Source organism: Mytilus edulis, chromosome 4, assembly GCF_963676685.1.
Source record: "Mytilus edulis chromosome 4, xbMytEdul2.2, whole genome shotgun sequence".
Lineage (NCBI taxonomy): Eukaryota > Metazoa > Mollusca > Bivalvia > Mytilida > Mytilidae > Mytilus > Mytilus edulis.
This window is the reverse complement of record NC_092347.1, coordinates 56,715,822-56,771,027: the sequence shown is the minus strand read 5'-3', so window position 1 is coordinate 56,771,027 and position 55,206 is coordinate 56,715,822. Positions and strand designations below refer to the sequence as shown.

The 55,206-nt window shown below is 33.6% G+C and overlaps 2 protein-coding genes across 2 annotated transcripts; both read right to left on the bottom strand.

Moving 5' to 3' along the window:
* Positions 1-2,595: 2,595 nt before the first annotated feature.
* On the bottom strand, positions 2,596-26,786 carry LOC139521449 (uncharacterized). Its single transcript, XM_071314923.1, has 2 exons — positions 26,508-26,786; positions 2,596-5,060 (listed from the first exon to the last, which is right to left on the bottom strand). Exons 1-2 carry the CDS (start codon positions 26,784-26,786, stop codon positions 4,971-4,973), a joined length of 369 nt encoding a protein of 122 aa, XP_071171024.1. The 3' UTR covers positions 2,596-4,970.
* LOC139520014 (uncharacterized) lies at positions 8,271-13,541 on the bottom strand. Its single transcript, XM_071312382.1, has 6 exons — positions 13,497-13,541; positions 12,964-13,055; positions 11,595-11,640; positions 10,575-10,666; positions 10,211-10,253; positions 8,271-9,705 (listed from the first exon to the last, which is right to left on the bottom strand). The coding sequence occupies exons 1-6, from the start codon at positions 13,516-13,518 to the stop codon at positions 9,389-9,391; spliced, it is 612 nt and encodes a 203-aa protein (XP_071168483.1). The 5' UTR covers positions 13,519-13,541; the 3' UTR covers positions 8,271-9,388.
* Positions 26,787-55,206: the final 28,420 nt, after the last annotated feature.

Here is a 55,206-nt window from a genome sequence, read left to right as displayed (position 1 = left end):
AACTTAAAACTATTGTCTGATCGGTTGTCAGGTAGAATTTTTGAAAATGCATAAACATTTAAAAAAATTGTAATTAAATATTTCGTGGAAGGGCAGACTAGATTTTTTTAGTGTATGAAGACTATAAAGCCTAGTAATCGCACACAAAAAATTAGAATTTTTCGAAGATATGCATTTTCATCATCCAACTTGAAAGACTGTCGTCAAGTACTTTCAGTAAAAAAATAGCTATTCGAACACACCTTCTCTGTTTTTGTGACTCATTAGATAGGTATTTCACATGACCCATATATTTCATCTTTTAGTACTGTGATTTTTTGTGTTATAAAGTCAACCTGTAGCTTTAATATATAAAAATGATAGAATCTGAAGCGAGACGATGTATGAAATATTCTTACTTTGTACGATATCAAGACAAAATACTCAACTCAAACACGCCCTAACATAAAAAGATGCACTCGATTTTCTCTTTTCGATACAATTGTTACCCATTTGTTGGAATTTTTTCTTCAGTCACATAATGGAAGGGCAGACACGAAAATTACTGAACTAATAGATTGATATGTTTTCCGTCCGTGGTAATTTTTTCATAAAAATCGGAGGTTATGCATTTTCTTCATCCAACTTGAAAGATACCCATGTCGTCGACTTGATATCTAATTGTTCTGCTTAACTATGTTCTAGATAAATTGAAAACTTATGCAAATGGTGTTTTTAAAATAAAACACCTCGTAATTGAGAAGAAAATTGCAATTTTGTTTGTTTCTATCAACTTTTAAAATTTTTGTCACTATAGTAAACAATACAGTAAACATTTATCGCCTTCTCTAACAAAGAGCTTCGATTCTTTTGTTCTATTTCAACCTGGTTTCCGACTGTATAGTCATAGTTAAATAGACATATAATCATTGGTCATCATTTAACTTAAGTCTGTAAGTGAAAAGATGACTCAACTCTCCCTGTTATAATTTTTCCACAATTTTTGATAACCCCATAATATAAAGGGTATTTGCTTTCCTTGAACACAACGCCACCCCCTCTCCACCCCTTTTCCCTCCAATTTTGCTCAAAACTCATACTCATAGTCCAAAGGCTGTTTTGTGATTTTGGTATTTTGACATTATTTTCATATTAAACACATTCAACCATTCTGATTCAGCTTTCATATATTTGCATCTTAAATAAATGAGGTGTTATATTATGTTTTCCTTTGCACCATATTGATATTTGTCTGCCATAATTACTGCAATACTGGACATCACACAGGTTCCCATAATATTTTGACAAAACAATACAAATTATCTGATGCCATAGTTTTGTTTTGGATTCAGTGTCGAGTTAATCTATATCACTTAGAGTGGTCTGAAAAAGGAACAAATTCAAAACCAATCTTAATATAGTTAACATTAATAATTTATTTAACTGTTTAAATTCACAACATCAACCTAAAATTCTATTTGGTCTATCCTGTTTAACGCATGACATTTCCGCAGGAACTTAACTCTTCCATTGACATCACAAAAACCAATAAGGAAATGTGGGTTATTGTAGAAATTGATAATGTTGAAAGGTCACGCTGATCGATCCAAGAGTGACGCCCTGTACAGAAATTGCTAACAAAAGCACATAAGTTTCACATGTGAAGCACATGAGATGCAAGTAAGAATTATATGCAAATCAGGTTGCTCGTATGTGCAGTTTGGTAGTTCATATGTGCCCACAAAAATCTAACATAATGCTCACGTGTGCAATTCAAACCTCAGGTGAGCTTTTATCATCCATGTTAGTTTTATGTTAGTTTTGTACCTTAAAAAGTTTTTCCATTCTTCTAACCATTTAAAACTAACCTACATCATTGCTCATATGAGCTTTTTCAAAATGACAAGCCCAGTCATGTACTTCCTGTAAATTCAAATTCATGAAAAGCATGCAATAATTGGAGGGAGATGGATATGAAAAATATTAAGTCCTACATTGTGCTATTTGAAGAAAATAACATTGTTGAAATCTGATAAAACCAGTGTGGCTGTGGTTAATTATTTGTAAGTTATATCATTTCTATTTCATTATGTTCATTTTTGTGTCAGATTTTGAAATATATTACAATTTTAAGTCCTTTATGGGAATATTATATATGCAGGTTGCTTCAAAATTAGTACTACATGTATGAAGACCAAATGATATGAAAATCATAATTAACTGACAATAATTAAATAATAACTCTTTTAACATGATGTATCAGTTATTTTATTTTCAACTGAATTATATATTTAAGATTTTCATTTAAATTTGAAAACTATTCCTATTTTGAAGCAGCCATTTTGTTTTGGTCAACTATAATATTCATGTGTGCAACTGCTCATATGAGCAATCTAATAAAATGCGCATGTGAAACAAAAGCTCATATGAGCAGTTGCACGTAAGGTTTTTAACATGCAAATTAGGTTAGTTTCATATGTGCAATTTTTTTGCTCACAAAATGCTCACCTAATTTGCATGTTAAAAAACTTGTGTGCAATCATGTTAGTTTCTAACGTGAGCATCATATGTGCAACTTATGTGCAACATGTTAGCACTTTTTGGTAAGGGGCATACTTGACGTGCAATGCAATTTGTGTGAGACTTTACATTTGGACGTCAAATATTTCGAAATTTATCTGATTCAAATTAGTTATTGTGAATCAAATTCAAATTACAGCATTATATTGATTGCAGACCCCAAAAAGATATGCAATGTTAATAATGCTGCTAACTTAAACAACCTACTGCAACTGATTTATCATAAAACTGTTGAGCAGAAATATATATATATATATTTGATCTTATTTCAGTCCTTATACAGTTGTAACACTATCATGACTATCAATCTTATAAAAATAATCACCATCTCTTTTTTTTAAATAGATCTTTTCAATATAAGTTGTATCGCATTATGAACAGGTTACATAAATGTACATATAAAAAAGGAGATGTGGTATGATTGCCAACGAGACAACTCTCTACAAGAGACCAAATGACAGAGAGACTAACAACTAAAGGTCACTGTACAGCCTTCAACTATGAGTAAAGCCAATATCTTACACATAGTCAGCTATAAATGTTCGTTTACAGTGGATTATGCAGTATGCCGCTATGGGCGTTTTCTCATTGTAAGAGGCTGTATGGTGGTCTATAATTGCTTACATCCAATTTATTTGAACTTTGGCCAATAGCTGTTACTCACATTCCACGTTGTCAGATATTACATGTACAGCAATCAGTCCAACACAAAACTGAATGTACAACCAAAGGTCACTGTACAGCCTTCAACTATGAGCAAAGCCACATTGTCAGATATTACATGAACAGCAATCAGTCCAATGCAAAACTTAATGTAATTGAAAGACATCTGGAGGTCAGTATACAGTCTCAAATAATAGTCAAAATAGACTCAGAGTAAATGATTAAAAAGAATTATTAGTAAAGACTGGATGTTGAATGTCAATGTGAGTCTTATAGATATGTATATATATTATTGATTCTGTTTACTTTCTAGCTCATCTACATCCAAGCATCATGCAAGGAATTGTCATTACTTAAAACCATTAAATATTTTATAATTTGAGAAACAATTTTGACATTTAAATGAAACATTTTACTAATGGTACTGGGAATTCGAAGATCAACCACAAAGATACATAAGTAATCCATGCATGCATGTTCTCAGATACCATCTTCCATACAAAAAATCACATCAAAATGCGGAATGAAACATATTGGATTCCTCTCCTCGCTACAAATGTATCCAAAATCAAAGATGTGGAACTAATTTTATCATAATATTATTAAAATCAATACAATTAGGTTCTCCTCAATGACAGTCTTGAACATTAAAACTGAATATTAAATTAAATAACACATGTTTAGTGTTTGGCTCAGGATATCTGTCATTGTGCAACACATTTAATGAAGAAACCTGTGGAAAAAAACTCTCTTTGTCAGAAAAAACTGTCAAACATTCAGTCATACTATCCACACTGATCTGTGTCCACACTTGTTTCATATGAAATAAAATAAAAAAGATAAAATCCTCCCACCTGCCCCATTTTTTTAAAAAATCTGGATGAAAATCTACTAATTAATTTTAGTTGGCCTTATCAGTGAAGATGGTGCTAAGCTTCTTATGAGGTTTGGGACTTAACAATCTCTCCTAGAGAAAGTTTCATGGTCTTTGTACCATAAGGCAAATCCTTTATAATATTAGATGACAGTATGTAATCAATAAAATGTTCCAGTTTTTCATTATCTACCCTGTTCCTAGTTTTTTCTCCTGTACAACTGCCTTACTACATCCGACACTAGATATCAACATCTGTCTAATTTAAATTCTAAATTTTCAAATTTTCAAGATTATCTGATGAAATGAAATTTATTTGGATTCTTTCATCTGAAGATTTGTTTCAAACTTATCTAATTTTTTGCATTCCCTTTTTGAAGAACAAAAGAAAATCATAGAAAATATCATTGTTGTTTGAAAAAAAATAAAAGAAGAAAAAGATATATAGATATATAGGTAATAAAATCGTCCAGGAGTTGTCTCCCATAGACTTAGAACTATCAAGATTATGTAATTTCTCCAGGTCACAGTGGCACCCATAATAACTATGTTTTGTCAATAACTTGGTTTATATCAGGTTAATTAGTGTGAATGTGTATTCATGTTTTTTTATAGTCTAAATGTACTTCAATCATTCTAATCATTTTCTGTGCTTTATTTTGTAATTCATTTGATTGTATTAAGCTCAAATTTTGGGCACCATGATTTGTTAATAAAATTATCTTATCTTATCTTATCCAACATCATTTGTATGGTGCTTGGCCTTATTGAACTTCCAGGCTGACACCACATCCAACATCATTTGTATGGAGCTTGGCCTTATTGAACTTCCAGGCTGACACCACATCCAACATCATTTGTATGGAGCTTGGCTTTATTGAACTTCCAGGCTGACACCACATCCAACATCATTTGTATGGAGCTTGGCTTTATTAAACTTCCAGGCTGACACATTAGGTAATAACTGAAAAAAGTGAAAAAGTAAAATATTTTTATTATTTTGCCAGGAAATTTATGTATTAATATAACTGTAAGTCTTGAAAGTAAATTATTTCCTGTCAATAATATAACATCTGAATAATAAGATCTGATAACTACATTTTTTTATTGGCTAAAATCCCAAAAAACTCAAAAACAAGAATGTGTCCGTAGTACACGGATGCCCCACTCGCACTATCATTTTCTATGTTCAGTGGACCGTGAAATTGGGGTCAAAATTATAATTTGGAATTATAATTAGAAAGATCATATCATAGGGATCATGTGTACTAAGTTTCAAGTTGATGTAACTTTAACTTCATCAAAAACTACGTTGACCAAAAACTTTAACCTGAACTTCGCACTATCATTTTCTATGTTCAGTGGACCATGAAATTGGGGTCAAAACTATAATTTGGCATTAAAATTAGAAAGATCATATCATGGGGAACATGTGTACTAAGTTTCAAGTTGATTGGACTTCAACTTCTTCAAAAACTCCTTGACCGAAAACTTTAACCTGAAGCGAACAGACGGACGCACAGACGGACAAACGAACAGACGGACAAACGGAGGCACAGACCAGAAAACATAATGCCCCTCTACTATTGTAGGTGGGGCATAAAAATAAACGAAAAACAATTATGTAACACATAAACCAACGACAACCACTGAATTACAGGCTCCTGACTTGGGACAGGCACATATATAAATAATGTGGCGGGGTTAAACATGTTAGCGGGATCCCAACCCTCCCCCTAACCTGGGACAGTGGTATAACAGTACAACATAAGAACGAACTATAAAAATCAGTTGAAAAAGGCTTAACTCATCAGATGAACAAAAATACAAGTGGACCTGGCCCGGTACTTATACATCCCGACACAAAAAGACACAATGAACAGATCTGAAAGTACTCGCAGTTTTCTGACAGCTAGTTCAAAGCCACTAACAACTAATAAAAAAATCATGCATCTAAGACTAAACTATCAATCCGTACACATCCAACATCCAATGGATTTAGTGTAAAGACGTCATAAACAGCAGAGAAAAACATGACCTTGTGCAATGCCAATTTACAGGTATCGACAGATTGTAGATCCATGAATATGTATATGCATATAACATACTAGTAATATTTAGTTAGCTTTTAATTTACTGATAACAAAATCAATATTTATACCAATAAAAACAATATTCATGATCTTATTAGTGTTGAATAGGTAACCCTTTAGAATAAGTTTATTTAAAGGAGCGACAAGTTTACATGGATCATTTCTAAATTTCCTGGGAAGGATAACAACATTTCCGTAAAAATGAGGATGTGCTATATATCCTGTTTGAAATAAGTTTTCTACATGTACAACCAAACTTCAAAACCAAATCTTTATATCTATGGAAAAATTTAGTAAAGGTTTTTAGTAATTTATGGTAACGATATCCCTAGTTTAATAATTTACCGGTAATACATAGGTTGCGTTCGTTAAAATAAAAAACGTCACAACAGACACGGGCATAGCGAACAAGTTGTGAAATATAAACACCGTAAGATGGTGCCAAAGGAACATCACCATCTAAAAATGGAAAATTAACAATAGGGAACGAAAAATCGTCTCTTTTGTCGTAAATTGATAATTCGTAAACCAAAATATCTAAATCCAGGAAAGGGCAGTCATTAGGCCACACCAATTTAATTTCTTGTTCTACGGATTTTTGGACTCCAAAATTTGGGGCGAGCGAGCGATTTGAAAATTTTAATAAAAAAATATGTAATTTGCAAATTTTTGAATTTTTTTTTTTGTAAACATAAAATAGTAGGTTTTGACAATATTAAAACTTGATTTATCACTTGTACTTTTGACATTTCTCTAATTTCTGAAGTATTTTTTCCCTGTTCACCAAGAAATAATTAAATCTGGTCTATATATGTGTGACTGACAATGAGACAATTCTCCATCCAAGTCATAATCAGTTTGGGGGCAACCCCTTAATGTTATAAATATCCCTCTTACACGTTTTATGAGGGATCAATATAAGTTATAATATATTTGTTTGTACAAAAGGGCTCATATTTTCTCAAAGAACTATATATCTATCTGGTATTAAATGGTCAAAACAATGTTACATGTCCAATAATTTTGTAATATTCCTGGACTTTAACCATGTTAAATTAACACATTTACATTAACAGTTTAATATTATTCAAAATAAGTGGACCCCTCCTTTAGAAAAAGTTGTTTAAAATATGATGTAACTCTCCTCTTTTTGAGTACAAAATTTTAAGTTTTCAAAGGATTTATAGAAGAACTATACAAATTCTTGGCATTTCTATTCTCTTTTCTACATCAGTAAAATGACCCCTTGTCTGACATACTATTGTCTGATGGAGGGTTGTTCTCAACCTGATTATAACAATAACAAACACAGGTCAAAGTACGGCCTTTTACACAGGGCTTTGATACAGACCAAACAACAAGCTATAAAGGATCCCAAAATTATTAGCGTACACAATTCGAACAGGAAAACCAACGATCTAATTTATATATCCAAACGGGAAAATACCAATGAACAACATCAACAAACGATAACTGCTGAACGACATGCTCCTGAATCAATCAGGACAGGTGCATAAACATGCAGCGGCTATGGATAGTTTTGTTTCGCCAGCATACAATATAATTGCAGTTGAAGGCAAATCCTTCAGAAGTTCTTTGTACTTTATTCTAACAACGAACATGTTTTGATAGGGAATATAAGTAAGGGGGAAAGAAACCAATTTTTTGTTCTTCACGGAAATACCCGCTGTTATAACTTTTTATCGGAGCACTCCAGGTTTCATGCTGAAACAAATATTCTCACAGATATTTACACAGTGTGGTGGGGTGCTTTTATGTTTAAAATCGTTATATACAGGTTAGACTGTGATTTAACAAATGTTGATATCTTTTTCAGTCCAGGCAATTACTGAAAACTGTAATATTACATTAAAATGTAATATTACACAAATCTGTAATATTACACAAATCTGTAATATAACATTTATTTTAAGGAAGTAGGGGTTATCTCCCATTAGTTGGTACAAATTAATTTTTCATTACAGAAAAACAAATTTGTTTCTAGGTTTGTTTGTTTTTGTTTCTCCATATAGTGTAGTATATATATATTTTAACAGTAAAACAGCAACAACAAATATATCAAAATTATCAAATTGAATTTATTATGTTCATTTTTACTCAACATTGAAAGCTAACAAATGATAGATATGGTTTAATCTTCACCTTGTGTAGGAATTAAAAGTTAAAACAATTATTCTACTTGCATATCTCCTAATGTACATTTTAAATTTATATAATAGTTGTCTATTGAAAATATGAACTGGAATCTCATTACGGTAGTGCTGTTAGTTTGATCTAAAGGACCAATACTGTAATAGATTAAAGCTATTACTAAGATAATAAAAATGTTGCTTATTGTAAAATTCCATTTTCATTCCAATACAAGTTTTAAGGTTGGTCATTTATTTGTTCAATGTACAAGTGTTGTATACAAAATTAAACCCTATCATGCCTATGACTCTTGAACCCTCAGAGAATAAGAATAAGAATTTTTATAAGTTTTAAAATCCAAACAATATAGGATTGTTTCTAAATAAAAAAAAACAAAAACAAAACATATAAATAACAAAATGATAGATGGAAAACAATACAATAATGTAGCACTGAAAATAATAGAGATTTTACAACATACCTCCTCTATAAAATTATCATTTTAAATATCTTGAAATATTACATTATAATGTTAGTCACCAATCGCACACAGTTTACAATTATTACATTATACATTTCACTTATGCTGTTAACGATATATTTAATTAATAAATATATTACATTCTTCACAAGAAGACTAGGTCTAATAAGTTCTGTACATGTTATGAAAAAATGAAATTCATCTTCCACCTCTTTATGGCATTATACATCCTATTTTATAAGGCTGTTATGTTGTTGACTATGGCAAATATTGGCAAAATTGATAATTTATACAAAGGAAAATATGGAAAAGATTACATGTGTTTTTATTTTTGATTTAATTTGATATAATGAATAGCAAAAAGCTTTGATTGAATTTTAGGTGTTTTAGGTGAGGAAGTTAGCCAAATATTTTGTCTCCTTGGATAATTCTTTGAATCTAGCAAAAACACCCTGTTTAAATACTTTAACAAATATTTTTTATTCTCTTTGATATATAAAGGACAATTCACTTTGAAATGATCTTTAAATTGAATTTGATGCATGTTATAAACAGTAACAACATAGTCTATTGATAATCAATTTCAACAATTTGTAGTTCTGATTGACTTTTGTATAAATTATCAATTTTGCCAACATTGGACACTGTCCATAAACGACCATTTGCCAAGATATTAACATTGACTCTGCAGAGCATTGCATTTATATGTGCTAATGCAGAGTCTTCTTTGCCGGGCCATTTAAAATTTTCACCACTAGGGTGCATATATTTGATGGATGCCCAGTCCTTGTTGTCTCCTTGGATGGCAGTCACCACTCCAGGATACCATCGATCCTCAAATGCAACTGCATAATATGAGTTTATCTCCCATGTTTTTTCTGTATCTGAAAGAATAAATTTATAACAAGTTCATATATATTTCATCCTTATTCATTTTCAATTTAATTTCTTTTAGTTTATATAATGATTGAGCATTTATATCAATATAAGCATTAATCAATCATAAGCATCTTAAAGCAGATAAAATATAATAAGGAAGTGGGTTTTAGTGGGTTTTAAAAACCACATTTATAAATGTATCATCAATCTTATTATCTTTTTATTTTAGCAAGTGGTGTTCACCAGCTGTTGATGCTAATTAACACATTATATTGACATATGCATCTAACAAAACAAAATTGTAAACAGGAAATAAGGTTAGGAATTTCCAAAATGTCAGCATTTTTTTTAGGGAATGGCAATTTATCTTTTACCAGTTTAATAAAAAAAAAAATGAATTTATTATTTAAAGAAAAAAATTTTAAGAAATTAGATTTAACTGTTTAGTCTTAATGGTCAATCAAATGACATATTTTGATAGTTATTCATTAAATACACATGTGTGCTTACCTTTTTCTGCAGTTACATCGTGATCTGATTGGGAATTTGAATCCTACAAAGAATAAATAAATTAAATTATTTGATTTTGATCAGAAGGAGAAATAACATATAAATGCTAGAACACTTATGATATGCAAACTATTTTATTTTGATATATACAAAATATAAGAATAGGGAATAGGTATTTTATAAACAAAATTAAGGTCCCGGGATGGCATATGGACATACAAACATTATGACTTCATTTATATAAACTGGTTAACAATAATGTAAACACACTTTACATGTAGAGTTTACCTTATGAAAAGTCTACATTTGGAAATATGTAAGCTACTGTTCTCTGTTAATGATTAAGTTCATATAAAATACTTACATTTTGGAAGTCTTGTGATGCATCCTGGTCTATATGGTCATGGGAAAGAGTTCTTTGATCTTTTTTTTTAGTATTTCTTCGTTTCTTTTTTGCTATTAAAAATGAAGTAAAGTACATTTTTAATTTCTAAAGACGTTACATTTTGCAGCTAAATTGCTTCAGTATCTGTTGATTTCATACAGGTCCAGTGATATTGTTGGCTTTTTTCAAAACTACCTCTACCCTTTTTTATTGGGAAAATATGCGTCATTTTCATCAAATTGGGAAAATTAAAATCAACCATGAACTTGACTGAAACTTCAATTTACAGAGCCATTGTCAAGAGTCAAACCCTGCTTTAAAATAAGACTTCATTTTGTCAGTGATGATACATAAATAGACCCTAAAATCTGAAAATATAGTCATTTTAGCCATGAAAAATGTTCAAATGAGTGTTTTTCAGTTTGTATTCATGCACAATTTCTACTGAGACAGTACTGTTTGGGAAAAAAATTGTCTTTTTGGGAATAATTTTAAGCCATTTTTTTTTCAAATTGTGATTCTTCTCCAGAGGAAAAAGCCTTTATTCTCCACTAATTTAAGGCAAACAATATCACTGAGGTCTATCAAATATAACTCAATATTTTTTTATATTTTTTCTTGTAATTTGGCATGTTTCAGTGCACAACAGTATTTTCACTGAACTATTCACTATTGGTTGATGCTATTAATCTCATTATTTTGACATTTCAACTTATTAAAACGCCAGAAAATGTAAGCCAGAAATAAGATTACAATTCTGGGAAGGAATTTTTAATGTGTCAGCAACTTTTGAGAGAGAATAATCATCTGTAACATTATCAGTTTTATCTGAAGTGTCATACGATTGATTGGGTATATATAAAGTACATACAAGCCCAATGGTCTTTATCATTTGTTGACTGAAGACTATATTATTTGGAGGGTAAAAAATATAAAACTGATTGAATTATTAATTCTAAATCATCAGCTGATTGACATACTGGTTATTTATTTGCTTACCTTCCTCTGCAGTCACATCTTCATTTATTTGGTTTCTTGTGTTATCCTACAAAGAATTAGTAAATTGAACCAAAATATTTAGCTATTAAATTAATTACCTTATATATATTTATATTCTATCACTGCATTGATTGCGATAGGATATTTATCCACTCTCCACAGTGATATTTATTTATACAATTGGTGCGGAAAGGGATAAATTACTAAGAACTAGAGAAACTTTTTTTTTCGCCGGAATGTATTCAAATTATAAAAAGATAAAAAGAATTTTATTAATCAAATCAGTTTGCTGGTGACAATTGACTGCCACATTCTACTTTATTTAAGCCTTATATTTATTTTGATAAGTTGGTCACTGATGAGTCATGTACAGACAAAAGCGCATTTGGCTAGAAAAAAATTTTATAAGCCTAAGTTTTTACCTGAAGGGTATACTTTTACATTTCACTCTAAGACATAAGCCAGATTTACTAATATATTTCTACAAATTTATCTCAACATGTTATCAGTAATCTGTTATAGATAAATTATGTGGTCACACTTTCTTTACAGTTCCATTATTATAACCAGATGTTGACTTAATAAACCACTAAATTTTCAGTTGTTTTTATCATAAAACTTTTTGTAATTCAATTTGTACAAACACAGAGAAAGTATGTCATTTTATAAGTACAGTAAGATGGTGCAGCTTTTGGTGTCATTTCAAGATCCCTTGTCAAAATGAATTGTATCAAAAGATCAATTTGATTACCAAACATATTTTTTTTAATTACACCTCCAAATGACAATCCCTCTTTTTTTCTCTGAAACATTACAATGTGTCAATCGTTAATCTGTGTCCTTTTCTTTTCACCCTGTGCAATATTACTTGACAATATCATAATTATGTCATTCTCTTTTGAAAAGTGTGTAATATTTGCTACTGTGCAAAAAAAATCATTTAATAAAAACTTAATTCCTTTGCAGTATTGACATTAACAAAAAATTTAATATAATTATTAATAGATTGTTTTTTTTCATATTAACTTCTGATATCCAACTTTCACATTAAATTAAAAGTTCTTTTCCTATATCAATATTTGCTAGAAATCATTTGTATATATTAATAACTGTATTATAAAATAAAGGCTGAAAATAATATTAATAAGTAAAATGATATGCATGTGACTAGATGTTCAGAAATTAAGATAAACAAACCCAGCAGGATACATGGTCTGGGGTAATTGGCATTGACATGATGTCTAATAAGACCACAGGTACAAAGTAGCTGTACATTTGGGCTTATGTCTTAAAGTGATATGGAAATAGACAATAAAATGCACACTACTGTTAGAACTTTGATGATCATTAAGTTCATATAAATACTTACACTATTGATGTCTTCTGTTGCAATATGGTCAATTGGGACAATTGAAGGAGCTTCTTGGTCTTTATTTTTAGAATTTCTTCGCTTCTTTTTTTCTATTAAAGATAATAGCAAAGCATATTTGTAATTTCTAAAGAAGATACATTTTCAGCCATATTGCTTTTATTTCTGTTTTTTTTTAATATATACTGCTTAGCCGAGCCCAGCTGAATACAAATGCAAAGGTTTAACTCTGAACAGGAATAGCAAAAATGGACACATTATATTCAAGCTTTATACAGGTCTGAATTTGACTAGTAAATAAACGTTTGACACATCATAGTTTTTTGATACAGAATTTTTGTCAAGAAATATTTATAAAAGTAAACCATTATAGGTCTATGTACGGCCTTCAACAGGGAACCTTGGCTCACATCGAACAACAAGCTGTAAAATGCTTATTTTACCCAAATGGGGCATACATAATTCAACATAATAATTTTACAATACATTATAAAAAAAAGAACAAAAAGAACAAAAGTATTCCAGTATAGTACCTGGGGCCTTAATGATAGGCATTCCTTGATCTTCTCTTTCTGTATCACCTATGAAGAGAAACTATAAATTAATCGGGCTATTTAATTGTCATTAAATTTCTTGTTTTAACAGAAGATAGAAAAAGGGGAATGTATCTTTCTTTAAATATATATAGGTCTATGTTTTGTTTTCTCTTATTTTCAGCAAATAATCCATCTTTCAAAACATACATTTCCTGGGGGGTCCACTTACTACATATGTATTGAGAGGTAGGGATGAGACACCCATTTTATATGAAAGAAGCGGGAAATAAGTATTATAGATATATCAAAAGGTCAGGGTTTTCAGTTTCATGATTATATTAAATGCAAGTGAAAACCTAACCTTATCATGAGTGTCTAAAATAAGATAGATGCCAGGATGTAGTTAAAACCACAGTTATAAAAATTTCCAGTTATATAAAAAAGAAGATGTGGTATGATTGCCAATGAGACAACTATCCACAAAAGACCAAAATGACACAAACATTAACAATTATAGGTCACCGTACGGCCTTCAACAATGAGCAAAGCCCATACCGCATATAGTCAACTATAAAATGCCCCGATAAGACAATGTAAAACAATTCAAGCGAGAAAACTAACGGCCTCATTGATGTAAAAAAAGGAACGAAAAACAAATATGTAACACATAAACAAACGACAATCACTGAATTACAGGCTCCTGACTAGGGACAGGCACATACATAAATAATGTGGCTGTGTTAAACATGTTAGCGGGATCCCAACCCTCCCCTAACCTGGGACAGTGGTATAACAGTACAACATAAGAACGAACTATAAAAATCAGTTGAAAAAGGCTTAACTCATCAGATAGACAAAAAATAATAGTGGACATCTCTTTCTTAGAGATAATGAAATTTGCCAGGTCATCAGATACATATTTTTAAACTCAATACCCCAAAGATGACTTAATTAGGACTAGTAATTTCAGAGGAGATTTTGGTATAAGATTACAAAAATTTACAATGAATTTAAAAATTGACTTTAAAGGGCAGTAACTCCTTATGGGGTCATGCTCACTTATTTGTAGATCTTACTTGGCTGAAAATTTTTGCTGTTTACAGTTTCTCTCTATATATTATAATATTCAAGATAATGACCAAAAACTGCAAAAAGTCCTTGAAATTATCAATTCAGAGTAACAAACCTAATAATGAGTTGTATTATGCGTCTGGAAATTTCATGCAGGCAAATATAGTTTCAAAGATATAAGCCAAAAAACTGCATTTTACCCCCATGTTCTGATTGAAGCTATGGTGGCCATCTTGGTTGAAGGGAGGGGTCATAGAATACACGTTTTAAACAAGATACCCTAAAGATAAATCAGGACAAGTTTGGTTTAACTTGACCCAGTAGTTTTAGAGGAGAGAATTTTTTGTTAATGGATCAGGACAAAGGACACCAAATTATGAGACAAACTCACTTGACCCTGTGGGACAGGTGAGGAAAAAATGTAGGTTGCCTTATAAGATATTACTTGTCATTAAGTCATTTAGCACTAATGCCTAATTTCTTGTCCAGGACTGCAAGTTCAAAAATATGGAGTCTTATTTCTTACAGCAGGAATTTTAACATGTTTTTACGACGTAGTCGGTACAGTTTCGGTTTGTGCCCTTTGAACTTAAGGACTCTTAACTATGGCAACAGAATACGCATGCTCGAAAATCCTTTCTGTGATTGGACAAAATGCTGTCATGGTGGGTGATTTGGTTGTGTTTGAAAAAACGTCTCGTTAATTATATCGTGATGGAAAGCAAGTGAAAAACTATAAATATTTGAACTAGATCTTACAAAGATTTATATTTTTATTAAAATAATTGTTTCTCCAATAGCTCTTTTGCATCCATGACAATTATATAATTTTTAATGTAAACTTTGTTGTACGAACGTACATGACTTTTAGAATGCACCTACGCATGTGAAATTTCCGAAGGGTTTTGGTGAATGTGAATAGAAAGATACGAGGACCTTAAGTCATTGTGCTTCTGAAGGTTATCGAAATGATAGTTTTAAACAGATACTCAAATTGAAATACGTCGGATATCTTTTTTAAAGAAAGTTCTTGTTATTAATAAGTCATATGTGTATAGTTAATTATTTTTATTTTGATTGATAAAATAAATCAAAAGTTTCAATGTTTTTTTGTTTCAATAAGTAAACTGAAACATTATGAAGCTGGAAGAACAGAAAAATAGTTTTTATGTGTAAAAATTTTCTGATTAAGTCTATTCTAGTTAAAGTCAACATGTGGTTATAATATCAATTGAGAAAGTGTGACCACAAATTTATATCTAACAAATTACTGATGATAACATGAGATGAGATTGTGGAAATATATTTGTGAAGCTGGTATGGTATTTAAAGTGTTTTTGAGTGATAAGTGGTTTAAGAAATTTCTCTATCATCTGGCTTAGTTTGTACCACCTACCACATTCCCATTACTTTTAAAAATGCTAGCTGCATTTACAGACTGTTTCACAAACTTTCTGTGATAATTTGAGATTTAAATATAAAAAAATAGTTTAAATTATGCAATAGAAATTCAATATCTTGACGGCAAAATCTCAGTAGTCTTTACTTCATAATTCATTTACATGTATTGTAAATTTATTTAATTTCAACAGTAATGATTATCTTTTAGTTTATGAGATACATGTATCAGTACTTCCTCCCAGCTGCATGTATTACTGATTCAAATTGGTCACATTTTTTGTTTTTAATTAATATGCCAAATAGACATTATGCTACAATTGTCAATGTGGCAGTTCTCATTCTGGTGATCATATATATTCATTCTTCTGTTAAATTTATTGCTCCTTTAATTGTATTTAATCTTATAAGCTTACATCTCTTTACAGTTAAAATTTCTAAAGACTCTTTTTATAATTTCCTTTCTGATATTTTTTTATGTAGTAAACTATCCCAGGCTACTGACAATGTAAATGCAAAATTAACAGTGGCGGATCCAGGAATTTTCATAAGTGGGAACCCACTGACTGACCTAAGAGGGGGCCCGCTCCAGTCACACTTCAGTGATTCCCTATATAAGCAATCACATTTTTTCAAAAAAAGGGGTGCCCAGGCCCCCTGGGCCCCCCTTAATCCGTCTCTGATTAATATATTGGAACATTCATTATCTATCACACAGTTTCCTTGTGTAAACATATTAAGTAGTATAGTGGACGTTAAGCAAGCATCAATCAATAAATAAAGTAGTATGAATAAAAAATACAAAAAGGGAATTGTAGCAAGTCTATCCCTCCTTTGTCCGAGTTAACATAAAAAAATCAGATTAAATCAAATCTGTATTGCAAAATTACACTCATACCGGTCAAGCAATATGAACAAACAACCGAAGGTGTTTAAATACTAACACAGGTTGCTGAATGAATGGCTCTTAGATATCCAAAAGCAAGTTAAATGCATATTCAGGATTACAACATTTTAATGTTTAACAAAATTCATGTTCTGAACTCAAAATTAGATTGGCTGGAAGTAAATATCTAGCTCATAAGTAAAAGTAGACAGGTCACTCAACATCAGCACATTTCTGCCTTTACTTTAACTATTTTAAAAAATTGAAGTATTATCTTTTAAACTCAGGTGACCAGATGAGAATTTGATCATGTGTAAACACCTATGTTTTCCAATAACTTATTGATTTTTTTTAATAATTATTTTTCTATGATTTTTTTACAAATATTTTTTATTCAGATTTTTTTTGTATGGTTTAAAATAGTGCAAAATACAATGTGAGGAAATGCTGAATACATATTTGACATCACATTTCAGAATACAAGTAACCCTACCATTTACAATTTTTGCAATAATAAATAAATGAAAAACAGTTCAAAAACATTTCTGAATTAAAACTAAAAAGTGAAATAAAATCTTCAACAGAAAATATATAATAGTCTAAAAATAGAATTGAATCAATCTAGGCACCCTGAAAAAATTTAAGCTCCAAAACCAGCTATCCCTGCATTCATCATTGTATACTATTAAGACATTAAAAAAATTGTTTTGACTGGCAATAAGAAAACTTTTGGAACACTTATATAACACAATAAACCATGAAATGTTACTCAGTATAGCATGTATTGATTATATACTTAGCTATAAAGTACATACTATAGCAATGTATTTACAAATTCAAATATAAATCATATTTTTTGTTTGTCATAATTTACACATTTTCATAATTTACACATTTTAAGTTTTTCTAATATACATACATACTATCAATTAAAACATTCAAATGAAACAAAGAAATATATTGTATAACTTATACTTAATATTTAATAAACTTATAATAATACTGCTCTCAATTCAAATAATTAACCATAACATCAATAATTCTCCTCAATATATTGAAGAAGTATTTCTACCTGTTCTAATTATTATTATAATGTAAATTTCTCATTTTTCACAAAAATTCTAGTATAACCACAGTTATCTCCCATTATTTTCACTTGTTAATTTGTAGGGTGCATCACTTGAACAGCGTTTCACTCTTTTAATAGACATTTCACCAGAATAAAAATCATTAGAATGAAGAGTTTACATATTATTTAATTTGAAAAAATTACTGAGATACTTTGAAAAATTTTCTAAATTGGAGAAAAGAAAAGAAAACTTTTTACTTAACCTTCACTTTCACAGATTTCCACATCATTTTCTATCCTCTCTGGTACCTCCATTGTCTCAAATGTAAATGATGAACTGAATCCTGCAGCACTATTTATAGGCTATGTAATTTGATACTCAAATGCTCTCAGGAAGTTATATTTCATGAGATAAAGGGGAATTAGTACTATATTACATTTTTTGATAAGATAGCAAGTTTCAGTAATATTACAGTTTTTAGTAATATTGTCGTTATATTACAGTTTTCAGTAATACTATTATATTACAACTTTCAGTAATATAAACCCTATATTACAGTTTTTTGTAACATTACAGATTTGTGTAATATTACATTTTAATGTAATATTACAGTTTTCAGTAATTGCCTGGACTGTTTTTATAATATTTACACAAAAAAAAAAACGGTGCGGGAAATGGACATGATTACAATTCCGGATGCGGGAATATGAAAAAAATAAAAAATTCTGTTTTGAAAAAAACAGGTGCGGGCGGGTCCGTCGAACAAGGGATCAAATTGGTGTGGCCTTACCGAATAAATTTGATTTATTTAAAGTAAGTTCCTAGGGGTAAATTTCAGCAGTATATTGAGAAAATTCTTGATTATATAACGAAAAAATATCATCAAGATAACGGTAAGTGTTGTTGAATTTATCAATTAAATGCAATTTCGACGGGTCTTTACTGAGTTTAGCTTGAACTGTGATTCACAACAGTACAAAAACAAGTCTGCTATGAAAGGGGCACAATCAGTGCCCATGGGGATACATACAACCTGTCGATAAACTATGTATATTTTTTGTTGTGAGTCTGCAGCGGTACAAGTTTGCAATGATTGCAGTTGTTCTTCTTGGTTGTTAACGTTGGTTTTAGTTGACTGTTAGTAGTACAAGTTGACTAAGCACAAACATGTTATAGTATGACTGGACTGGTTTCCCTGGAAAGAAAACTGACTTTGTGTTCTATAGTACAAAAGTTATGAGACACAAATCAGACAAATGTTCACTACTACAGGGATCAACAGGGAGGTCTGACTGACCTGCCCATAGTAAATGTAAATAATTCGTTATATTGTCCAATACATGAATATATATGGTTTAGGGGTGGGGATCTCGACGTTTTTCAAGTTCTCAAACAGGAAGGGGAAGGGTGATCCCAAGGACTTCCCCTATTTATATGGAACCTTGTGGTACAATGTTAGAGAGATCAATACAGTTAAAGGCATAGATACAGTTACAGGGGAGGTAATGAAGTTGCTAACGTAAATTGTTATTTTCGCGATGTCAAACTATCGGGAAAAGATGCAGTTTTCGACTGATTTTTATCATTCAAACTTATTTAACTTGAAAACGAGTTCATGGACCCCTCTTTTTAAAAATGTCATTTGGTTTGATTAAGCGAGAAGATTATATGTGCCAATTTTCATGAAAATGTAAATAGTGCAATTTTTTTTAATTTGATAAATATACAGCAAAAAATGATGGTTTTTTTTCTACATTCATGAACATTTGATAAATATGAGTTATTTCTGAACAAAAAATGTATAAAATTTTAGGATACTTATAAAATACAGAAATAACATATTATTTCACAAAAATCAATTTGAGTTTATCTTTTAAAACAAAAAAGTTATGTCTTTCTTTCGAAAAGGAAAATACAATCAAAAATCCAAATTTTGAGCAAATATACAAAATTTCAACCTCATTTTACTCAAAAAGTAGCACATGGAGGCATATTTTTGATAACATATATATTTAATCAGATAAAAAATAGTCTATATGGAAAATTTCATCAATATGTAAATACAGGATCAAAACTGTATCATATGCCCTTAAACATAAGTTATTGTCCCAAAAACTTTAAAAATGCTTGTTTTTGGCTTTTTGGCCCTTAATTCCTAGACTGTTTGCCCCATAACCCTTAAAATAAATCACAATCTTCTACTTAATGGTATGAACATTGTGTTATAATTTCAGAGTAATTCTAATGCTGTACACAACTTTAGTTGTCCTGAAACTAGAAAAATGTATGTTTTGGGCCCCTTTGGGCCCCCAATTCCAAAACCGATGGGACCACAACCCCAAAAATTAAACCCATTGTTACCTTCCTTATGTGGTTATAAACATTTTATTGATTTCTATTTACTTATACTAAAGTTAAATTTATTATCCAGAAACCATCTGTCTTTGGACAACGCTGATGCACGCGCGTGATACCAATATACGAATGCAAAAATGTTTGCGGTCGTTTAAAAATAACCCATTATAGGTCAAAGTAAGGCCTTCAACACAGAGCCTTGGCTCACAATGTTCTAATCATTTGCAGATCTTTTAGATACAAGATCAGGTTACCTCTTTGATAGCTATATATGATCCCTAAACAGATTCTGGCAATTTTTAGGTTATTCTTGTTTTTGTTTTTAGATTTATCATAGTTTGTGTTAGTTTGTGAGTTTTAAAATCAAATTTGCTCGCTAAACAACTTAAAACTGCTTTGATAGTTCAGTTAATTGACACTCAGTGACACAGTTTCATATGTGTTTTTAAAAAAGATCTATTCGCATAGCAAATGTACAGTACATGTTTTATAATGTTTAATTACGTGTCACACAAATGAAACATTTCCAAAAATATCAACTAGATATTTTCAAATATGTTAATATATTTAGCAAGGGTACATTACATATATGTTTGTGTTTTATTTTTTAAACTGATATTATTGAATTGCATAATATTAAAATTGAGAAAGGAAATGGTGAATATGTCAAAGCGACAACCACCCGACCATAGAGCAAACAACAGCCGAAGGCAACCAATGGGTCTTCAATGTAGCGAGAATTCCCGCACCCGTAGGTGTCCTTCAGCTGGCCCCTAAAATATGCATAATAGTACAGTGATAATGGACGTCATACTAAACTCCGAATTATACACAAGAAACTAAAATTTAAAATCATACAAGACTAACAAAGGCCAGAGGCTCCTGACTTGGGACAGGCGCAAAATTGCGGCGGGGTTAAACATGTTTATGAGATCTCAACCCTCCCCCTATACCTCTAGCCAATGTAGAAAAGTAAAACAATAACAATACGCACATTAAAATTCAGTTCAAGAGAAGTCCGAGTCTGATGTCAAAAGATGTAACAAAAGAAAATAAATAAAATGACAATAATACATAAATAACAACAGACTACTAGCAGTTAACTGACATGCCAGCTCCAGACCTCAATTAAACTGATTGAAAGATTATGTCTTCATCATATGAATATCAGGTACAATCCCTCCCGTTAGGGGTTTAGTATCATACTATCATAAAATATATGAGAAGAACATAACCCGTGTCATGCCAACAACTGTTTTTTTAGAAATAAATGTGTTTAGTTCCGATGCAAAGACCCTATCAGTGAATCAATGTTAAAGCCAAAATATGCAATCTTTAATGACCTGACAACAGTATCGTAACTATATCCCCTTTTAATAAGTCTATTTAAAGGTTTTGTTAGTTTCTGAGGAGAATACTGACATTTTTGTGCTTTATAAAGAATATTTCCATAAAATTTTGGATGTGAAATACCTGAACGTATAAGATGTCTGCATGTTGAGTTATATTTACGAATTATTTCCTTATACCGGTGATAAAATTTAGTAAATGTTTTGACCAGTTTGTGATATCGAAAACCCTGGTGTAATAATTTTTCAGTAATACATAAATTTCTCTCGCTAAAATCTAATACATTGTTACATACACGAGCGAATCGTACAAGTTGAGATATATAAACACCATAAGATGGTGACAAGGGAACGTCACCATCTAAAAATGGATAATTAACAATAGGAAATGAAAAATCATCTCTTTTATCATAAATTTTTGTATTAAGCTTCCCGTTTATGATATAGATATCAAGATCGAGGAAAGGGCAGTGGTCATTGTTATCATTAGCTTTATTTAAAGTAAGTTCTACAGGATAAATTTCTTTAGTATACATACTGAAGTCGTCATTATTTAGAGCCAATATATCATCCAAATATCTAAAAGTATTGTTAAATTTTTGTATCAAATGTTGTTTTGATGGGTCTTTGCTAATTTTAGTCATAAATTGTAACTCATAACAATACAAAAACAGGTCCGCAATAAGTGGTGCACAGTTAGTCCCCATTGGAATTCCAATAACTTGACGATATACGGAATCTCCAAAGCGAACAAAAATGTTATCAAGTAAAAATTCAAGTGCATAAATAGTATCAAAGCATGTCCAATTGACATAGTTCTTTTGTTTATTGCTACTAAAAAATGATCTAAAAGAGTTTGAACATATGTACTCGCATTCCGACTTTTTAAATGCCCAGTTAATTAGGGATGTGAATTTTTTCTTAATAAGAATATGAGGCAAAGTGGTATATAGGGTAGAAAAATCAAAACTTTGAACAGATTCAAAATCACCAATATATGCATGCAATTTATCAAGTACTTCCAACGAGTTTTTGACACTCCAAAAGTAATTAATTCCACTATTTTCAAAGGCCTTATTTGAACAATTTATTATCAGGTTTTTTATTGTACCAAGTGTACTAGTAAGTAAAACAGACAATTTAGTAGTTGAACAATGGCTGGAAGATGAAATAAATCTATATTTGTAAGGTTTTTTGTGCAGCTTCGGAAGCCAGTACATAGTTGGGACTTTCATTGTGTTTGGTTCTGCTTGTAAAGAAGTATAAGAAGTATAAGAAGTATTGTGTAGATGAGCATTATTTGCTTAAAGTATTACAAGAATGGAAGAAAACATTTTGTTTTCACCAGTTATAGCAGAGACATATAATACAATATATTATTGTATAGCAATATAATATTTCCCACAGAAAGTAACCAAAAGTTACTAGCGTGCAAAAAATTCCAATATTGCACTAGTACAATAAATCTTTAAAAATTCATGATGTCATCAACATCAAAATCTAGTTTAAACCAATTTTTACTTTTAAATATTATATTGCTATACAATAAAAGGGTTATTGCATGAATATTGGGGAATATTGTCCCAGACTCGTAGAACATACATGTATATATTGCACCCGCAAGCTCATGCAATATAAGATTCTACTCTGAACAATATTCCCCAATATTCATGCAATAACGTTAACCCTATATTATACAAAGATAGCCTTTGTATGAGGTCGATACAAGGATACCTGAAAGAAGTATATTGACTGAGGACGAAGTCCGAGGTCAATATACTTCTTTGAGTGGATATATCCTGTATTGACCTCATACAAAGGCTATATTTGTTATATTATTAATTTCCGACCATATTTGTATCAAATCGTCATTTAGGTTTGTTGGAATTTTATAGATATTACATTGTCTCCTTGACAACAACAACATATTAGTTGTTATTTCATTTACTTTTTTTTTTACATCTTATGTATTTGAAGATATTTTTCTTCAAATAATCGATCACAGATATCATTTGTTTCAAAACGTTTAACAATATCCTGAAATTCATTACATGACGTCACAAAGTATATCGGTTTTTAGATATTCTAAAAATAACCGTGCAATATGCTTTTTGTTGGTCAATATGCATTTTGCTATCCGCCGTTTTCACTCTACCTTCGAAAATATAGTTTAACATGTGACTATCCCTAAACGAATCAAATTTGTTAAAATATACGAATTAATAATATTATTATATATAATATAATGTATTATATGTCTCTGGTTATAGTAAATAGCTGTAAAAATTCATTTTAAAATTAGTAATAACTGGTAATAACTGGGTAGTTTCAGGAATTACATGTACATTGTATTTACTAAGCGCATCAGGAATTACATGTAATCCCTAAATTTTAGTGATTACATGTAATTCATAATTTCACCTATTTACTGTAACATGTGGGCGTTTTTCAATAAAAACGTATTTTCTTGTCCTATCCACTTTAAAAAAAATGTGTTTGGTCTTTGCAAGTAATTTTTTGTGCAGTCAGTACATTAAATTAGATTTAACATTTTTAAGCAAAGAAAGTTCCAACAGTTAATTTTTTAAAGGGATTGCTAATTTATTGATTCCTGAATGGTCCAAAACAACCAAAATGGCATGTCCCTAGACCGCCTGTTTAACATTCATACTCTAAAATATCGTAAAAAAATGTAGAAATAAATGTTATTTTTACTTAATATAAGTTCTTTAATAATTCAAAAGTATGTTTAGAGCCAACATCTATATATATTATAATAAACAGCTTTTAACATAGGATTTTTAATTTCAGAAGGTGTGTCCCTACAAAACGGTCACCTACGAAACAAGTATGGGAGAAAAACGTTTCGTAGGGGACACTACCACTACCATGCAGTCTTTTTTTACTCTTTTTTCAATTATATTCGTGCAAAGCAAATACCAAGGGTTAGTTTCATGTAATTTTTATTATGTTTTTATTAACATTGAATAGGGTTGATGTCAACTACGAAACTTTTTGTCCACTACCAAAAAGGATTTGTCACCTACGAAATGCATCAAAATGTCCACTACGTAACACGAGTTGTACCTTCATATGTGAAGTACTGTCTAATCTTTATCGATAAAAAATGGTTCTCCAATTCAGAAAAAAAATAGATTTTCCTAGTATATAAAGTAAACAAACTTGAATGTCTATAGGAAACATTTAAAATTGCAAACATATGTGTGTTTAGAAGCAGATTCGTAGGGGACAAAAGTCCCCTACGAAACAGTACTCAAATTATGAAAAAAATATCATTTTAAGGAGTATTTAAAATTGCACTTTTTGTTTACAAACAGGTCTATAATAGACAGGGGCGTAGCTGCCGTTAGGCACTTTAGGCACGTGCCTACACATAATTTTTTCACAAATATTTTATTTCATTAAAAAAAATAATAAACAACGTTATATGTAGATGAACTCCAGTGAAGTTGTCACAACTCGAATGTCATGTGTACACTAGTCTCTCGTCCTTAGTGAATGGAATATTGGATAGAATTCATGAATGTTTTTATGTGTGTACCTTATATAGAAACTATAAACTAGAACTTTGGTTCAGATCATTTCAATTCTATCAACAAAAACTTGAATGAACCTCAACTTAGACACATGCATTTTTAATTAGTTGTTGTTAGTTTTCAACTAGCTTTTCACTTTGTCTTCACCCGACTTGCCAATGTTGGTCGTCCGTTTGGCTGTGCAGGATGCATAAAGACATAGTCACGTCTGGTCAGAATGGGGATATTCAATCTTATGCCTATATGTAGAGAGAATGCCACTCTTTGAGGAGTCCGTAGTTGGTCTACTGAAAGGCAAAGTTTCTGCTCCTATCCAATAATCCTTCATTTTCCAATGCATGGAATTTTCAAAACACCAATTACAGGACTAAGTTAAATGTTGTAATTATTGTAAATAATCAATTTTTTTGTTGTTTTTTTTTTGTTCTAAACTTGCATAAATATTTTACACTGGATGTTTAGAAATAAATCTATCAACTAGCTTCCAGGAGGTTTGGGTACTCGCAGATCTACGAGTAATGACCACAATTATTCAAATTCCTAAGCAGGTAGGGATTTTACAGTAGAGCGGTATATAAAGAAATACGAATTTCTTGAATTTTGTTACGTTAGTATGAACAGAACAGAACTTTTGCACTAGGCATCGACTATGTGTGTATGTGTTTGTGTGGCTAGGGTGAAGGTTAAAGAATCAAAATATTGATGGTTGATGTCTTCTTTCTAGCCAAAAGGATAGTGTTATTATATAGTATAATATCAGTGTTTACGTGCACGTGCGTAATTTTTTTTAATGAAGGATCGTTAATATGTACTATCCATTAAGTTAAACGTATATATCTATCAAAACGGAATAGATTTGAAAATACCAAACAGGGTGTACTGCTTAATAAAAGGGATGCGCGGATCTATGATTGGCAGTACATATTGTAAATATTTTTTTTAATATTTGATTTTCCAATTGTACTGCGTTATTTAATTCACCATTCAGATGTTATGATAAATCATTCATAATTTTTTGAACTTTTATTATGTATATTATAATTATCATGATTAAATGACCAGAAAATTTAATATTTTTGTGCATAAAATTTTGCAGCCAAAACGCTGAAATCCGTTTTCCGTCAGGGGGCTTCGCCCCCCTGAATCCCCTACCAGGGCCTGCCCTGGACCTGGACCAGACCCCGGCCGATTTGTGCCTACAGTTGAATGAATGCCTAGCTACGCCCCTGATAGAGGTATTCAAAATAACTCTTGAAATTAAATTTTAGACAAGTTGATTTTCCATTTTTTTAAGGTTTGAAAAACGCCCATGTATACATTACCTTGACTTTAGGACCAGGGGACTGATTCTGTGAGTGTGACTGTTTGGGTTGTTGGAACTGAAGTCTCATTCTGATGCCTAAATATGAGTTGATCCTCTGGGTGGGCTGAATTTCTTTCCAGTCTAAGAAGGAATTAAACAGTCCCTGTTTCGCTTTACAGTTTACACTATTGTTGCCACGGGCATATTCTAACTTGATGGTGAGATTCTTAAAGTTATTAGAAACTTTTTCTTTGAGAGTGTCAGTTAACTGTTTGCATATTGTTTTAAAAACATGCATCACATACATATATATTTAAGTGTCTTCATTTTCTTCAACATACTTTCTCAACAAATTTTCATCCAACTGGTAACAATTAGATCAACATCACTATGTTTCACAAGTTTACGCCTTCCTCCGTTTTTAAACTGTTCACATCAAAATAATGTTGACACAAACACGTGTCGTCAAATTCCATTGTTATTAAGGTGTTTACTTTTAATCATGTTCCGCCTTCTTTTCTAGTTATTTGCGAACAGGTAAATAATATAACCTAAGGAGGTTACTAATCGTATCATCTTTTTATGCTCCGCCTTTTTCTCTCCCGCCAAATATGTTATTGTAAACGACAAATCGCCCCAAACCTAATCGCCCCACTTTTTCACAAACTCGCCCCACTTTTTAAAATCGCCCACTTTCTTAAAAACCACCCCACTTATAAAAAAGGGTAAAATTCCGCTGAAATAAGGTCTGCCAACTCGCCCCACTTTCAAAATAGTTTGGATAACATGCCCCCATTTATGAGGGGAGTCGGAGGGTCCTGATGCCGAAATTCCTTAATCCCGGCGAGGTCCCAAATTTAAAAAAATTAAATCCCGACAACCCGAAAATTCGTAAAAAGAAATTCCGGATCCCGAAAGGGACAAATAGATAAAACCACGTCCGTCCAATACTAGGTTTAGTCTGTTTGTTAACCGTGTAGCCTAAATTACAATGAAGTTGTGTTCATGTCAAATTGAAACTATATATATGTTCTTTTGGAAACGTATTCCAATTGGAAATGTATTCCAAATTAGGAATTTGAGCCATACTTTGCGATTCAATGAACATGAACATTTCATATTTTAAGCGAGTCATACTGTCCTATGGATACTTAACACATGACATGGGTAAAATCTCTTTGTTCTTACTGTGCTATAATTTGGATAATGCACAGCAAAGGTGTGCATTAATTATCTCAGATATACTGCACAGTTCAAACGTACTCTTTATGGGCGGACCCTCGATTTTGAAAGGAGTGTAATTCAATATAAAATTTAAAATATATCACCGAGTGTAGCGAACATAAAAAAGATGTGATATAATTGCCAATGAGGCAACTCTCCACAAGAAAAGCCTCGGTCACACCTTACCAAGTGGCGGATCCAGAACTTTTCATAAGGAGGGGCCCACTCCAGTCATGCTTCAGTGTTTCCCTATATAAGCAACCAAATTTTTCCAACGAAAGGAGAGGGGCCGGGCCCCCAGGCTCCCCACCCCCTGAATCCACCTATGTTACCGGATAGCCCGAACGGACGCCTAACGGATAATTTTTTTTTCAATCCGTTCATGTCCGTTTGACGTCCGTTGTTATCCGTTAGACATCCGTCCATATCCGTTGCATGTCCGTTAAGCGTACGTTTTATCCGTCGACGCCCGGTGGAAAATTTTGAGCATGTTCAAAAACTTTGAACGGACATCCAACGGGTAAAATTTCCGTTGAACGTCCGTTAGGCGTCCGTTTTGTACGGTACTCGTCCGTTTCGTTTCCGTTTTGTATCCGTTACGTGCATGTCCGTTATACATCCGTTGGAGGTCTGGAAGATAAATTCACCAACGGACTTCTACCGGACGTTTAACGGATAAAACGGATGTTGAACGAATGAGAAACGGACTTCTACCGGACGTATAACGGATAAAACGGATGATGAACGGATCTGAAACGGATAAATGCCAATTGAAAATTTCGCGTCAGAAATGTCAATTATTGGTATGCCAGAATTGTTAAGGTTCATGAATTCTTATTATTCATAATCGACCTTAGAGTAAGGGCGATTCTTCACAATCAAGCAGCTCTTATTCAGTTCAGGCACTGACCTTTTACGGTATTTTGAAGAATAAACCAAAACCAGTTACACCTAAACATTTTGAATATTTGATGTACATGTATTATTATTGTCACCTTTAATTTTTCCGTATATATATTGTTCTTCCGTTTTATCCGGTACGCTTCCGTCAGGTGTCCGTTTTATGCGGTACTCGTCCGTTGGGTGTACGTTCGACATCCTTTCTGTCCGATACGTTTCCGTTTCTCGTACGTTGCATATCCGGTGTGTGTCTGTTAGGCATTCGTTACACGTCGTTTTTATTATAGAAATCTAAATGCAAGTTTAACAGATTTAGCCAAAAAAGCTAGGAAACTCAAAGCTCTGTTTTCATTAAAAACACAGGCAGCCTTTTTGGGAAATTTTCCTGTTAATGTATCCTGTAATCTTTTTGATTCTCTTATAAAACCAATTTTAACATATAATACTGAAATATCATACATGGATACATATCAATCTTATTATAGAGCAAAAGGTAGATTAAAATCCCAAAACAAAGATATAGATAATTTCCAATATTTGGACAAGACTCCCTTCGAAAAGGTTCATGTTAATTTCTGTAAATATATTTTAGGTACTAAAAAAACATCTGCTAATTTAGGTGTTAAAGCTGAATTTGGTAGACAACCAATAGAAAAATATATAAAAACACAAGTAATTCTTTATTGGGCTAGATTAAATACTGAAAACATAAACCCATTGCTAAAAGAAAGTTATACATTAAGTAAACACCTTGATTCACAAGGAGTTTATACTTGGTCCACTTTTATAAAAGATTCAACACAAGAAATGAATATTGATATACAAAAAGTAATGTCCTGTCAAAATATGGAACAAGTTAACAAACTAAAGACTTGGATTAAGAATATTACAAGTAAATTTTATTCAGAACTACTGGAAAATAAAATTAATAGTTTGAACGAAAATAACAAACTTTTTCTTTACAAAAATATTAAAGTCAAACAAGACCAAGAATTTTATCTAAAATATCACAATTTTGAAACTAGACGTTTATTTACAAAAATTAGAATTAGTGACCATAATTTGCTCATTGAGAAGGGCAGATATCTAAAAATACCTCGAGACAATAGAACATGTCCAACTTGTAAAACCTTAGAAGATGAAAATCACTTTCTCCTCCACTGTCAAATTAATAATGTTTTACGTATAAAACTTTTTAATGACATGGCAATATATAATCCTATGTTTCCAAATCTATCTGATACTGAAAAACTAGTAGTACTACTAAATCCTTCTAATATAAACCAAGTGAAAAAAACAGGTTCCTTTATAAAACAGTCGTTAGAGCTGAGGACAGGGGACTCTTAGTTAGTTTTACTTGTATATATATAGATATGTGTGTGTTCAACTCAGTTATTTTATTGTTGTTGTTACTTTTGTTTATGTCACAAGTATAATGTTACTTATATGACAAATAAAGATTATTATTTATTCGGTCAGTACATCAACGGACTCCCAACGGATAACAATTTTGTCAACGGACAACTTTTATTTTCATCCGTTAGGCGTCCGTTCGTGCTATCCGGTAAGGTGTGACCGAGGCTTAACCAAATGACATAGTCATGAACAACTATAGGTTACCGTATGGCCTTCAACAATAAGCAAAGCCCATACCGCATAGTCAGCTATAAAAGGCCCCGAAATGACAAATGTAAAACAATTCAAACGAGAAACCTAACGGCCTAATTTACATACAAAAAAAGAACGAAAAACAAATATGTAACACTTCAACAATTGACAACCACTGAATTACATGCTCCTGACTTGGGACAGGCACATTCATGCAGAATGTAGCGGTGTTAAACATGTCTAACAAAAACACAGAGTAGACGGGGCCGGGTACTTTATATCCCAACAACAAAAAGACACTAATTACTGATCTGAGAATACTCGAAGTTAATGACAGCTAGATCAAAACCACTAACAACTAATAAAAAAATCATCATGCATCTAGAAGACTAAATTATCAATCAGTACACATCCAGCATTTCAATGAATTTAGTGTTAACACGTCGTAAACAGTCAGAGGAAAAACACGACCTTGTGCAAAGTAGTATGTAATAATTATGTAATAATGAAATTCTCGTCATTTTACATACACAGAATTTTGAAATCAGGGTTTTTGCAATCGATTCATGAATTTATTTGAAAGAAGTAAAACCATAAAAAAAAATAGTTCGACATTTAGGTTGATATGGAACTTTAATCTTTCTTCTTTCTTTTGGTACCCTTTAAAATTTAAAGCTGGATGAAAGATATTAATATGATCAGTTTAAAGTTGTCTGATTTGGGGTAAAATAAATTGTATTATATCGAAAAATATGACATTACAAATGAACAATACGTTTTATATAAATATAATTACACAAATCTGGTAATTTTATTAGTATGATGTAACGTAAAAGAGGCATATATTTTTGTAATTGTCAAAGAATTCGTGATCGATATTCAAAGTTTGTATTTGTCAGCATTTTCGAAGGATTTATGGTGACCAGATTCACCTGTAAAGAATAAACATTATCTTCCGATGTTCAGACAGTTTTAAATCGATCATGACAATTCGTAAACTAATTTTCAACATTCCTCAGTTCTCTCTTGGCTGTTGGAAAGGAGGAAAGAAATGTGAAATAGAACAACAAGATGGTAGCACAGTGGTAACATCGATTCATCAAACTGGATGTAGCTGTATATTGTCACTGCCACTGTAAAAAAAAAAATGTTATGCCATAGTAAGACATGCTTACGATGACCTATAGTTGTTAATTTTTGTGTCATTTTTTGGTCTCTTTTGGAGAGTTGTCTCACTGGCAATCATAATAGTTTATAATTATAATCTGAAATTGATTATCAACAGAAAATGTATACATGTATCAGGGCCAAGTAGGCAGAAAAGATGCAGATTATCGACATCGGACTACTCTATTAAATGATTGTATGTTCCAACTTTTCCGTTTGTCTATTATAAAAGTGAGAAAGGACATTGGGAATGTGTCAAAGCGACAACAACCCGACCATAGAGCAGACAACAGCCGAAGTCCACCAATGGGTCTTCAATGTAGCGAGAAACTCCCACACCCGTAGGCGTCTTCAGCTGGTACCTTAAAAAATATGTATACTAGTTTAGTGATAATGGACGTCATACTAAACTCCGAATTATACACAAGAAACTAAAATTAAAAATCATACAAGACTAACAAAGGCCAGAGGCTCCTGACTTTTATACCTATTTTCCCTTTATTTTCGTCTCATGACCCTGTAACTAAGGCAACTGGTAATCTTAAGAAGTGGTATGCGTGCCAATGAGATAACTCTCTATTCAAGTCACAATTTGTAAATTTAAACCATTATAGGTCAAAGTACGGCCTTCAACAAGCAGCCTTGGCTCACACCAAACCGGCAGCAAGCTATAACAGGGTCCCAATAATGACTAGCGTAATCTCATTCAAACAGCTAGGAAAACCAACGGTCTAATCTATATAAAAAAGACCGCGATGAAGTACGTCCATTATTCATAGAACCACATAGAAACACTTATGAACCTCATCAACAAGCGACAACCACTGAACATTAGGTTCCTGCATGACTGTGCCATTATTTTTGGTGTAATTCAAACAAAATGGTTGGTTACAATATTGACATCTTAAAAAATCTTTGAATAAAAATTCAGACAATGTAAGAAAGTTGTAAGTTGTACGCATTTTGAAACTTATGGCGATTATGACCATTTTCAATCATGATGAAATTGTGTACACTATTCTCAACGATATGCCAAAACACTTAGAAGCAACTCTTTCTTCTCATGCAAAAAGGAACCAACATTTTGAAAATATATACAAATATATATAGAAACACTTGGCCAGATTTATTGTGAAAGTTCAACTTTAAAATGAATATACGAAATCTTGAAAGAATAACTGATAATCTTGCTTAGGTGACCCAAATGAAGTACCACCGGACCTTAGTCATGAAGAAAACTGCAACATTTAAAAAAAATGTCTATAATTATATTTATCAAAGGGTCTAAGATACTTTATTGAACATTACTATTCTATGCTGTATACATTAAAATATCATACTCCGTGACAGTATCCATATACTTCACTCACGTTTTTTCGTCTATTTTTGTAGCTGTTTCTCCTGTGTGCTTCTTTTTCTTGTTTTGCTTTAAATCTATCTCCTTGAAATTATCTTTTGTACAACATTAGTGCATATATATTTTACTTGTAAACTAAATTGTAGTATATTCAAGGAGGAGACTTCCTAAGTTCGAAAACGTGCTTCGATAACCGTTTTGACTCTTTGAGCATATAAAATAATTATAAACTATAAATTCCAACAAAATTGTACTAGGAAAATACTTGATTTCTTATTGACAGCATATTATTGATTTTGGGGCCTGTGTTTGAACAAAGTTAACATTGGTACAATTTGTACACCGCCTTTCAGTGGATTTGTTCTTGTATTCGTATGAAGCACACTTCAGCCAAGCCCGGTTATTCCAATAGTGAAATAATTCGGTGACTATTACAGAAAATGATAAGAAATATAGTTTCAGCTTTCATTACAGAAATTGTATTGTTACATGTGAACTTTTAACATACCAAATATGTCAATTTACAAAAAACTATACTGACATTTTTACAAATATAACACAGAGCCCTATTTTGACACTTCCTGTGCTTGCATCATCAACCGGGGAACACACATCACCGTTTTTTCCACATATAAAGTTTGAAGTTCATGCATTTTAATTTGATTCTGTCTGTCCTTTTATATCGTCCAATCGCTATACTGACGTCATCAATTTTGTCAACTATGAGGTTTCAAATCTGAATGTCTCGTAACTGAAGGAATTTTAGAACTTTTTTTTTTAAATACATAAAGACCATTTTCCCTGGTATTCACAATATAAATCAATTTTAAATGTCGGTTGAAAACAAAACTTTACGACAAAAGAGATGATTTCAGCTTTCCAATTGTGAACTTTCCATTTCTAAGTAGCAACATTCCAGCAGCACCTGCATACGGGGTATATATCTCCCAATTGATACGATATTCCCGTGCTTGCATTTCCTATCATGATTTTCTTGATAGAGGTTTGCTGCTCACAAGGAAGCTATTAAACCAAGAGTTCCAAATGGTGAAGTTGAAATCATCCTTTCGTAAATTTTACGAACGCCATCACGAGTTGGTTGACCGTTATGGAATAACCGTTTCACAAATGATATCGGATATGTTCCTTACGTCGTAACTACAATCCCCTTCCCTTTCATGAATATGACCTACCGAATTAGACTATTTACCGGATTTGTAATCACATAAGCAACACGACGGGTGCCACATGTGGAGCAGGATCTGCTTACCCTTCCGGAGCACCTGAGATCACCCCTAGTTTTTGGTGGGGTTCGTGTTGTTTATTCTTTAGTTTTCTATGTTGTGTCGTGTGTACTTCTGTTTTTCTGTTTGTCTTTTTCATTTTTAGCCATGGCGTTGTCAGTTTGTTTTAGATTTATGAGTTTGAAAATAACCTATCATAATAGCAATTATTGTTTGTTTACGTCGTGTTCATGAACCCAGAGACATATATGATAAAATTATATGAATGAACAAAATTCCAATAAAATTAAAAATATATATATGTATAGAAAGTCTAACAAAAAAACCTACGTTTGTATTATCTATTCCTAAGTAGTTGGTACTTTTTTATATTACGACTTGTCCAACAGTATTGGACTTCAAATTATTTGTGCTTTTTCGTGTCACTTAGTCTTACTTTTTTCTGTGTTTTTTTTGCCTCGAATTTTTTGCACTGACGTTTGTTTTAATTTCCGGCTTTTTTTTTATCCATGACATTGTCAGTTTATTTTCGACTTTTGGGTTTGAAAGTTGATTTCGCCTATCTTTAGTTAAGTTTCAAACACAGAGTAGTTAAGGGACAACATCAAAAGTTCAATGAAGGATAAAAAAAATTAATTCACATAGTTTTTTCACTGACCCCCACACCCCCCCCCTCTTAACTTAATTTGGGAAAAATTGATTGACCAATAGGGATATATGTAAAACCGATTTTAGATTAACAAAACTTGCAGCAATGTTGACCCCCCTCCACCCCCAAACTATTTGATTTATGTTTTTTTATCCTACATCGATCTTTTGATGTCGTCCCTAAATTATACATCTCATACCAATCACGTTTATATAGAAGTCTTGATTAACGAACAAAGGTAAGTTTTACACTCGTGATGAGTTAATTATTAATCCATGAAAGTGTTGATCCGTGTATAACCACCGTTCAAATGTCTCTAATCGGTCAACAGTTTGAGACGAAAGACTGTTTGACTGTCTATTTTTTGTTTCAAGTAGTGCACATGAAAACATTCCCTCGGAAGAAAAGGACGTTGATGGTACTACTATAACAAATAGTAAGTTAACCTAAGGAAAACATATTTATGCTGTTAAGGATGTTCTTAGGTGAGGATTTGGAATAAGTGTCAAATGTTCGGACTCCTCGGTGTTTTTTATACGATACAATGTAAAAATATTTTGCCCCATAACACCTATTTATCTTTTAACATAAGACTTTATAATTCATAAAAGGTCATTTTACAAAATTTAAGCAGATTCTTATTTTCTTTCTTTTGATTTGAGACCCAAATAATACCAATGCAAAATTAAGGTAAAAGTCCGAGTCAGCCTTTTCCCGCCATATTTTATAAATCAAATATCTCGAAAAGGAGCTCCATGACCTATCAATATTTTTTTAGCTTAGTTTGATCCTTTTCCAATACTCTTCCAGCTTAAAGTATCAATTTTGATTTCTTGATTTATTTAATTTTACCTTAGATCACCTAAGTTCATCCTTAATTGTTTTAGTATAACGAAGGGGATATTTCATTGGAACTAAAGTGAGTGGAAATGTGAAGAGAAATATCTCAAGATGTATAACAGCAAACGAGTATCCGAGTACTCGGCCTTTCGAGTACTCGTTGCCATCCCTAGGCTACTAGTTATACTAGCCTGTTGTCAGAATAAAAAAGTAAAATTACAACCTGAATTGTTTTGGCGATACATATTAAAATTTTCCTTGGCTTATAAAGAACCCCTATGAAAACTGTTTGAATGAATACTTTATTGCAAAAAACATATGACGCCCGACAAGCAAAAACGACCCTTATGGCAAAAATTATAAATTATCAGAATTTTTATTAATTAAACAGAAAGTACTAATGCCAACTCAATGTAAAAAATTTGAAAACAATCGGTGAAAAACTAGTTGAGAACTTAAATTTTTGGGTTACACATGAAAATGTGTTCTAACAACGTAACGTTGGAATCATTACACTTAAACGTCGATTTAAGTTTGCTGCAATTTACTAGTTTACTCTTCTCCTGGTGCTTTACAAAATGAAACCTGATATTCCTTCCTAGCATATGGACGAATTTTTAAATATAAATGTTCGTACCTAACACGTGCAATTCCAGCTCCAGAAATAACTACAGGACGAGCCAACATATCGAATTATTATAAAGTACGATGCAGAGTGTATTTCTGTTTTAACTTGTGCATTTGTTTTTTGCAAAATTAATTCCTGATTTATCATGAGGGTCGATGAAATAATGGTACTTTCTGATACCATAGAATATGTTTAAACAAAACAGATAACATTGGTTTCTAGTCTCTCCATTGCTAAGTAGTTTCATCGTTCTCTGGCGTACACTGTTAAACGATTTTATTGATGGTGATTTTCGGAAGAATTCTGCTACATGAGATACAGTATCACAGTTTGATCGTCAGTATTTGTTTTAGCTTGACAAAATCTACCAAACGTTTAGTATGATCAAAGATTTGGGTTTATTTTTCTAATATCGTACAGTTAGCACAGTCAAAGCAAGATAGTCAGTCATATATATACCGATGTTTTTTCTCTTACAATAACAGAACACTTTCATTTGTTGGATTTCAAATATAAAAGAATTCTTTTTATTTTGGTAGCGATTTCATTTATTTTTCGGTGTTATCTTAAATGTAATTAAAAAAAAAGCACTGAAGTGTGAACTCCTGATTCTTCCAGGGCACTATCTGTTTTTCTTGGGGTTCGTGTTGCTCAATTTTCAAATTTCTGTGTTATTTTTTGTTTCACTCGTTTGTTTTTAAGACATGGTCATCTGAGTTTTCTGTTTATGATTTATAATTTCACGCGTGGTGTTTGTTTGTATTTATTTGATATTAAGAATCAACTTGACTAATTTTTACTCTTATTCGATCTTTCTCAGGTTCATATTGAATCAATTCATATTGCCAGTTAAAACAGTTGGGCCATTCAAAATCAAATTGACAATAAAATTTGAAATGAAATATAGACTAAAGGAGCTCATTGTGGGAATTTGTTGTGGAAGGTCAGTGTTTTGAACATTTAATCTAAAGGAGTGGAATATATTTTGTCAGTAGGGCGTTTTTTTACAGCCTATTTTTTTTAGTGTGAAGGCAAAGGTAATATCTTTAGTTAGCTTGCTTGCTAGCTTAGTCCGAGATTACTCTGACGTCCAACGGCTGTTTTGCCAGACAAGTCCCACGGCCCCAGCTTGTCTGGCAAAACAGCCGTTGGACGTCAGAGTAATCTCGGACTATTGCAATCTAATTAAAAACCGATCTCTCATCGCTCTTGTTTCTGATATGTCGCGTGGGAGATCTAACGAAACCGGCTTTGAGGTCACATGTGAGTGAACTAAAAGTCATGAATTTATAAAGATATGCAAATGAGTTGACGACCTATTAATAAGCCAATGAAAAAAGTTTATGAATTATTATGACTGACGACTTCGTCGTAAATAAAATGAGTTACATCCCTTTGCCTTACGTTAAACTTCCAAGATCGTGGAAGACTCAATTTCATTGGTCGAAAAAGACACACCTACGAGGTCACTCACATGTGACCTCAAAGCGGGTTTCGTTAGATCTCCCATGCGACATATCAGAAACAGGAGCGATGAGAGATCGGTTTTTAATTAGATTGGGACTATTGCTAGCTGAACCGTGAAGTCATTATTAAGGTCATGTAAACTACCCTCCTTAAAAAGTAGACTCATCAGACAGATAATCAATCTATCTGTCTGTAAGACTAGGCTACATCGAAAGGATGGTATTCTACCTTAGCTAACCAAAGATATTACCTTTGCCTACACACTCAATGGAATCGGATGTAATAAACTTAATTGTTTCATATTTTTCATATCGGGTCTTTTATAGCCGACGATACGGTATGTTTTGTCTCATTGTTGAAGGCCTATAACTACGACCTGGGACTATACTAATCTAAGAGTCCCAGCTACGACACACATCAGCATACATAGATGCAAATATTATGTGCGGACAACAAGGCGACCAGACATTTGTCCATTATGTTAAGTGGACAGATCTAGTTTATAAAGGCTCCGTGTTGAAGACCGTACTTTGACCTATGAGGGTTTACTTTTCTAATTTATGACTTGGATGGAGAGTTTTTGCATTGTCACTCATAACACATCTTTTTATGTCTACATCCAGTTCCATTTGTCTGGAATGCTGATACATATGTGTCAAAACCTGACTGTTTTGATTCACAAGAAGATAACACAATCTGAGGTTCAGATTCATGTCTATTAGGAGGTACTGTTTGTGGTAAACCATGCATACTAGCATATTTTTTTCAAATATTGTACCATATTTGAAATTCCTTCAAATGAAAATGTATTTTTCGGACGTCTATTTAAATTTTGATATTTTCTTGGTATTTTTATTACTGTTGATGTGTTTAATCAAAGAATTTAAACGAGACTCTAGAATAATATAGGTAAAAGAAATACACCTCGACAAACTTATCTGTCGTCAAAAGTATATGTAAAATTTGTTCGCTTTCGCTTGCTGTATCTAGAACGGGATTTATCTACGCCTTCTTATATTTATTTACCCACTAAATACATATTTTGCCTTCTTTGGATAGTTCACACTTAGAGAGTATGTGCCTTATTATTTCATTCTGTTCAAATTGGTTGATACATAAAACAAGACAAAACCCCAAGGGTGACTGGGGTATAGAAATATGGTCACTTGGTCTTCTCCCGACCGGCAGTAAAACGCTTGCTGAAGTAGGGCGTCCGTTTGGCTGTGCGGGATGTATCAAGTTCGCAGTCACGTCCGAACGTTATTCAAAATCCAATTCGTATAGAGAAACCTACTAAAATAATACTAATATGGAATAATCTTATATATCTTATTCTTTTTACGGATGAAATACGAATTGGATTTTGAATAAAAAAGCATATTCACCTGGGAAAGTGTTATTCACCGCGCTAAACGTCACGCGCTTTTTCATGCAACGTTATGGTAAAATGTTTCATGTCAAATTTGTTTTGGTATATGTTTGTGATTAAATACATTTTCTTCTCTGAATATGGAATAAAACAATTACTGTCTTTTGATTCGATAAATATGGGGTTTAATTGACTTTTGAAAAACTGATATTCACTTCGGCCGTCGGCCTCAGTGAATATCTCATCAAAAGACAGTAATTGTATAATATTATTCACATTAACGGTATCATCCCGCATATCAATATGAATGTCCTCAATCAAGTCAATGACGAAGAATAAAAATAAAAGAGGCGACAAGGGTTACCCTTGTTTGGGAGAAATCCGTTTGCGCCAAAAATGCGTCCTTTTGCGCCACAACTTTTTTCTTCCAATGCTACGTTTGCGCCACCTGCTTTAAAATTACATGGTATCATTTGCGCCAAAAATAAAACATACGATTGCGCCAATTAGAAGAAAAATGACTTCCCACCACCTTTATTCTGACTTAAAACCGGTAGTTTACACGGCAAATGTTTCCTTTTCTGAAACATATATTCTTTTTACTGTTGCTGCTTGGGTATACTTCCCAAATTATTGTATGTAGTTAGTAGCTTGTAACTTCACTTTATTGTCCAAAAAAAAATAAAAAAAATAGAAGGATGAAATGCATAAAACAGTTCAATGTAATTCTTGTGGAATGCTTCTGCTCCATTACTGATACGTTTTGCGGTAGATACATGTAGTTTCAGCCCATACGCATGGTGTCATCAACATATGTGACTAAAACATAATCAGCAAATGCTTCTATGTTCGTCTCTTTTGGCATATCTTGTATTTAATATTCAGCAAAGCAATAAGTTTTCTTCTCCCTCTGTATATGGACTGTCTAATGCATTTTAAGTCATTTCTCTCCAGATGCTCATGAATCTACATGGTGAAATATCTCCGAACATATGATACTTTTTAAGCCAAAAATAAGAATAAATATATATTTATGATAGATATGTGCATGATGTGTACAGGTAAATTGGTGCAAATGAACTCCGAATATTGGCGCAATTGATACATTTGGAAAACAAAATTTGGCGCAAATGATACCATTGAAAAACAGTTATTGGCGCAAAGGGACTGCTGCCATAACTGCCCCTTTCTTTACCCCCATTAAATTTTCGAACGATTTGGATAAAATACCACCTGATCTAACACACATTTTAACAAAAGAATAGACAGATTTCACAATAGTAACAAATTTGGAGCTAATTCCACTTTTAAGGAGTTTATACATAAGTATTCTTCGGTCCAGCTTGTCAAACGCTTTACGGAAATCTACGAATGAACAGTACATATTTTGCTTTTGTTGAAGAGTATTAGTAATAATTCAATGTAATACAAATATTGCATCTATAGTAGATCGTCCGGGTCTGAAGCCAAATTGATTGTTGATGAGTTTTTCTTCTTCCTCTGACCACGACAATAAACGATTGGTTAAAATAGAAGTGTATCGTTTGGATAAAACACTAACTAAAACTATTGGTCTATATATAATGAAGAAGATGTGGTATGATTGCCAATGAGACAACTATCCACAAAAGACCAAAATGACACAGACATTAACAACTATAGGTCACCGTACGGCCTTCAACAATGAGCAAAGCCCATACTGCATAGTCAGCTGTAATAGGCCCCGATAAGACAATGTAAAACAATTCAAACGAGAAAACTAACGGCCTTATTTATGTAAAAAAATGAACGAAAAACAAATATGTAACACATAAACAAACGACAACCACTGAATAACAGGCTCCTGACTTGGGACAGGCACATACATAAATAATGTGGCGGGGTTAAACATGTTAGCGGGATCCCAACCCTCCCCCTAACCTGGGACAGTGTTATAACAGTACAACATATGAACGAACTATAAAAAAAAAAAACAGTTGAAAAAGGCTTTAACTCATCAGATGGACAAAAATACAAGTAGACGTGGCCGGGTACTTATACATCCCGACACAAAAAGACGCAATGAACAGATCTGAGAGTACTCGCAGTTGTCTGACAGCTAGTTCAAAGCCACTAACAACTAATAAAAAAATCACATGCATCTAAGACTAAACTATCAATCCGTACACATCCAACATCCAATGGATTTAGTGTAAAGACGTCACAAACAGCCAAAGAAAACATGACCTTGTGCAATGCCAAGTTACAGATATCGACAGATTGTAGATCCATAAATATGTATATGTATATAACATACTAGTAATATTTAGTTAGCTTTTAATTTACTGATAACAAAATCAATATTTATACCAATAAAAACAATATTCAATGATCTTATTACAGTGTTAAATAGGTAACCTTTTAGAATAAGTTTATTTAAAGGAGCGACAAGTTTACATGGATCATTTCTAAATTTCCTGGGAAGGTTAACAACATTTCCGTAAAAATGAGGATGTGATATACCGTTTGAAATAAGTTTTTTACAGGTACAACCAAACTTCAAAACCAAATCTTTATATCTATGGAAAAATTTAGTAAAGGTTTTAAGTAATTTATGGTAACGATATCCCTGGTTTAATAATTTACCAGTAATACATACTAGTAGGTTGCGTTCGTTAAAATCAAAAACGTCACAACAGACACGGGCATAGCGAACAAGTTGTGAAATATAAACACCGTAAGATGGTGCCAAAGGAACATCACCATCTAAAAATGGAAAATTAACAATAGGGAACGAAAAATCGTCTCTTTTGTCGTAAATTTTAGTGTGGAGTTTCCCATTCAAAACCGAAATATTTAAATCCAGGAAAGGACAGTCATTACCGAATAAATTTGATTTATTTAATGTAAGTTCCTTGGGGTAAATTTCAGCGGAATATTGAGAAAATTCTTGATTATTTAACGAAAAAATATCATCAAGATAACGGTAAGTGTTGTTGAATTGATCAATTAAATGCAATTTCGACCGGTCTTTACTGAGTTTAGTCATACACTGTGATCGTAACAGTACAAAAACAAGTCTGCTATTAAAGGGGCACAATTAGTTCCCTATAGTTGTTCGGATCTGATAAATCACCAGTTTTAGGAACCGCTATGACTAAACATTCTGTCCGGTGATCAGGATATATTCGAGATGAAAAAATAAAGTTAATCAAAATTTTCAGAATTGGTGCAAATAAGATCGGACAACAAGATAACATTTCGCTAATTATGCCATCATTTCCCGCACTTTTTCTTGACTTCATTTTATGTATTGCAGCTTTAATTTCAACCTCAGATATTTCAATGTCTAGGTCATTTATATTCAAATTAAAAAAAAAAAAGAATTGTTCATAAGGTTTAAAACTTCGTCACATAAATCTGGTGGGTTATCTTCAAGGATAGATTCAAAGTGTTTTAACATTAATGCATTGTCTATTTTGCAACCAGTGTTTTTTTAATATTTACGAACCTCGGTCCAGAATTTCCTAGGGTCTGTTTTCGCCACGTTACTCAAATTTCGCCTTTTCGCCGCTTGCAATTGAACTTTGCCGTTCGTTTCACCTTATTATAATTATTCCTTTCAGTTCCATACAATTGTCTATTAGTCTCTATGGGGTGTCTAAAGAAGAAGTTGCGAGCACGATGGAACTGATCACGGGCATATGCACACTTTACATCAAACCATTCATTATCCGGTCTATCTGTATTTTACATCAAACCATTCATTATCCGGTCCATCTGTATTTTACATCAAACCATTCATTATCCGGTCTATCTGTATTTTACATCAAACCATTCATTATACGGTCTATCTGTATTTGTTTTATCTCGTATAAGAATCGAACGACCAAAAACTTTTAAAGCATTGTTATAGAAAATGTTTGAAACATCACTAACTGCAATATTCATATCATCGTTCGAAATATTACTCACTAATGATGTTAAACTTTCTGTTTGTTGTTGTATCCTTTCAACAAAATCGTTTGTTTTACTATAGTCCCATATTAAAATATTTTGAGTCTTACGGTATACGTTTTTGGGCATGCATCTGCTAAAACGAGTTCAAAAAACAACGGTGCACGGTCGGAATGTTCTATGAGTTCTAAAACATTAAAATCCGACAATAGTTTGTAATCGTCTGGTGATACAACGATGAAAAACCTGTGCAGAGACAGAAAACCAACGTAATTAGAAATTGGGATATTGTTTTTTGTTTGCATTTATATAAAGTTAGGTAGCAATTAACAGTTAGGAAAACATACTAAAATTTGCCCTTATGAATTTTACCAAGCTTTTTTGCAATATCAAGCTTACTGTTTGTCATATATGGGCATATGTTTGTATCAGAATCTCCCATAGATTTTATATCCAGTATATAAAATGGTAAAATATAATTTCTTTTTGGCGTATCCATGGCAACAATCTGCATTTATTTGTTATAAAATATTGCAAAAAAGGGGGGGGGGGGGGGAGATGTCACATATTTCCCCAAAATTTGGCTAAAAGTAGAATTTCAATCGCTTGAAGTAATACCTTTTCTGTAACTGTGTACATATATCATTCAGCAAATCCAATGAAAATCATATGTCTTTCATCTCATTTTTGTCGAGCCTGCAACTTTTGTTGCAGAAAGCTCGACATAGGGATAGTGATCCGGCGGCGGCTACGGCGGCGGCGGCGGTGTTAGCTCACTTCTTAAAAGCTATATATTTTAGAAGGTGGAAGACCTGGATGCTTCATATTTTGTATATAGATGCCTCATGTTACGAAGTTTCCGTCAGTCACATGTCCAATGTCCTTGACCTCATTTTCATGGTTCAGTGAAAAAAAAGTTCAGAATTTTTGTAACGTTGAGTTCTCTCTTATTATAAGTAATAGGATAACTATATTTGGTATGTGCGTACCTTGCAAGGTCCTCATGCCCGTCAGACAGTTTTCACTTGAGCTCGACCTCATTTCATGGATCAGTGAACAAGGTTAAGTTTTGGTGGTCAAGTCCATATCTCAGATACTATAAGCAATAGGGCTAGTATATTTGGTGTATGGAAGGACTGGAAGGTGTACATGTCCAACTGGCAGGTGTCATCTGACCTTGACCTCATTTTCATGGTTCAGTGGTTATAGTTATGTTTTTGTGTTTTGGTCTGTTTTTCTCATACTTTATGCAATAGGTCTACTATATTTGTTGTATGGAATGATTGGAAGGTGTACATGTCTAGCGGGCAGATGTCATCTGACCTTGACCTCATTTTCATGGTTCAGTGGTCAAAGTTAAGTTTTTAAGTTTTTATCTTTTTATCTAATATTATATGCCAAAGGTCAACTATATTTGGTGTATGGAAATATATTATGATCTATATGTCAGTCCCGCAGGTTTTATTTGACCATGACCTCAATTGCACGGTTCATTGGACAGTGTTAAGTTTTTGTGTTTTGGTCTATTTTTCTTAAACTATAAGTAATAGGTCAACTATATTTGTTGTATGGAAGCATTGTTAGCTGTACATGTCTGCCTGGCATGGTTCATCTGACCTTGACCTCATTTTCATGGTTCATTGGTCTTTGTTTAACTATCTTGTTTAATGTTAAGTTTATGTGACAGTTGTAATAACGCTTTATACTTAGGACTATCAACATAATATCAATGATTAGTAAAGAAGGCGAGACATTTCAGTGTGTGCACTCTTGTTTGTAAAATTGCGTCAAAAACTTCGTGTAGAAAAAGAGTGTTGGTAAACAGTACATTAATTTCTGGACCGATGGCCGGTCTAGCTATGAAAATACGGATTGTCAAACAGAAAACAGCCCATAAAACATGTAATATTAAAATCATCTTGATGCACTTATAAACCATCTTTGACGGCTAAATTAGCACTCATCTGTCTAAAAATGAATTTTATTACACAATAACTTTCCTATTTGAAAAATCCATAGGGGCCAAAATGCGAAACTTAACTCCTAACTGTGTATTGCTACCTTATGCCTTTTTTCCATCTTGAAAAAAACATAATTGAGAACGGAAATGGGGAATGTGTCAAAGAGACAACCATCCAATAAAGAGCAGAAAACAGCCCAAGGTCACCAATGAGTCTTCAACACAAGGAGAAAATCCCACACCCGGAGTCGGGCTGTAGCTGGCCCTAAATTTGCAATTTTCAGACCCGTGTTTCACAACACAAAGTTAAAGATCGGGTGCACAAACATAAATGAGCACGAAGACTGACTTTGTCACTTACGGGCACCTACGATGTGAAAACAAAAATTATATATTTCATAAAATTATAAATTACAAATTGAGAACAAATTAGTTGTGCATCTTGCAGTACCCGAAAAATACCCACCAAGAAAAGCGTTGCATACATTTCAGTGTGAAAAATCATGCTAATTAAAAGAAAGTAAAAGAGGATTTTCCCTGGGTTTGGAGTTCGGTGCAAACAAAGGGTGGTGTGGTGAAGGGTATTGGTATGGAGAATACACACAGTGAATTTTCAGTTCAAAAGAATGCATGAAGCTGTTAGCAAATTGATGAGTTGGACGATCAGACAAATCAACACAACAAAATGCAATTACAAACGTTTAAGCATGTAGACAGACTTGTGAACATGTTGACAGACTGATGGACATGTAGACAGTCACACAGCTTGGTAAACAAATAGATCGACTGATAGCCGTGTCGACAGACTGTTGGACCTGAAGACACAGCTTGTTAGACATATAGACCGACTGATATCCATGTCGACAGACTGTTGGACATGTAGACACAGCTTGGTAGACATATAAACCGACTGATAGTAATGTCGACGGACTGTTGGACATGTAGACACAGCTCGGTAGACATATAGATCAACTGACAGTCGATTCGACAGACTGTTGGACATGAAGACACAGCTTGTTAGATATATAGACCGATATTGCCATGTCGACAGACTGTTGGGCATGAAGACAGACTAGTGGACACATAGACAGACCGATGGGGCATGCAAATGTAGACGAACTAGTGAACAAAGACAGACTTGCGGAAACATATCCAGACTGTTGAGAATGTAGTCAGACTATTACAAAGGACTGGTGAAAATAAAGACAAACTTGTAGACACATAGACAGAATGATGAACATGTATAGACAAAAATGTGTTAATGTAAATTGACAAACAAATTATAGGGATGTCAAAATATCTGAATTTTAATACTCGGATACTCTGTCATGATACTCGAGTACTCGGATGAATCTTAAACGTCTATTGAAAAGTTGAGACTTTAGGTGGAATGCAGTGTTTTTGTTATTACCTTTCATAAACATATTAAGACAAATTTATTACAAACCGCATGATAGCTTAATTGCTCTTATGTTTTTTTGTGTCAATTAAACAATGAATTATTATCGACCGCTGTTTCTACAAATAACCTATCATAATATCAGTTATTGTTTGTTTACGTGTTCATGAACCCAAAGACATATATTACAATAATATGAATGAACAAAATTCCAATAAAATTAAAATTATTTGCATACAAAGTCCGACAAAGAAGACTACATTTTTATCATCTGTTACTGAGGAGTCGGTATTTTTTATATAACGACTTGTCCATTAATTTGTAAACAAAAGTACTGAACTTCAAATTATTTGTGTTTTTCGTGTCGCTCAGTCTTACTTTTTTCTGTGTTTTTTTTACACAAAGTAATTAAATTATACATCTCATACCAATCACGTTTATATAGAAGTCTTGATTAACGAACAACGGTAAGTTTTACACTCGTGAAGAGTTAATTATTAATCCATGAAAGTGTTGATCCGTGTATAACCACCGTTCAAATGTCTAATCAGTTGCGTAGGGTTCACCGTTTCTTATTAAGAAATATGATCTGGTCAACAGTTTGAGACGAAAGACTGTTTGACTTTCTAGTTTTTGTTTCAAGTAGTGCACATGAAAACATTCACTCGGAAAAGAACGTTGATGGTACTTCTATAACAAATAGAAACCTAAGGAAAACATATTTATGTTGTTAAGTATGTACTTAGGTGAGGTTTTGGAATAAATGTCAAATGTTCGGACTCCTCGGTGTTTTTCATACGATACAATGTAAAATATTTTGCCCCATAACACCTATTTATCTTTTAACATAAGACTTAATAATTCATAAAATGTCATTTAACGAAATTTAAGCAGATTCTCGATTTTCTTTCTTTTGATTTGAGACCCAAATAATACCAATGCAAAATTTAGGTAAAAGTCCGAGTCAGCCTTTTCCCGCCATATTTTATAAATCAAATATGTCGAAAAGAAGCTCCATGACCTATCAATATTTTTAGCTTAGTTTGATCCTTTTCCAATACTCTTCCAGCTTAAAGTATCAATTTTGAATTCTTGATTTATTTAATTTTATCTTAGATCACCTAAGTACACCCTTAATTGTGTTTTTAGGTATAACGAAGGGGATATTTCATCTGAACTAAAGTGAGTGGAAATGTGAAGAGAAATATTCCTCGGCGGAATGATTGGCAATGGGAGGGGGGGGGTATATAACACGGGTAGTTCAGTGGTTGTCGTTGGTTTGTGCCTGTCATGTTTGTTTTGCGGAATTGTTTTGTTATAAATAAGTCCGTTTGTTTGCAAGTATGAATTATTTACATTTTACATGTAGTTGCCTTTCATAGCCGATTGTACAGAAGGCTTTGAATAGTCCAAAAACTATATAGAATTATGTATGATAAAACGTAGATTTTGGTATCATTTCAAAATAGAAAGTAAGTTTCCTGGATGCAATTTTTCTAGAATGAAGGAATAGCCCATTAAGACTCTTTCCTATATTTCTTGTTCAAATTAAGAACTATATAGCCAGTGAATAGTTTTAAAACTTTAAAAAAATGTTTTATTAAATTATGAACTTAGTCCCACTTTAAAGCTGAAATCAAATTCTCCTGCTAGATGTACGTACTTTTTGTCACTGGCATATCTGTTCGTGTTTCGGCCTTAGCCAATAGTTCAAGGATTATTTTATTTAAGAATTGAATGCTTCTTTCTGTAAATTTATAGGGTTGACCGAAATACATCTTGTATGAAGTGCGATCAACGCTTATACATGTACAACCCTACGAAATTACTTAAGAAACATTCAAAACTATACTTAAACCTATTGATCTGAACATTTACTAAATGATACTGAAGGGACGTCCATGTGAATATTTGTTAGCGAGAAGTCTCTGCTAGGTACATAATTAATATATCACCCGAGACAGAGATGATATAAGAAAATTATTGTTCATGTGTGACACGTTTACAGTCAACTTGTCTTAAAATTACCCGATGCCAGTGTGATAAAATCCACTAATATACCAGGCATAACATATGAATATATGAACTGTAATAATATTAAAAAATGATTGTTTTTTCAATAAACTCAAACTTGATCATTAAAAACTGTTTTTTTTTTTCAAATGATCGCATTATACATTCCATTTCTATAAGTACTAATAAAAAAGGGTGGAGACTTTAGTGATGACAATGCAATTCATTTGCAGGTATGTTTTCTGTTAAGGCCTTTGAGTATGTCTAATGTCACCTTTTCTTTTTTTTTTCCAGCAGGGCGCGACGAAGATTGAAGATTTGAAGGTATGTTTTCTGTTAAGGCCTTTGTGTATGTCTAATGTCGCCTTTTCTTTTTTTCTAGCAGGGCGCGACGCAGATTGAGGATTCCCAGGTATGTTTTCTGTTAAGACCTTTGTGTATGTCTAATGTCGCCTTTTCTTTTTTTCTAGCAGGGCGCGCACGCAGATTGAGGATTCCCAGGTATGTTTTCTGTTAAGACCTTTGTGTATGTCTAATTGCGCCTTTTCTTTTTTTCTAGCAGGGCGCGACGCAGATTGAGGATTCCCAGGTATGTTTTCTGTTAAGACCTTTGTGTATGTCTAATTGCGCCTTTTCTTTTTTTCTAGCAGGGCGCGACGCAGATTGAGGATTCCCAGGTATGTTTTCTGTTAAGACCTTTGTGTATGTCTAATTGCGCCTTTTCTTTTTTTCTAGCAGGGCGCGACGCAGATTGAGGATTCCCAGGTATGTTTTCTGTTAAGACCTTTGTGTATGTCTAATTGCGCCTTTTCTTTTTTTCTAGCAGGGCGCGACGCAGATTGAGGATTCCCAGGTATGTTTTCTGTTAAGACCTTTGTGTATGTCTAATTGCGCCTTTTCTTTTTTTCTAGCAGGGCGCGACGCAGATTGAGGATTCCCAGGTATGTTTTCTGTTAAGACCTTTGTGTATGTCTAATTGCGCCTTTTCTTTTTTTCTAGCAGGGCGCGATGCAGATTGAGGATTCCAAGGTATGTTTTCTGTTAAGACCTTTGTGTATGTCTAATGGTTTCTTTTTTTTTCCTTTAGGTCGTGTGGCCTTTTTTTTTTTTGCAGGGCGCGACGCAGATTGAGGATTCCCAGGTATGTTTTCTGTTAAGACCTTTGTGTATGTCTAATTGCGCCTTTTCTTTTTTTCTAGCAGGGCGCGACGCAGATTGAGGATTCCCAGGTATGTTTTCTGTTAAGACCTTTGTGTATGTCTAATTGCCCCTTTTCTTTTTTTCTAGCAGGGCGCGACGCAGATTGAGGATTCCCAGGTATGTTTTCTGTTAAGACCTTTGTGTATGTCTAATTGCGCCTTTTCTTTTTTTCTAGCAGGGCGCGACGGGGATTGAGGATTCCCAGGTATGTTTTCTGTTAAGACCTTTGTGTATGTCTAATTGCGCCTTTTCTTTTTTTCTAGCAGGGCACGACGCAGATTGAGGATTCCCAGGTATGTTTTCTGTTAAGACCTTTGTGTATGTCTAATTGCGCCTTTTCTTTTTTTCTAGCAGGGCGCGACGTAGATTGAGGATTCCCAGGTATGTTTTCTGTTAAGACCTTTGAGTATGTCTAATTGCGCCTTTTCTTTTTTTCTAGCAGGGCGCAACGCAGATTGAGGATTCCCAGGTATGTTTTCTGTTAAGACCTTTGTGTATGTCTTATTGCGCCTTTTCTTTTTTTCTAGCAGGGCGCGACGCAGATTGAGGATTCCCAGGTATGTTTTCTGTTAAGACCTTTGTGTATGTCTTATTGCGCCTTTTCTTTTTTTCTAGCAGGGCGCGACGCAGATTGAGGATTCCCAGGTATGTTTTCTGTTAAGACCTTTGTGTATGTCTAATTGCGCTTTTTTTTTTCTAGCAGGGCGCGACGCAGATTGAGGATTCCCAGGTATGTTTTCTGTTAAGACCTTTGTGTATGTCTAATTGCGCCTTTTCTTTTTTTCTAGCAGGGCGCGACGCAGATTGAGGATTTCCAGGTATGTTTTCTGTTAAGACCTTTGTGTATGTCTAATTGCGCCTTTTCTTTTTTTCTAGCAGGGCGCGACGCAGATTGAGGATTCCCAGGTATGTTTTCTGTTAAGACCTTTGTGTATGTCTAATTGCGCCTTTTCTTTTTTTCTAGCAGGGCGCGACGCAGATTGAGGATTCCCAGGTATGTTTTCTGTTAAGACCTTTGTGTATGTCTAATGGTTTCTTTTTTTTTCCTTTAGGTCGTGTGGCCTTTTTTTTTTTTTGCAGGGCGCGACGCAGATTGAGGATTCCCAGGTATGTTTTCTGTTAAGACCTTTGTGTATGTCTAATTGCGCCTTTTCTTTTTTTCTAGCAGGGCGCGACGCAGATTGAGGATTCCCAGGTATGTTTTCTGTTAAGACCTTTGTGTATGTCTAATTGCCCCTTTTCTTTTTTTCTAGCAGGGCGCGACGCAGATTGAGGATTCCCAGGTATGTTTTCTGTTAAGACCTTTGTGTATGTCTAATTGCGCCTTTTCTTTTTTTCTAGCAGGGCGCGACGGGGATTGAGGATTCCCAGGTATGTTTTCTGTTAAGACCTTTGTGTATGTCTAATTGCGCCTTTTCTTTTTTTCTAGCAGGGCACGACGCAGATTGAGGATTCCCAGGTATGTTTTCTGTTAAGACCTTTGTGTATGTCTAATTGCGCCTTTTCTTTTTTTCTAGCAGGGCGCGACGTAGATTGAGGATTCCCAGGTATGTTTTCTGTTAAGACCTTTGAGTATGTCTAATTGCGCCTTTTCTTTTTTTCTAGCAGGGCGCAACGCAGATTGAGGATTCCCAGGTATGTTTTCTGTTTAGACCTTTGTGTATGTCTAATTGCGCCTTTTCTTTTTTTCTAGCAGGGCGCGACGCAGATTGAGGATTCCCAGGTATGTTTTCTGTTAAGACCTTTGTGTATGTCTAATTGCGCCTTTTCTTTTTTTCTAGCAGGGCGCGACGCAGATTAAGGATTCCCAGGTATGTTTTCTGTTAAGACCTTTGTGTATGTCTAATTGCGCCTTTTCTTTTTTTCTAGCAGGGCGCGACGCAGATTGAGGATTCCCAGGTATGTTTTCTGTTAAGACCTTTGTGTATGTCTAATTGCGCCTTTTCTTTTTTTCTAGCAGGGCGCGACGCAGATTGAGGATTCCCAGGTATGTTTTCTGTTAAGACCTTTGTGTATGTCTAATTGCGCCTTTTCTTTTTTTCTAGCAGGAAGCGACGCAGATTGAGGATTCCCAGGTATGTTTTCTGTTAAGACCTTTGTGTATGTCTAATTGCGCCTTTTCTTTTTTTCTAGCAGGGCGCGACGCAGATTGAGGATTCCCAGGTATGTTTTCTGTTAAGACCTTTGTGTATGTCTAATGGTTTCTTTTTTTTTCCTTTAGGTCGTGTGGCCTTTTTTTTTTTTGCAGGGCGCGACGCAGATTGAGGATTCCCAGGTATGTTTTCTGTTAAGACCTTTGTGTATGTCTAATTGCGCCTTTTCTTTTTTTCTAGCAGGGCGCGACGCAGATTGAGGATTCCCAGGTATGTTTTCTGTTAAGACCTTTGTGTATGTCTAATTGCGCCTTTTCTTTTTTTCTAGCAGGGCGCGACGCAGATTGAGGATTCCCAGGTATGTTTTCTGTTAAGACCTTTGTGTATGTCTAATTGCGCCTTTTCTTTTTTTCTAGCAGGAAGCGACGCAGATTGAGGATTCCCAGGTATGTTTTCTGTTAAGACCTTTGTGTATGTCTAATTGCGCCTTTTCTTTTTTTCTAGCAGGGCGCGACGCAGATTGAGGATTCCCAGGTATGTTTTCTGTTAAGACCTTTGTGTATGTCTAATTGCGCCTTTTCTTTTTTTCTAGCAGGGCGCGACGCAGATTGAGGATTCCCAGGTATGTTTTCTGTTAAGACCTTTGAGTATGTCTAATTGCGCCTATTCTTTTTTTCTAGCAGGAAGCGACGCAGATTGAGGATTCCCAGGTATGTTTTCTGTTAAGACCTTTGTGTATGTCTAATTGCGCCTTTTCTTTTTTTCTAGCAGGGCGCGACGCAGATTGAGGATTCCCAGGTATGTTTTCTGTTAAGACCTTTGTGTATGTCTAATTGCGCCTTTTCTTTTTTTCTAGCAGGGCGCGACGCAGATTGAGGATTCCCAGGTATGTTTTCTGTTAAGACCTTTGTGTATGTCTAATTGCACCTTTTCTTTTTTTCTAGCAGGGCGCGACGCAGATTGAGGATTCCCAGGTATGTTTTCTGTTCAGACCTTTGTGTATGTCTAATGGTTTCTTTTTTTTTCCTTTAGGTCGTGTGGCCTTTTTTTTTTTTTGCAGGGCGCGACGCAGATTGAGGATTCCCAGGTATGTTTTCTGTTAAGACCTTTGTGTATGTCTAATTGCGCCTTTTCTTTTTTTCTAGCAGGGCGCGACGCAGATTGAGGATTCCCAGGTATGTTTTCTGTTAAGACCTTTGTGTATGTCTAATTGCGCCTTTTCTTTTTTTCTAGCAGGGCGCGACGCAGATTGAGGATTCCCAGGTATGTTTTCTGTTAAGACCTTTGTGTATGTCTTATTGCGCCTTTTCTTTTTTTCTAGCAGGGCGCGACGGGGATTGAGGATTCCCAGGTATGTTTTTTGTTAAGACCTTTGTGTATGTCTAATTGCGCCTTTTCTTTTTTTCTAGCAGGGCACGACGCAGATTGAGGATTCCCAGGTATGTTTTCTGTTAAGACCTTTGTGTATGTCTAATTGCGCCTTTTCTTTTTTTCTAGCAGGGCGCGACGCAGATTGAGGATTCCCAGGTATGTTTTCTGTTAAGACCTTTGAGTATGTCTAATTGCGCCTTTTCTTTTTTTTCTAGCAGGGCGCAACGCAGATTGAGGATTCCCAGGTATGTTTTCTGTTAAGACCTTTGTGTATGTCTAATTGCGCCTTTTCTTTTTTTCTAGCAGGGCGCGACGCAGATTGAGGATTCCCAGGTATGTTTTCTGTTAAGACCATTGTGTATGTCTAATTGCGCCTTTTCTTTTTTTCTAGCAGGGCGCGACGCAGATTAAGGATTCCCAGGTATGTTTTCTGTTAAGACCTTTGTGTATGTCTAATTGCGCCTTTTCTTTTTTTCTAGCAGGGCGCGACGCAGATTGAGGATTCCCAGGTATGTTTTCTGTTAAGACCTTTGTGTATGTCTAATTGCGCCTTTTCTTTTTTTCTAGCAGGGCGCGACGCAGATTGAGGATTCCCAGGTATGTTTTCTGTTAAGACCTTTGTGTATGTCTAATTGCGCCTTTTCTTTTTTTCTAGCAGGGCGCGACGCAGATTGAGGATTCCCAGGTATGTTTTCTGTTAAGACCTTTGTGTATGTCTAATTGCGCCTTTTCTTTTTTTCTAGCAGGGCGCGACGCAGATTGAGGATTCCCAGGTATGTTTTCTGTTAAGACCTTTGTGTATGTCTAATTGCGCCTTTTCTTTTTTTCTAGCAGGGCGCGACGCAGATTGAGGATTCCCAGGTATGTTTTCTGTTAAGACCTTTGTGTATGTCTAATTGCGCCTTTTCTTTTTTTCTAGCAGGGCGCGACGCAGATTGAGGATTCCCAGGTATGTTTTCTGTTAAGACCTTTGTGTATGTCTAATTGCGCATTTTCTTTTTTTCTAGCAGGGCGCGACGCAGATTGAGGATTCCCAGGTATGTTTTCTGTTAAGACCTTTGTGTATGTCTAATTGCGCCTTTTCTTTTTTTCTAGCAGGGCGCGACGCAGATTGAGGATTCCCAGGTATGTTTTCTGTTAAGACCTTTGTGTATGTCTAATGGTTTCTTTTTTTTTCCTTTAGGTCGTGTGGCCTTTTTTTTTTTTGCAGGGCGCAACGCAGATTGAGGATTCCCAGGTATGTTTTCTGTTAAGACCTTTGTGTATGTCTAATTGCGCCTTTTCTTTTTTTCTAGCAGGGCGCGACGCAGATTGAGGATTCCCAGGTATGTTTTCTGTTAAGACCTTTGTGTATGTCTAATGGTTTCTTTTTTTTTCCTTTAGGTCGTGTGGCCTTTTTTTTTTTGCAGGGCGCGACGCAGATTGAGGATTCCCAGGTATGTTTTCTGTTAAGACCTTTGTGTATGTCTAATTGTGCCTTTTTTTTTTCTAGCAGGGCGCGACGCAGATTGAGGATTCCCAGGTATGTTTTCTGTTAAGACCTTTGTGTATGTCTAATTGCGCCTTTTCTTTTTTTCTAGCAGGGTGCGACGCAGATTGAGGATTCCCAGGTATGTTTTCTGTTAAGACCTTTGTGTATGTCTAATTGCGCCTTTTCTTTTTTTCTAGCAGGGCGCGACGCAGATTGAGGATTCCCAGGTATGTTTTCTGTTAAGACCTTTGTGTATGTCTAATTGCGCCTTTTCTTTTTTTCTAGCAGGGCGCGACGCAGATTGAGGATTCCCAGGTATGTTTTCTGTTAAGACCTTTGTGTATGTCTAATTGCGCCTTTTCTTTTTTTCTAGCAGGGCGCGACGCAGATTGAGGATTCCCAGGTATGTTTTCTGTTAAGAACTTTGTGTATGTCTAATGGTTTCTTTTTTTTTCCTTTAGGTCGTGTGGCCTTTTTTTTTTTTGCAGGGCGCGACGCAGATTGAGGATTCCCAGGTATGTTTTCTGTTAAGACATTTGTGTATGTCTAATTGCGCCTTGTCTTTTTTTCTAGCAGGGCGCGACGCAGATTGAGGATTCCCAGGTATGTTTTCTGTTAAGACCTTTGTGTATGTCTAATTGCGCCTTTTCTTTTTTTCTAGCAGGGCGCGACGCAGATTGAGGATTCCCAGGTATGTTTTCTGTTAAGACCTTTGTGTATGTCTAATTGCGCCTTTTCTTTTTTTCTAGCAGGGCGCGACGCAGATTGAGGATTCCCAGGTATGTTTTCTGTTAAGACCTTTGTGTATGTCTAATTGCGCCT

Excerpts from the sequence above, each read along its gene's own strand:
- LOC139520014 (XM_071312382.1), bottom strand. The coding sequence starts at position 13,518 with ATGCCTATCATTAAGGCCCCAG. Across the intron at positions 13,056-13,496 it reads GCCTATCATTAAGGCCCCAG|AAAAAAAGAAGCGAAGAAAT; the intron begins GTACTATACTGG and ends TATCTTTAATAG. Across the intron at positions 10,667-11,594 it reads AGATGTGACTGCAGAGGAAG|CAAAAAAGAAACGAAGAAAT; the intron begins GTAAGCAAATAA and ends CATTTTTAATAG.
- LOC139521449 (XM_071314923.1), bottom strand. The coding sequence starts at position 26,786 with ATGCATGTTTTTAAAACAATATGCAAACAGTTAACTGACACTCTCAAA. Across the intron at positions 5,061-26,507 it reads CCCCTGGTCCTAAAGTCAAG|TTATTACCTAATGTGTCAGC; the intron begins GTAATGTATACA and ends CACTTTTTTCAG.